The sequence below is a fragment of the Pongo abelii genome, chromosome 21, assembly GCF_028885655.2.
Source record: "Pongo abelii isolate AG06213 chromosome 21, NHGRI_mPonAbe1-v2.0_pri, whole genome shotgun sequence".
Lineage (NCBI taxonomy): Eukaryota > Metazoa > Chordata > Mammalia > Primates > Hominidae > Pongo > Pongo abelii.
The window spans coordinates 17,093,866-17,165,954 of NC_072006.2; the positions used below are offsets into that span (position 1 = coordinate 17,093,866).

The window sequence follows — 72,089 nt, forward strand, 5'->3', positions numbered from 1 at the left end:
CACCTTCCCTTGCTCCTTGTCACTTGTGGGAAAATCTCCAAAAGCTGCCATAGAACGAGAGGCGGAACCATTTAGGATGGCAGCCAAACACCTGCAGATCTTCGTGATTATACTGCATTCTGTGTCTGTGGATGAAAGTTTGGCCACTTTGTTTTCTTTTTATTGTAAGTAATGAATGATGTTTTTAGAGAGTGCTTTGAATTTCTACCGACTTGCAAATGAGTATCTTACCTGAGATGGACATTACATATTTCTGAGAGCTATAGGCTCTATTCTTTAAGGACTTTTGTGTTCTTTGGAAGTTGATACCAAGGAAACAAAGTTAAAGATACCAAAGTGCGGTACATTAATATATAGAAAGTGACCACATTTATCGCATTCCCTGTGAAAACAAGATGCTCAAATACACATTTTTAACCCCTACACAGGGGGCATCTAACACATACAGTGGCTGTCACTCCTCTCCAATCCCAGGCTGAAGGCCGGCACTGCTACCCATTACAACTCTCTTTGTTAATAAGCCAGGACTGACTTCATAATGAAATGGCCCTGGGTGGTGAATGCCAATAAATCAGAGTTACCCAAGAGGTGATGCCTCTTTGACATGCCCTCCCATCCTGAGTTTGCTAAAACTACCGGCAAAAGGAAAGACTTCAAATAGCAGGAGTTGCTAGTCGTTTGTCAAAATACATTTGCTCCTTCTTTAGTCAAAGGTGCAGATACGTCTCCAGGATCCCTTTCAGTTGTTGTGGGCATAGAACTAAATTCTGCCCACTGTGATGTGAGCAGAAAGGATGTGAACAGCCCTCTGGGTTCAAAAGGAGAGGAGCCCTCTTCTTCCTTCTCACTGGCTGAGGGATAAAGAAGCTAAAGCAGCCACTTTGCACCGAAAGACAGAAGCCAGGCTTTGAGAGTGGAAAATTATCTACCTGAGGGAGAAGTGAACTTCCATCTTGTGCCAGCAGCTGGATATGGGGTCTCCTGTTACAGTGCCACAGCCTGTACCTCTTCCAGTACATGTGGCCGGCAGGAGAATCCCCTTTCTTTGCTTTTCTCTGGGGCTCCTTGCTCTGTTCCAACTCTCTCGACAGCCCTCCATGATCGCAAGGCTTGAGAAAATAGAGTAGCTTTCTTATAAAAATATCAAGGATTGCTGCTCTGGAATGAAAAGCTGAAAAGAAGTGAATATATGCAAGTCATAAATCAGGAAAAGGGGAAAATACTGACTCCATTCCTGCCTTTGGCCCTGTGTGTGGTCCAGGAGGTTGAAGAAAGGTACAGTCCTCAATGGACAGAGGAGTGAGGAACGCAGATTCACCGGGTACTGGCAAATTTACACTTTGCACAAGGTTTTCTCGTTAATTTTTTTTTTCTGATTAAATGAGATCTAATCTGAAGTTGCTTTTGAATGCACACCTTTGTTATGTGGCTATGTTTTCATTCCTGCCCCAGTAATTTTCTTTACTTGTGGCAACTTTCTTTGATATTTGGGAATGTCAATGTCTCCAAATCTCCATCCTAATCAACAAGAAAAAATAATAGAGACCGGGCTGAATTGCTCATTGCTCATTTAAAAATAAACATTTTTTAAAAATCCACATTTGTATTCCACTCTAGTTTGCCTAACATCCTTTTTCTAATGGGAAGAAAGCAGCACATGCGAGACTGGGTGCAGACACTCCACCCTCACTGGGAGGAGGGAAACTGGTCTTTTTCAAAACAGGAAAAATCTTCCTTTGTTACAAGCAATTTCTTAGTGACAGAGGCAACCATCTATATACATTTGTCATGTTCCCTAGAATCTACTCTTTGGACAGCAAGAAATTGCCCGCTTGGTTCTGAAGCCCAGGTGGGAGAGAAACATGGGGTGTGAACAAGAGACAATCACATTGCCTCTCATTATGGCATCTACATCCCTCCCCAGCTGGGCAACTCCATATGGCCAGAAGCTCCTGTTGTTTTCTGCCTCAGATGACCCAGTGGTGATGCACTGAGAAAACACCACTGTCCATTGGGTCCAACACAATTCCTGTTGAATGAGGAAAGGAGAAACAGTTGGTTTGGACCCTCTGACTCCCAAATGCCATTTTTGCTAAGTATGTAAGAAGCTAGAAAGTCTTACCCAGGATTTGACATCCGAGTCAAGAGCTCAAAAGTCAGTAATGTGACCTAAACCTGAACCTTCTCGAACAGCTTCCAACGCCTGGCTGAGAAGAAAGGGCTGGTGGGGTATTTGGTTGCATTTCTCTTGGCCACAAAGGATCCTGGTTGTTTCAAGTTCCTCTATTTGAAGTGCACATTTCCTGTTGTTTTAATTTGCTTGTGAGTGCAACTCCTGAGAACCTGGACTCTGTTTCATTCACTTTCCATGCATTCCTCTTTCTACGCTTGATGCTGCAGCTTGTATTGTTTTCCTCCCCTTCTCTCTCTTTCCTACTCCCCTCCTGGTATTCTGAGATCATCTCCCAGGTGAATTACCTGCACTCACGTCTTTTTCACTGGCCTGCTTTCGGGGCAATCCAAGCTAAGAACATGCACAGACACACACAAACACACACACACACACACACACACACACACACACTCACACACACGTTTTGAACAAGCTCAGGGAACAAGAGCAGGTATGCAAAAAATACAATTTTCTTTATTTTTAGAGACAATTTATTACTTTCAGCCCTGATTCTCACTGGTGTCTAAAGGAAATTAAGATCAACTCAAACTTCTTACCCATGATCTTCCCAGGAGTGTGTGTTACTCTAGGAACCTTCAGCACTGTGTTTAACAACTGGTCCCTAAAGGCTCATTCTTGGCTGTCCTCGCCTTGTCCTGGAGGCCATCAGCTCAGCACACCATGTCTGGGCACATCCTACTGTTCCCACGGCATGTTGGGTGGAAGTTTACGGAAATAAGGCATATATATATATATTTACCTTATATATATTTACATTTATATATGTAAAGTATATGTACATTTACATTTAAAATTTACATAGTTTTACCCCAACAAGCAGCAGTTCAAATATCATTCTAGATGCCATGATTTTTTTTCCCTAATCGTGTGTCTTGTTTTTTTGAGACAGGGTCTTTCTGTGTTGCCTAGGCTGGTCTTGAACTGGGCTCAAGTGATTCTCCTGCCTCAGCCTCCAAAGTAACTGGGATTACAGTTGTGCACCATCATGCTTGGCAAGTCCCCTAATTCTTAAATGTTGGTGGCCAGAAAAAGCACTTGGCATTTCTAGACTCCATTGTCTGAGGTCCGAAATGGGGCCCAGGAATCTGTATGTTTCAAGGGTCCAGGAACCTGTATGTTTAACAGTGCCCAGGTTAGGAAGCTCATGGGAAGAACATAATGAAGTCTAATAAATAAATTTCTGATCAGACATGTCTTACATCCCAGCTCTCATCTTTTTTGGTGGAATGATCTTGGGGGAGGAACTTAATCACCCTACCTCTCGATTTCTTCAACAGCAAAGTGGAGATCAGAATGCCTACTTCTCAAGTTTATTCTGAGGATGTAATGAGGTTGTAACAGTGAAACACAGAATTCACATATCATCCAGGAGCTCTGGGACAGGCTCTGAGCAGTGCTGTGCCTTCAAGAAATAAACAAGGGAAGTGAAGTCCCTGTAGGTGTGTGCTTGACATAAAGAAAGTGCTCATGGCTTTTGGAAGAGAACTAAAACAGGCTGGTCTTGGGGACCAGCCTTTCAGCTCAATCCCACTTCCCAGGAAAGGCACCTGGGATTTGGAATTATTGATGAATGACCAAGCGACATGAATTAATTCGAGATCTTTTATGTAAATGGCATCATCCAGGTGCAGTTTCAGTTTAGGCTCTCTCAGCAGCACACCCTGTCCTGCCCAGGGTTCAACTGGGAGGAGGCGCTCCCAGGAGAGACTAACAAGGGATCTGGGAGCAGGACAGGGAAAGGAAGGAAGTGAAATGAGGGTATTATTTCAGGTGAAATCTCAGCCTCTGCCTGATTCCCTAGGGAGCTCTTAACAGTAAGTTATAAGGCAGAGTTTTTGGTCAAGGGGGTGAAGGGTCTCTCTCTGTTTTCAAGGATGTTCCAGTGCCCATGGGCAATCTCTGAAGATTATAAATGAACCCTCATCAGCAGAGCTTGCAGCTGCTGGGAAACAGGGGCACAGAGCTGGTTTAAAAAGAGGTCCAAAGGCCTCTGGCCAGGCACCACGACCAACTGTCCACTACAGATGTGGGCCCAGGTGTTCTGGCTCCACCCCCAGGGCTTCTGCTCCAACTCTTGCTTTGGATTCTGTCTAAGTGGACGACCACCTTAAAGCCTTGGAGCTTTAGTGTCCCCATGATTAAAATGGGGGCTATGATGGAGACCCATACCTTGTAGTCTCATGCAAACAACAAAAAGTCTTGCAGTTTAAAAATCATGATGAATCATTGTACTACCATCCTCATTTTCCACCTATGTAAACAGATGCAGCAAGTATCACCTGCCCAAGATTGCACAGCTGTTAAATCACAGTAGCAGTTGCCTTCATCCAAGGTTTGCCGTGTGCCGGGCAGTCTTCCAAGGGCTTTACATCAGTTATCACATTTAATCCTCAAACAACATATGAATTAACATTATGGTTAGCCCTGCTGAAGGGATATTAAAAATAATAATAATAAATAACTTGCCTAAGATCACAAAACTAGTGGACACAGAGCTGGATTTTGACCCCAAGTCTGTTTCACTAAATTGGTCAACTCCACCACATTCTCTTCAGTATTTGATTATTTAGGTGACTCTGGGATCCTTAAAAATGGTGGCCCTTTCCTATCTACCCTGGTATCTCCAGTGTCTGGCAGACTAATTAGACATTCGTACACATTTGCAAGAAGTAAATAATTTTGAAACCACCTTGAAACACTTTGGTCTATAATTGTAACTTGGACTAGAGTGAGCCTAACAACAACACATTTGTGAAAATCAGGCTTATTAACTCATTCAAGAAAAATATATTGGGCGCCCAGTACAGGCTTGGCATTGTGTTGAGTATTGCAGGAAAAAGGGTGGAATCAGATCTATTTTCCCAGCCCACATTAGGCCCAAGGAGTTGAGCAGGGCTGTCCATTTAGAAGGTTCCCATGCTCCCACCATGGTGTCTGACAATGGGCCTCTGGCACGGGCCTGGCCACTGTGTGTACAGTCCTGACACTGCGCCAGAGGAGACTCGGGTCCATCTTTCCACTTTTGGCATATTGGCAATTGAACTGTATTCCTTTTCTCTTCTCCTTTCCCTCTCCCTTTCTTTCCCTATGAGTATCAGAGGCAAATATCTCAGAGAGTTATAATTAGAAGAAATTGAGGGGAGGGAGGGGGAAGGGGATATTGTTCCAGAAATAATTCTGAGTCACTGTATCAGGTTTCTCAAAGCGGAACATGCCATGAAAATATTCTCTTACACCAAGAATTGGAATCACTTCCTGCAACTCCTATGTGTCTTTACAATTAGTAACTGTTAAGTATTTCTAGAAGAGAGGGTTTTCTTTGAATTGTTTACCTTTTTCTGCATCTGTGTTTTCTATCTGATTGGCAAAAACACGTGTTGCTTTTTAATGAAAGAAAAAGTAATGTAAACATGTTTTCTTCTGTCCTCCTCTCAGGTTTGGTGAGTAATTGTGGTGATGAATTTTCATTCTATAGCGAGGATGAAAGGGACACTTTCTTTGCTTCTTCACCTCTGCCCCACAATGGAAGGAGGCAGCGCCTCTGAAGGCAAGGGGAGTGGGGTTTCTGAATCCCCAGGAGAAAACACAGGTCTCTGCTGCGGTGGTCTGGTCCAGAGAACCTAGATCCGTAGGCTTCCATTTCCTCATCTGTACCATCTCCCAAACAGACATTTCTGAGAGTGAAAAGAGGCACCATTAGAATTAGCCTGGGTTAGCTAGAAAGGAGGTGGTCTTGGGCAAAACTAGATGTGATGCGATCCCAGGGGACTCTAGGGTCTCTCCCAGCTGAGACATCCTAAATTATGAAAATGCAAGCCCCACTCTGTATCCCACAAGGGCCTGAGTAAGCTCCGTGAGCCATCATAAGCTGCCAACCTTTAGCTGCACAAGAGAAATGAACTCTGTAGGGGACATATCCAATTCCGATTTAAATTTAATCTGTGTGGTCAATTATTTGTATAATAATGGAGGAAAATAAAGACTATTTCACAAAAGTCAACTCTGTAATTTTAGAGCCTTTAAGACATTTGAAAATGCCTTGTGCAATTATGTGGCGCTTAATACTCAGATAATGGAACAATGAAAGATGTATGTTTGCATTTTGTAAAATTAAACTGTATGCAGTTATTTATCTTTTACCTTAATTGTTTGAGCTTGTTTCTAATGTAAACTGTTGTAATTTTAAATAAATATAATAGAAAAAACTTTCATAGGTATCAAGAATCCAGAGTAAATTTACTTTGCAAATAGGCTTTGTAGGTATGTTTTATGCTGAGGATCTTAAACTGACACTTTCATTCAAAAATATTTTGAATTACTCACTGTTTGCCTCTCTGAGGTCAGACGGATTGCAAGGAGACTAGATTTCACAATGGAGTTTGGGTGACTTCATCTTATTCCAAAGCCTGAAATGTGATAAATGTATGAAATAAATATGTGAGAAGGTTGAAAGTGCATTATTGACTGACTTTTTAAGTACATTGATCTTTATGCTTTTATTTTTCTGTTTTTATTCCTGGTTCCATTTTACACGCTCAATTTCTTCTCCCCTCTAGTCATATTTTTCATCTACTTAACTTTGTTAGCTTGATATATTATGGAGGTTTCAGATTTGGGGATAGATAAGGCAAATTATGGTATAGGAATACCTTTGATAATATATAAAATCATCAGTATAAGACAAATATACTATTGTTTAAATTCCAATGCTGTGAGTCGTCCTGCTGTGATATTCACAGCATGACTATAAATGTGTGTATGGTAAATAAAAGAAAGAGGGAGGCTGGGCGCGGTGGCTCATGCTTGTAATCCCAACACTTTGGGAGCCAAGGAGGGCAGATCACTTGAAATCAGGAGTTCAAGACGAGCCTGGCCAACATGGTGAAACCCCGTCTCTACTAAAAATACAAAAATTAGACAGGCCTGGTGGTGGGCACCTGTAATCCCAACTGCTCGGGAGGCTGAGGCGTGAGAATCACTTGAACCTGGAGGGCAGAGGTTGCAGGGAGCCAAGATCACACCACTGCACTCCAGCCTGGGTAACAGAGCAAGACCCCATCTCAAAAAAAAAAAAAAAAAAAATGACAGAGGATAAAACAAAAATGATTCCCCATGAATTTCGGGGCCCTGCGGGATCATGTTCAACCACATTCACCCAGTTCCCTGGGTCAGTTGGTTTGATATCACTTCAGGGTCACTGAGAGTAGGGCAGAGTCCTTAGGAGTGTGAACCCGGAATCCAGATTCAAGTCCAGCTCTGCCTTTTACTAGCTGTGGGACCTCACCCATGTCATCTGAATTCTCTGTGCCTCAGTTTCCTTATCTATAAAACAGATCATGAAGAAGAGGGATCATTTGTTTTTTAATGAAAATTTATGTATTAATATATTTAAAAATACTTTAACCATCATCTGGCATATATTAAGCCATATATATATATATATAAAATATATATATATAAAATAAAATATATATATATAAAATATATATATATATAAAATAGATATATATTACACCTTAGATAACATTTTATTGTTAAATCATTTCAGATTTACAGAAAAGTTGCAAAAATGTACAAAGAACTTCTCTAAGTTGCTCACCAAGATTCACTAGTTGTTTATATTTTGACATATTTGCTTTAGACATCATAGTTTTATTTTGCTATATAATAAATTATCACAAATTTAGTATCTTAAAACAATACACTTTTATTACCTTGCAATTTCTATGGGTCAAGAGTACAGGTACAGGTTAGCAGAGATCTCTATTCAGGGTCTCACCAGGCTGACTTCAAGGTGTTAGCTGGAGCTATTCTCTCACCTGAGGCTAAGGGCCCTCTTCCAAGCTGACTTTTTATTGGTCAAATTTAGTTCCTTGTGGTTGTAGGACTCATGAGGTTCCCTATTTTCTCATCAGATATCAGCCAGGGATCAGGCTTAACTCCTAGAGGCTTCCTGGCATTTCCTGCTGAGTGGCTCTTCCCATACTTCCACATGTCGGCTTGCTCTCCAGCAGCATGGAGTCTTTCTGATGCTTCACCTTCACCTAATGGGCTCACCTGCTTAGGCAAGGTGCACCCAGGATCACTTCCCTTTGGATTAACTCAAAGTCAACTGATGAGTAATCAAATCATGGGAGTGGTCTCCCATCATATGCATACATTCTGCTCAAACCCATGGAGAAGCAATTAATTTCTACATCCTGTGTACCAGGGTGTAGAAAGCTTGGGAACTATCTTAGAATTCTACTATATTGATATTTTTTCCCGAGCTGTTTGACAGTAGGATACAAACATAACGCCTCATCATCCCCAAATACTTTAGCATGTATGTTCTGTGATCTAGGACATTCTTTTACAGAACTATAGTATAATTAAAATCAGAAATTAACATTAGTATATTACTACTTAGAGACCTTACTCATGTGTTGTAAATTATCCCAAAATTGTCCTTTATATTAAAAAATATATATATATTCCAGGAAACAATTCAATCTCATATGTTGTATTTGATTATCATCTTTCTTTAGTCTCTTTTAAATCTGGAATAGTTCCTTAATCTGTTTTGTTTTTTATGACCTTGACACTTCTGAAGAAGATAGGCCACTTGTTTTGTAGAATAGCCCTCATTTGGGTTTTGTCTGATATTTCCTCATAATGAGAGGTAATTGATGCATTTTCACTAGGAAAATTGTGGAAGTGAGGTTTTATCCTCCTCAGTGCATCATATCAAGAGGCACATAATGTGGGTTTGTCCAGTTACTTATGATCATATGGTTAAGACGGTGTCTGCCAGATTCGTTGCCATAAAGTTAGTTTCCATATAGTTACTTCTACTATTATCAAAAATAAGCTTTGTCCAGGGAAAAAGAGTTGATAAAAAAAGCAAAAATAATAAATGATTGTTGCGCATTTCTCTACAGGCCACAAAGCACTTGGCACGTAAACCTTAGACAGTTAGAGAACACATCTGAGTTTGGGCATCTGTCTACCAGGCTCCCAAACCCTTGTCTTTCAAGTGTCCTGTCCCTTGATTATGTAGTTCTCCCTCTTATCAACATTGTCTCTCTCTCTCTGCTGAATGATTCTTAACACCACATCATTACACCTTAGTTTGTTTCATCAAAAAGTGTATCAACAACGTCTTCAAAAGAGTTGTCTACACTCACAGTCTTAATCTACTTGGCATAGCTCTGAGCAGGCTCCTGTCCTCAGCATACCAACAAGAACAAAACAGATCTTATTAAGGTCACCAAGACTCCCCATGACATTAAATCCAAAGGACGTTTTTTTCTGTCTTCATCATTTTTGATTATCAACAGCATCCAACACAGCCCAGCCACAATCTCCTTGAAACATCCCCAATCTTGCCTTCTCTAGAAGCACATTTTGTGGGTTTCCTCCTGTCTCACTGGCTATTCCTCTGGAGTCTTAAACATTACCTGGGAGGGCCACTGGATTGACTCAGCTCTGCTACCCAGGGCCTCTCATCCTCCAGCAGGCTAGCCCAGGCAACTGCCCATGGCCCTGGCTGGGTTCCAAATGAGTAACAGCATGCAATGCCTCTTAAGCCTAAGCTTGTTTTGCCCCCCAAACCCCAACATTTCTGCAGCATTCTATAGGACATAGTGAGTCACAGGGGCAGCCCTTATTCATAGGGAAGGAAATAGATTTGGAAAGACTTGCAAAGTCACATTTCAGAGGATGTAAATATAGGGAGCTGTGGAGAATTGGCACCATTCTTGAAATTAATCTATCTACTCTTAATCCACCAAAAATAATTCCAGGATAAGAATCATGAACTGTTCCTTCTGCTTTGTGTCTGGGGTCAGGTACATTTCCATGGTTCTCACAGCTCCTGACACCCACTCAGATTTTCTCAAGTTTTTCTGTAAAAGACATCGGCTTCTCCCACACCTCTGCAATTTCTTCATGATGTTGAACTTCACTGATTTCTCTTTTTGCCAGCCTTTGCATCACACCAAGTTCCACGGCTGGCGACCAATGTGAGGAGGAAGTGGAGGTAAAGGGGGCACCTTGTAGGCACTCAGTCAAGCAATATGATCATGAGTTCAACTTCATTCAAATTTGAATTTTCTTTCTAACTTCACCCAGCTCAGATGAATTACTTTTTTTCTGCCATATTCACTCGTTCTTGTTGAAGAACTGAGATTATTTTTTCCTTTGGTTGAAGAATCCTCTGTCCCTCTATTATTTTGATTTCTTTCTTTTCCATTCCTAAGTGATTTCTTTCCTAAGATAGGTCCAAATTTACAAGCCAAGTAGAATTAGAAATGAAGGTTGTTTTTCTTCTTTTACTAAAAGAGAATATAACCAAACTGTACACATATTGGAGAAGGGCTGCCGGTCACATCCTTCCTGAAGATTACAGTATCCAGGAAGGCCATGAGACCCACCTAAGCATCTTCTTTCTTGGAGTATCATTGGAATCTCCCAGGTTATTTAGAAATATGCATGTCCAGTGACCCCTACAGTAACCATCTACCCTGGAGACATTGGATATTAAGAGGTGAGCTCTTCTGTAGGTTCTGGGATTCAAGATCGTAAGATAGCCTATTCTACAGGAGACAGCCTCTCCTTGCAGGCAGATGGGTGTAACAGTCACAAAGCAATATAAAGGTTCAGTCCCACATGTCACCAGAAGTGTTCTAAGGGCATCCCTGAAGGTGGGGAGGAAAAGTGAGGTATGGTACATAAGACCAACAGCTCTATGAGTGGTTCAAGGTTCAGGTAGCTTTTGACAGTGTTTATGAGCTGTGTGAGGGTGAAGAAGTCCCTTTCAATAGAGAGGAGATACAGTAGTGCAGTCATATTTGACCTTTCAAAAAATGTAGGATAGCATATAAAATATGCTACCTATTTTGTAAGAAAGGGGAAAGTAAAAATCTATGTTTGAATGTGCTTGTGTGTGCTAAAAATCTTGGATGATTACATAAGAAACTAAGAACAAGGATTATCCAATCAGAGTCTTGGTACATGGGACCAGAAGGGAGATAATTTTACAGATATAAACAATAGATAATTTTATTCTATATCTTTTGACATTTTCTATTTTTTGAACCATGTCTAAACTGCTCATTTAAAAATTTTAAGTTTGAGGATCTACACATAATATTAGCTCTACTCTTATCCGTTTATAGAGAAAATATTTAAAGACAGACTGTTACTGTGAACTCAGCAAGATGTTTACATTAATTGTATTTTATCAATCACAGTAGCATTTATCTGTTTGAGATAGAATGGTACAAATCACTTTAAGACAGACTATGTATGCGGGCCATGGATGATGCTCAGAGCATGTACGATTTGTTGGACCCTGTAGTGACTCCTTCTCATGCCACTTCCCAGGGACATCATGGCCTTCTGCAAAGGGGTCTCTCTCTCTCTCTCTCTCTGTCTCTCTCTGCCTCTCTCTGGGTACCTGTGCATGTGTTGCAGGTGACCTGACATTCCTGGATCACTCTCCCAGAAGGCCATGTGTTGGACCCCTTTCTATCTTAAAATGCCTGATGTTAGAAGCTCATAGTAGTTGTAAAGGAGCTAATGTCATGCTTAAAAAGGGCTCAAAACATTGGTTCCCCCACCCCCAACCCTCAGGGCCTGGGAAGTTTCCCTCTCTCTTTGGGAGAAAAGTTGCTTTTCATTTTTCACTTGTGCCTGTGTGTTCTCTGTTATGTTATTACTATTTCCATCAAAAAGCATTCTATAGTTCAATGTTTGGGGGAAATACAGTCCCATAAGCAGGCCCCTATTCAGGCCCCTATCCAGCCTCCTCGTCCTTTTGCCTCCTCACCCCTTCCTAGGGCCCATACCTTGCAGTGCCCTATGTGAAAGTTTCGAAGGCAGTTCTCACTCACAGCCCCACTTGGAATGTCACAAGCATTTAGCAGATTAAAGGTTCTGAAAAGCTCTGCAGTAAAATAATGTTTAACTTCAATTAAACCACCGTCTCTCAAATTCACTTGACTGCTAAACTCTTTTTCAAAGAACACCTGTATGTATTCCAAAAAGTTCTGGCTTAAATATTGTTAACTTCTCAAAGAACACAGGGTGGGGCCTATTTATCCTGTGTGTGCCTTCAAATCCCAGGAGGCTCACGCCTTTTCTGCAATAAAAAATGTATTCATAACTCTTTAATTGCTCTCTTTCCTTCTTCCTCTCTGACTTATTTGTATAATATAAAGTTAGTGTGCTATATTTGAATAACATGGATAGAAATAAACTTTTAATGCCAGAACCTCTTCTCAAAAAAAGTGGTAAAGCTAGAACTCTCACTGTAGTTGCCTGTAATTTAAAGTGAAAGGCTCCAAACAGGTGTTTCCCCTGGAAGAAATGTTCAAGCCTTGTTAAGAGTCTATAACATGTCAATATACACTGTTAAAAGAGATTACAGGTCATGTGCCACATGAGAACAGTTTAGTCAAGATAGACTGCATATCAAATAGTGGTATCATAAGATTATAATATTGTATTTTTAGGGTACCTTTCCTATATTAGCTATGTTTAGATACACAAATACTTACCGTTGTGTTACAACTGCCTACAGTATTTGGTACAGCAACGTGCTGCCCCAGTGTGTAGTCCAGGAGCAATAGGCTAATGCCACATAGCCTGGGGGTGTAACAGGCTCTACCATCTAGGTTTGTGCAAGTACACTCCCTGATGTTCACAAAACAGCAAAATAGCCTAACAATGCATTTCTCAGAATATACTCACTTGGTTAAGCAACCTGTTTGTACTTTTCTTGTGACTTGAATCACTTCCGTTTTAAATCTGTAAGAAGCTGAAACACTATATCCTCTTTCTTTCTTTTACTAAACGAGTAGGAGACAGTGCACCTGGGCTCACTCGTCAGAGAGGCTGACCCGTGTGAAAGGCAAGTAGTCCTGCCCTAGTCACTCATGCCTGTCGCCCATTATTTTAGTGAATTGTGGTGAAAACCCCAGCTCCATATAGGCTGGCTGTGTCTAGATGGTACAACTGAGTCAGCTGGGGAACACACAAGGCAGCATTGCAGACTATCATTGCAAAATAACTGTGCATTCCTTCACCTGAGCTTTTGCGACGAGTGCATTGGGTTGGTAAAATGACTAAAATTATTCAGTTGCCCCTGTTCCGGTTGTAGAAAAATGCTCTTCACACAAGGAATGTTTTTGTGGTTTGCCACATTTGGAAATGTCAGCTACTCTGGAAATGCTGTATTTAGCCTCAAATCCCACACCCATTCACTGCTGTTAACCAGATCTCCAGGGTGTAGCGACAGTGCAAGTCCATGTATTTTGAGATCTATTAATACCTTTTGGTCACCAAGTGGCATTTGCTTCCCGTATATTGCCGTGAAACAGAACAGCAAAGTCCAAGTTTGCCCTGGTTTATGAAAAGGACCTCATCGTACTGAGATAGTTTGTCAAAGTTAAACTTAAAATTCCAGAGGGGCTTTCTCATTCTCCTGCCCTCCCATGAATTTTTGATGCATCAGAAAATCACATTTTAAAGGCATGAAAGTGAGGTGAAGCAACAATTTTAACCAGAACTGTGAGTGTGAAGGAGTGTGTATGTGTGTGTGTGTGTTTTGTTTCTCCAAGTCTGTTTAATGGGAATACTCAATGTTAAGTCTCCCAGTGGTGCCTGAACTTACATGTGGTAATATTCACATAAATGCAATATGTGCTTCCCTTTTTTGACATATATATAACTTGTTATTTCATTTCTTGGGACTAATATGCAAAACTAATATTTCTAGAGAAGTCTGAGAAAGCATGTGTGTGCTGTATAAATGTGTATGTCCCTAGAGTGTTTTATTGCTTAGAAACCAAAAGGGATCACAAGATTAGAATCTGTGCAGAGCAGCCTAACCTGACCCTATTCATTGATTCATTCATTCATTCAGTGGGATTTGAGTGCCAACTGCATACCAGGACTATCTGGATGCTTCACTGAATAGAAACCACCCACTGGACTTATTTTGGGGGAGTTGGTAGGGAAAGGGGAGGATGACAGACCATGAAGATAATACTTGAGTAAATTGCTCTCGGCCCTCATCTCACCCCAAGGGCCCTTTTGGGTGGGGAGGGGCTGGGAGGTCCTTTCCTTAAGGGAGGGGTCTCTCTCAAGCACCTTCCCCCTGTCGCTAAGCAACCCCCCAACTAGACCATATTACTTCAGAGCCTGGCTCAGGTCACCTGCCCCCTTCCCACAACCCCCACCCTCCCCGAAATGCCAACCTCATCACCACGCTGATTCATTCCAAGCCATCCCCTGAAACCTAAAATCTTTTAAAATACCTCTACCTCTTTCTTTATTAATCCACCCATTTTTCAGATCACCGAGGTACTTTCTGGATGCAGAATCAATCGGAGTGTCTGCTCTCTGGCAGCAGCTAGTCTCTAAAATTGTTCAGGTCATCATGTCAGATCTTGAGATTGGGCTGATAATGCGCTTCCTGGCTGGATGACTTGGGTCTCATTTGACTCTGTCCAGAGAGAGACACAGCTCTACTCTTTCTCCCCACCCCAACCCACCCCTCAGGTGCTCTCTCTCCCATTTCCACTTTCTGGATGTGAGGTCTACCTGGACCCTCCTTTCCCAGGTAGGCAGTGTCCTTGGTTTCTGGGGTATGTGGCCCAAATCCCCTCCCTTGTTATGCCCCAGTAGGTTACAGGAACTTTGTTGCCCACCCCCCACCCAGATACAAGGGGCAAATGAGTGAGTGTCCAAGTCTGACTCCCATGTGAAACACTTTCCGTGGAAAAGCTAAACTCCAGTTAGTAATGAGAGGGAGACACCACATTCATCCATTCATTCCAAAAACATTCACGAAAAACTTTCTGGGTACCAGGTCCAGGCAGCCAGGGATCCTCCTGGCACTGAGAGGCACCAACAGACAGCACAGGACTGGCCCATGGGGTCACCAAGGGAGTGCAGGCTGAGTGTAGGGAGTTCCATCTTTGCCTGGGGAAAGGAGACAGATTACTTAAGGATTAGCTGCCCCCACCTGCATGGAAGGTACTTTCTACTCTTCTACAATGCAGGCTATTCAGGTTTGAAAATAACACTGTGTTTCAGGGCCTGGGCCTGGAGCCGCAGCCTGACCAGAAGCTAACCAGCTTGATCTCACATTAGCAGCTTCAGCTTGTTGGCTCACTGGGCAGTGATAACCATGCCAGAGTCTCTTCCAGCCCAGACAGGCTGATGCTATGAAATAAACAAAAGACATCTGAGATGTTTTTCTCATCTGAGACACAGGCCCCTGGGCAAACTCCCCACTCCTGCCCAGAAACTGAGGCCTTCCAACCCTTTCTCCTGTACTCCAGAGCCCCTGGAGGGAGGCTGGCTGTGCCCTTCAGAGGCATTCTCCACTCCCTGTCCCGGTGAAACCTCAAGAATGAAGCACTTCCTTTTCTGAGAATAGCCACCACATTATTCCATTCATGACCCCATGCTTGCAGAAACACCATGGTCCTAGAAGCAGCTAGAATAGCATTGTGGCTTGCCAAGAGTCCCATCTGAGGGTCATTTATTGCACTTCTCTGTTTCACTTTCCTTGTATATATGGACAAATGCAATAGTTTGTGAAAACTGGAGGTGAAATTTCATATTGCATGTGTGAAAGCAAAATATCCTGCACAAAATAAACTTTCCAACCCTCTTTTCTCCCTCCCTTTTTCCTCTCTGTGCCCCCAATCCCTCCCGCCTTTTTCTCTGCACTCTTCTTTCTCCTCTTCTCCCTCTCATCTGGCATGCCTAATCAATGGTACCTAATCACTTCTCTGCAGGCTGACAGATGAGAAGTTTGCTGTATAGAGATGGGTTTCAGAAAAACTGGCAACATCTGTCCCATTCCTAACTCCACCTGATAACCAGTTGTGTTAGTAACATGGTAGAATTCAATTTTGTGTTTTGTGTTAAAAATCCAAGTGCAGAAATCCAGCTGTCCAGGGACTAGAAGAGCATACCTATCCTGTTTCCTTTGTGAGTGCCACTCGGGTGGTTTTGCTCTCCTCTCCTTTAGATGGCACCAGTTTACTGCAGTGTGGCCACCCAGACACTCCCTTCTGCTACCTCAATTAGTATTCATTGTGCAAAAATAAGAAAATTCCTTCATTATGCTGATGCCTGGTGGCAATCTGATAATTAAGGCAGTGCATCTGCATTTCCATTATAAACCCCATTTCTCACTTAGGGTTGTCGCTCAGCAATAAAAACTTGCTAGCAAGGTCTTAACCTTAGGACATTTAAAAATAAGCATTGCATTTAGCTTTTAGAAGGTCTGTATTTTTCCTAATTGTATATGTCAAGTCTAAGAATTTTTTTTTTCTCCATGTGACCAAAAAAGAATTAGGACTTTGTCTAGGTTTTTGGAAATTTCAACAAGGTATCAGTTTGTATTAAAATAAAATGCAAAAAGTGAAAGAATAGAAACCAAAGAGGAATATAATCCTTTTAATTTTGAAATTTATCTTCCCAGAGATGTGAATGATGGATGGTCTATTCTATCACCTTCTACTTTTTGTGTCTCTGGCCAAACCTGCTACAATAAGGCAAAGCTAACATCTGCAATGGTTAACCAGAACTTCATCCACAGTGCATTCCTTTAGGAATCACCTAGATCCTCACTGCATTTCCTTCTCCACTGTTTCAGGAGAAACTCAGTCACAAAGTGAATGCAGAGGTGAGGGCTCTTGTTGAAGGCCTCAGCCACCCACATTCACAGTATCTGGAATTGCCTTCTTCATGGGCCCACATCAAGACTCCTGTGTATTACACAATAGTCTGTATTTCAGGTATTCTGTCCTGTTATCAGGCTTTGTATCAAATCATGTGTCCTGTTTTTTGGTCATAAAAATATCTGGCCAGGAAAATATCTGGTCAGAATGGGTTTCCCAGTCTGGAACATTTTCACACTCGGCTTCTACATGAACCAACGAAAATAAAATCTCAAATCAATGTTGGCTTTCTTCCATCTGCACAGATACTCCTTCTTTTAAAAATAATTTGAGATTGGTAGTTACTTAAATGTTTTCTGTTTAACTCTCCGAATGTCATTAAAATTGGAATTTGTGAATTAACATAAAATGGCAAAGTCATAGATTTTCATCAATAAAAATGTTTCGTGATCTATATTCACTGTGTGTGATCAGCTAAAATGTCTCAGGTACACATTTGAACTGACCCACATAGAAGAGTGACATTTGAATGTTTGTTACTGATCTCTCTCCATCTGCTATTAGTTGCTATTGATGTTAAATGACACCAGTTTGCTCCACTGAAAGGCAGATTTGGGATTAAAACACAAGCAGGTCACAGTTATAAGAGAAAAGAAATGTTTTTAAGATTTGCACGTCCAAAGAGCCCTGCTTGGGTTTCCAGAGAGCTCCTGCATCCTGGAATGGGAAGTAAGACTGGAATAGAAATGCATCTGCAGTGACTTTGGGTACTTTCCAGGTGCCAGAACAGAAAGACCCTGCAAGAGGGAAGCATGAGTTGCTGGAGATGGGGATCCTGACTGAAAGAACATAGGAAGACTTTCTCTGGAGGAGGACATAGCTATACAATGAGCGGCCCATACACCAGTGTTACTTTCTACGTTTTCACTTCTAGTCAAATAGTAAGTTTGGACTTACTTTTTAAAATTTTTTCAGTTTCAACATTTGGCTTGGATTTGAATTGTGGATGACTCAAAGAGAAAGACACAGGCGATATCAGGGTGTAGAGGGTGACTACTTGAGATGGCAAGAAGCCCCTTAAGCCTTGCAGGAGAGACAGAGAGGAGGAGGGAGGGCATCTGCGATCAAGTGGCCTTTATTCAAGAGAGAGGTGGAAATTTTGCACACTGTTGTAACCACAATACAAAACCATTTGCAACAGTAACTTCTGTCTCAGACCAACTCAGAACTTAATAACATGTCCAGCCAAGTCTTAATTTTCCCAGATAATCAGATATAATGATTGATCAATGACTCCAGCTTCCAGAAAGTAGAAAAGATTTGAACTCAAACCTCTGGTAGCACCAATCCTTGCTGCGCACCAGAGTTAATCGATTGCTTCTCCCTCTTGGGCAGCTTCTGAAAAGTATGCAAATGAGTAGAGGCACAGATGAAAGAAAAAAGTGAAAGGCAGAAAGAAAGAGTCACACACACAGGTTTTATGGGTCTGTGCTGCTCCCTGAAAGTACATGTGATGCCTTTGAAAGGGTATTCAGAGATGAATCGTGAGAATGAGAGTAGAATTACTTGTGTGTGTAACTGACACAAATGTGGAAAACAATTCCTTTCTCTTCCTTGTGTTGGCTTCAGACTGCAAGCCCCATTTCCCAACATTAAAAAAATAGCTAGATCTTGAAATGCCAATTTAATTGTAAGTCAAGATGGATCACCAGGAAGCCTCAGCTAGGCAGGACTTGCCCAAAGAGAGGTGGGGATAGCGTTGGAACAGAGTAGCAGAAAGAAGTGGTGCAGAGAAAGCAGGGTTGGTAAGGTGTATCACAAAGGAGAGTTGACTCTAGGTTGCAGCACTGCAGTAAATGATGAAGAAGAGGATGGGAGCTGTCACTCACAGCTAGGTCAGTTAGGAAAGTCATGAAAGAGAAAAAATGCAGCACTATGGTGATGCTTGGGGCAACTCCCATTATTCAGTGAATTGAGCTGGAGCAGAAACTTAGGAGGCCGCTGAGGCTTCAGAGTGTAAGTGACTGCAGAAGGATAATTTTCACCCAAAACATCAGCATGGAAAAGTGGAACCACTATTGAAGAGGTTGAGAAAGTTATTTTATAACAAAACCGTGTCTATAACTAAATGTGTCTGTACCCTTTTAAGTTGCTTGGGGATGGAACCTGCTGACTAGGAATTATACCCCAATTCACTGTGGAGGAGGGGTCCCAAAGAGTAGCAACAAAAGATCAGGTGAGGCTGGGTGCGGTGGCTCACGCCTGTAATCCCAGCACTTTGGGAGGCTAAGGCGGGAGGATTGCTTGAGCCCAGGAGTTTGAAAACAGCCTGAGCAACATGGCAAGACCTTGTCTCTACACAATTTATTTTAATTAGCCAGGAGTGGTGACATGCACCTGTAGTCCCAGCTACTTGGGAGGCTGAGGTGGGAGGATGGCTTGAGCCCAGAAAGTTGAGACTGCAGCGAGCCGTGTTTGTGCCACTGCATTCCAGCCTAGGTGACAGAGGGAGATCCTGTCTCAAAAAATTTAAAAAAAGATCATGTGGGTCTCTAAGCCAGAGATGCACCTGACCTCCTCCTCTGCCAGACACACTCCTATTCACCCTTCAAGATCCAAGTCCAATATTACCTTACACCTGTTTGGATGGCTATTAGCAAACAATGAAAGAGATATTAAGTGTTGGCAACAGTGTGGGGAAAGGGAACCCTTGTACACTGTTTGGTCAGACTGTAAATTGGTGCAGCCATTCTTAAAAACAGTATGGAGTTCCCTGAAGACATTAAAAATAGATCTACCCTATGGCCTAAATATCTATCTTCTGGGTACATGCCCAAAGGAAATGAAATCATCACCTTTAAAGATATATGCACTTCTATGTTTACTGCAGCACTAGTCACAATAATCAAGATATGGAAACAACCTAAGTGTCCCTTGACAGACAAATGAATGAGGAAACTGTTGTGTGGCCACGATGGTCTTGATCTCTGGACCTCATGATCCACCCGCCTTGGCCTCCCAAAGTGCTGGGATTACAGGCGTGAGCCACTGTGCCCGGCCAGGAATATTATTTAATCTTTAAAAAGAAAGAGATCCTGCCATTTGCCACAATGTGGATGAAACTGGAGGACATTATTCTAAGTGAAATAAGTCAGACACAGAAAAAAAAAAAAATTTGCATTATCTCAGTTACATATGGAAGCTAAAAAAAAAGTCAAATATACAGAGATGGAAAATAAAACAGTGGTTATCTGGGCCAGGGGTGCGGTGGGAATAAAGAGATGTAGGTCCAAGGAACAAAGCAGCAGCCACACAGAATGAAAAGTCTAGAGCTAAGGCACAATAAGGGGACTACGCTGATGATATTGTACTGTCCTCAGGATTTTTCCCAAATTGGTAGATTTTAGCTGCTCTTGCCACACACAAAAAGAGGGTAACTACCTAAGACAATGGATATGTTCATTTGCTTCACTACAGTAACTATTTTACTACCTCTATATATCCCATAACATCATATTGTGTACCTTAAATACACACAATCAAAATTATTTTTAAAAACAAGACAGAGAAAGAAACACTCAACCCCACATGCCCCACCCCTGTGAAAGTTTATTTCTTTCCTCATACCCAATTCTTCCTCTACAGCATTTTGTTCATACTTCCTCTGTATGATATTTACTGCTATAGGACACTTAATAGATTAAAAAGCTGATCGTCCCATTTGACTGAGTTCTTGATAAGTTCTTGAGTGCTTCAGGATTTGATCTTAGCCATATTTGTATCCTCAGCGTTTGGTACAAGGTTTTCAGGTAAGACTAGATAACGTAACTGGTTATTGGCTAATGGACAGGTGGATACATGCATGGATGTTGGGAGGGTCTTGCTCTAGAGTTAGTCCTTTATGCTGGAGTAGTTATGAAGAAATAACCAGGGGCAGAAAGTCAGATATTTTTCATTATGGCAATGGCACACACTTTTGTCCTGTAATTTAGTTTGAAGACAATGTCCATACACCAACCTGTGTTCCCAAATAAATGCATAAGACTTCTTGGGGTGGGGTAGGGGACCAATCTAATTGAGGATGTCATTCCATTATTGGCCCTGGGACATATGTCCACCCTGCTACTCTTGGAGAAAGTTGACTGCTAGTTTGTAGGAGGCATTTGCTGGCTGGAGGTGCGGTCAGTCAGCAGTGAATTGTTCAGGTGCCCTGCAGCCGTTTCCTAAGAGACCACATGCTGAGTACCTGCTGAATCATGAGCTTCCGTTGAGTAACAATAGCCACTCTGACAAGCTGGAGGGAGGGTTTTGCTGGAGCAGATACTTGGCACACACCTGAGCTGCCCAATCTGAGATTAAGGGAAGAAAAAGGGAAATGTGCAGCTTGAATCACCGATAATGTATCGTCATGGGAGTTGCTCCTAAGGCAATGGTGTGTTTTCAGGTCAGAAGAAGACAGGCAAACTTTTTACTTCATTCATTTTTAATAGGTATTTTCCTACCCTCCTTTATGTTGCTATGCCATCATATGAAACTAACTCCCTTTTAGTTCTCACTACGTAGGCACTAACGGCCTACTTAGTCATGGAAAGAAAATGCAGCCCCACATCTTCTAAAGGAGGGGATACTTTATAACTTTCTACCTTAAAGTGGATGCTAAAGGCCAATGTGTGACCAAGAACAAATCATGAGCTGGTTCCAATGAGACTCAAGGAAAATGTTCAGAATGCAGACAAAATAAACTTGGAGTTTGGAATGGATAAAACTTCTTGATTGAAGTTTAAATATAAACCCAGATTTCTAATCACCCTTTATTCTCCCCCTAAATACCCATAATAATCTTTTATGATGCTTGATATCACTAAAGGTCCAAAACTCTGCACAGTATTAGAGTAAGAAACAGCAAGGATTCTCTGGGCATTTTATTATAGTTCTACCAATTAAATGATGCTTAAGCCCTCATATGAAACTCCACATTTCTGTATCATAATATATACAAGAGATCATTTTGGTAAGAGGTATTTTAAAGGCTGGAGTGACCTGTTGGCCAACCCAAGGGATAAGAAATGTGGAAGAGTAGAATACATCTTTGACTGTTAGTAGCAATGCACCGGGTCAGAGTGACTAGGCTGGGACTAACTTCAGTTAGGAAAATACGACTTGTTAAAAACTATAAAAAACACTAGCTTTTAAAAATATATACCTTTTTCCACCTGTCCCTGATGAGCTCTTTGCTTTTCATGTTGGGTCTTCCTTCTTCTCATTGACTGAAATTGAATACCCTGCATGAAGCTCATGAGAAATCCAGTTATCAGAAAACCCAGATATTAGGAGCTCATGAGAAATCCAGTTATCAGTGTTATCCAAAGCATAACCCTCTTGTTCTTCATCTCACTCTGTCCATACCCCATTCTCTGCCACTCTGCATGTGAATTCTGTTTAAAATGAAATGTAGTAGTGAATTGACTCCTAGAAGAGACAGGACCCTGATGGCCACCAGTTCTGCTGCAACAATCTATTACAACCACAGCTGAAAGGCCAAACTGTTGATCAAATTGTGTAGTTGTTAATTCAACACCATCCTAAATATATGTTATTCTTTCTACGAAATTGACTGATTTCATGGAATTTACCTTTTTTCCAATAAATTAAATAGACAGTGTTGTATATCATAAAACATATTAAGATATCACATACGTGGTACCCTAAACTATTTATAGTCATAAAGTATTAAAGAACATGTTTTACAAGAATATTTAATGCCATGGGGAAATGCTCATATTATAGTATGAGGGAACAAAGGAGAAAACAAAAACAAAATCTACATACAACATGAACTTAAAACCTGTAAAAATATATGTGTGTGTATTTATTTATCAAAATGCTAACTGAGCTGTATTCTCAGTACTTGTATAAAGAGAAGAGAATAGAAAATAATGTTCTTTAATTTTAAAGAGATATAAAGAGAATTATAATAATCAATTTTCTGAAGTTCTGCTCATAAAGAACCTACTAGTTCACTGCAAGACAATATCTAGTTATGAACATTTGACTTACTAAACTATAGAGAAATTCTGCCTATATTTTACAAAAAAAACTCATTCATTTCAAACATCCAGGTGTAAGATGAAATCACCTGCACAAAAATACAAAAGTAAAATGAAAAGAATATTACCCATTTCAGGAAATTTAAAAATATGGTTTTTCCCCTAGTTTCATTTAGAATGTGAAATTTCAGAAAGGATTTGTGAATAAGAAAGTGCTTGACTTATCAAGGAAGAAAAACACCAACATGAAACATTAAACCTGTTAGACTGTTAGATATAAACCTGTTAGATGCATTTGGCATGTCAATTCTATAAAATCACACATACAGTCTATCTATAAAATAAATTATATCATTATATTTTATAGTTAACATTTTTTTCTTGAGAATGCTCCAGTTTTTCAATGAATGAGAAGTAGGAATTATTTCCTTTTTAATAAATGCTCCAGGAGCCTTAACCTACATGACCCCATTTTTATGGAAGATGGTTTTATCTTCTCCTGCCACTGAGTCCTCGTATGACAATGCAGCCTTCCGCTTGGTGAATAAAACCTCATTCGAATGGCTGCACACTCTTGCTCACATTTTGAAATACGTTTGCATTAAAATGTATTTATGGCTGAAAACGTTCATGAGGAGTCCCCCCGACTTTTTACTCTCCCAGGGATTTGTGATAGGGTTTCTGCATTGATTCTATCAATCTCATTACCTGAGCTTCCTGTGCCTTTACTTCCCCAAAAGCAAAGTGCTCATCCTAATCTTCCCACCTGCCCAAGAGAACTGGGGGTAACATGGCAAGCAGCTTGCAATTTATGGAAACATCCTATACGGTGGCCCTGGTATTTGCAGATTTAACATTTGCAAGTGGCCATGCATTAATTGTTCATTTTGCAGAGGGACAAATTTAAATAGAACAAAGTAAGAGGCTGGTGTACAGAAGCAAACACCCAAACTACCGAATCAAGCCAGCCATGCACCGAGTGTCCTCACCTGCCTGGCTCATTTACAAACTCCCCAGAAATGGAGTGCTGACCTCATGAGGCTTGACACAGGAAACAGTGGTCTCTTAAAGAAGTGATCATTGAAAATGTTTTATTCTCATTGACTTCCGCCTCCCTATCACAGAATTATTAAAGAAGTGATGGAAATCACCTTACATTTTGAGTTACATGGTACTCGATTATAGCCAATATTGGGGAACATTATTTGCTAGGGTGGTATTTTCAAATTTAGTGATGTTTGACCACCTTGGGACACATTTCTATCAGATGTGAAGAGACTATGATAAATAACTTCATTATTGGGATAGAAAATAAATGCACCTTTTCTCCCTGAAAACTGGAATTCATTCAGGTTCTAGCTTGAAGTAAATAACTTCATTTTACAATTACCTCTTTTGTGTTGGCTTCCAAGACTTCTGCCATTTTAGGCTGTTAATTTTTGCAGAACTCATGCAGTGGGATGCCATGGTGAGTCTGACCACTGGTTGTCTCACCTGCATGTTGTGAATACCTGGATGCCCAAGCCTTAAGGACAAGGCTTAAAGGACAAACCTCTAGCACAGCACCCATGAGGCAGTCAGGACAGGTGACTGGTTGTATTGCTAGAAGCCGGCACAGTCATTTCCCACATTTCTTACCAGCTCTGAACTTCCCTGGCTCCAGGGCTCCCAGGTTCACCTCTGGAGGTCTGGGCTGGTCTTGGGAATGTTTGGTCAGTGCACCTGTCCCTAATTTCTCTTCCAGTTCTTGGCAAATGAAGGCAGAATAATACCATCCCATCAAAAGGTAACTCTAGCGAATGGGCTTGTCTCCTGCTCTGCCCCACCCCTGTGACACCCCACCCCCCATTTCTGGCCAGAGCCCAGCTGCAAGGAGGATGGAGCTCATAGCAAAAGAAGAAGAAAACTTCTGCCAGTTGGTAGAAAGCTCAGCCACCTGTCTAAACGGAACATTTTCCACCAAGCCAAGGTGGAGGACAATGCCTCCAGCTCTCACAGTAGGAACTCCATCCTGGTACTGGGGAAATAGCTCCTTGGTGTTGTGGGTGGGAAGAGGCTGCACATCAATGCTGGGATGCTGCCCCTGGAGAGGAGGCACTGTCCTTGAAGTGTTGCCTCCCAGGCTCATACCCTGCTGGAAGAACAAACAAGGAGGGATGGTTGTTTGTGTGGACAAATATGGCCAAGTTGGAGGTCTGCCTGTGGGAGGAGCCCTATCTCTTTTCATCCCTGAGTGAAGTTGGCGGGGAAGGGGCGGGGATGGAAGACATGAAACTGAGGCTGAGAATGGGAAAGCAAGAAACAAGATTCTGATACTTATCAGAAAGGGCAAATATCTTTTTCAGGTTCCTATCCTGATTGTGGGCCACCTGTGTTGTTTTCCCATAGATTCAATTCCATCTCTTCATTCTTTCAACTAACATTCACTGGGTGCATCAGGAACGGTGCTAGGTATTGGGAGGAAAAATAACACAGCATGGTCTCTGCCCTCAGAGAGCTCACACTCTGCTTCCAGAGCTTAATAAACATCATCCACTCCACCTGCTTTTCTTTTCATGTGCTGTAATTCTCAAACCTTGGGTGAGCAGGTGCCGGTGGGCATTGTTCCCATGTGACACCAGTGAATCAAATGCTGATGGTTTTTAAATCATAGGGAGCTTGGATTGGAAGAGAATGTAGAATTCAGCCAGCACTCTTGCTTTCAAACATGGACACTGAAGCCCAGATGTAGCCAAAGTACACAGAAAGTTAAAGGCAGGGTAAGATCACGTCTCCCAGCTCCTGAGTCCCAACCCAGCGCTCCTGGTCCTGCACCTGGTGCATTCTGCCCTTGGAAGCCTTTTTCCTTCCTGCTCAACTTGCTATTCTGTGGTTGAGAGATTTTATCCAAATGTGAACACAGAGGAAGTATTCATTTATTTTTTTTTAATTTTTTTTATTACACTTTAAGTTCTAGGGTACATGTGTTGAGACTACTACCCATAAAACATTTTTGGAACACAGCCTTTTCCCCTTAAATAGCTCACTAGGTAGTGAATCACCTACACCAGTAGTAGCAGAATCTCCTTTAGGATGATGCCAAATGCAATGTATGCCTTCAAGAGGAAGGTTTGTCTTGAAACAGGCTTTTCTTCCTGAGACCAGAAAATCCCAAAATATGCTTCAAATTGCTTTCTGAATCATCTCTTTCTTTAAGCAGGTCCTATGGTTACATGGCAAGTTCTAACGGTGATTCTTCTAAGTGATGAATTAGGGTCAAAAATGAAACCTGTAACTCTTTCTATTTCAATCCAGAGCTATTCATTTTTAAAAGAAACATTACAAGATGAGATTTCATTTAATCTGCCACACAAAGAAAAAAGATTTCATAAGCAACAACATTAGAGTTGAAATTTTAAGTGATTTGATATAATTTCACTCATTTGATTCTGCAACAGTGGAATGACATTGGCCACAGAAGTGTTACAACCCCAATTTTAGGCACGCAGAATCTAAATTTTTAAATAAAGGAATATATTTAAAATCTTGGGTGACTCAGTCAACTCAGTCAATATCACCCTGAAAGCTGGTGGAAATGCCTAAATTAGAACTTGATGCTCACTTCTCAGACCTCGCTGATAAGTTACACTAAATTTACTACTATAGTCTTGTCATTCTTCTTTGAAGATTACTGCTGGGCAAAGCTGATATATCATTAAAACAGTATGATATTAATATAAAAATATGTTAATGGGACAGACTAGAAATCCAGAAAGCTCAGTATGTATTAAAGTTTGGTACTTGATAAAAGTAGCTTTTAAGACAATAGGAAAGGGAAAAAATAAATACTAATGAGCCAATTCCTTAAATCTTTAAGGAAAAATCAAAATTAGAGCCTCATGTAATATCATACATGCACTCACATACTTTCAGATGAATTTTGATTTTTTAAAAGTTAAAAGACAAAGATTTTCATGTGGTAGAATTAGAACAAAATCAGAGAAATAGAGGAATAATTTTATTGTAGAAGAGTCTTATGTAAGCATAAGAGCAAAGAAAGATCCCACCAAATAAATAAGCATTATATATGATTACATAAAATATAACATTTCAAAATACATGCACACACACACATCACAATACACATGACAGAGAAAAGACTAATATCTTTACTATATAAGGATATTTTATAAATAATAAAAAAGGTAAATACATCAATAGATCAACAGAAAACCTGGCAAAAGATATAAACAGGCAACTCACTGAAGAAGAGCTGGAAATAATAGATGGAAAATGGAGGGCAAATATATGAAATAATTTTAAAACCTTATTTGTGATCAAATGAAAATTTCAATAATTCCAACACATTTATCATATGATATATATACACACAATATTCCACATTTATCTTATAAAACTGGCCAACATTTTCATTTTTAATGAATATGCCCAGCACTTAATAAAAATGTAGAAAAATGAACATTCATGCCAGCTCGTGGGAAATATAAATTGGACTAACCATTCTAATCCAAAATTTGACAATACGAAAGCCTTAAAATGTATTCTGTATGAAGTAGGATATATGTTAGGATATCAGCTTCTCCTAGGGGTAATACCAAGGGTTTGAGGAGATGATATTCACTACAGCATCATATGTAACTGAAAAAAAAAGGATAGGGCAATCTAAGTATCCAGTAGCCAAAATGTCCAAACCAATCATGAAATATGTGCACAGGATTGGAATAATATGAAGATAACACAAATCAAGTAGTAGACAAACACACTGAACTATGGAAACAATTGGCAGTGTACTTCTAAGGGAAAATTATCAAAAAGTAGATGCTGTCATTCATTTAGCCAACACATTGAGTACTGAACTTAATTATACAAATAATAATAGTTTATGTGTATATGTAAAGAAAATACAGAACAGACATAAGGATAAAAACAAATATTACCTTTAAGTGTTGAATATTATAATGAAGATGATGGAAATCATCCATCATCTCACTATTGTTCACTGTAATAAACATGTAAGACTTTGGAAATCAGAAAGTAATAAGGAAGTTATAAGGTGTCATGCTTTACCACATCATACTTTTTAAAACATGCCATGCTCTTTTAACATGTCATGCTATATTGTCATGCTTTTCCCCATAAGTTATAATATCTCATGCTTTTTATTTTGCAAAATCCCTTCTCCTAAGAGTTTAATAATAATGATACCAATGGCGTGGCAAAATGGTTCCAGCTGCTTTTTCCTTTTCTTTTTTTAACCAATTGCCCCAAGCCAGTTTAAGAGCTTTGATACATGACCAGAGTTTCAGCCACAGCTTCATGGCTGGTTCAGAAACAGCAGAAGGAAGAATTTAAAGTGCAGGTAGTGGCTTCAGAGTATCTTGGCCTCTGAGTCTCCCAGTCACTCTGCGCCCTCCAAATCAAGACTCTCCCAAGTTTCTCTGTCACATGGTGCATTTGAGAGAAATGTAGAAGTGGGACTCACTGAAACTGAAGCTGGACCCTGGAATCATGCCTTATGAGTTGCTTATAAGCTTTGTTCCCTCCTTGTTAGTGTTCTCACACCTTGTTAAAACATCAAGTGTAGGTTCTTAATACTGCAAGAGAAGAGCCATCTTCCCAAGCCATTCAACAGCAAAATATTTAGATTTCCTCCCTCAAATAAATGTCTTGTTCTATTATGTGCCGGTATAGGAATTATGGGACATGATCATTCAGCACCAAATTTACCTTAGATATTACAGTGATATGTAAGATATGGCTCTTGTTGACAAAGGATTTATTATTTATTGTGTCGACAGGTCCTCCCAATGCTCCCATGAAAAAAACTTCCCGTGAGCTCCTTTCCCCTCAAATTACAGCTCCCTGGGTTTCTCCTCCAACACCACCCTTCTGCACTCACTATTTCTACTTTCTGAGCAGCCATTGTTCCATAATTTGTCAGTTGGACTTCCGTACCATTCTCCATCAACGATCTACTGAAAGTGGTCTGGTAAAGGTTGACAGAAATCCAAGTTGTGAGGTCCGTCAACTTCTCCATCATCCCACTGTCTGAAACACTCTCTCTGCCAATCACCTTCTACCTGCAGAAAACATTCTGTTTCCTGACCGGTGACTTAGATTTGCGCAGTGATCAACTTTCAATGCTTGTCTTTTCTTGTTCCTTGGTCTTTCTCATGTAGACTTACTAGTTTCCTTAACCTTCAACTATCTTCTCATATTCATGACTCCTAAATTTGTGTTTCCAGCTCATCTCTCTCCTGGACTAATACAAATATGAAATAGCTTCCTGATCCTCATCAATTCTCTATTCTCATCCTCACCCTCATTCCTTATGTATTGCTGAAGTCATCACCATAACCCCCTAACTCATATTCCTATCTCTGGCCTTATGCCTATCCATCCCTCTCCTTTAAAATTATATTTCTATGTCAGATATGGTTAGCACCTTTAAGGGCCCAAATGGAAACTTGGAGCATATAAGAAACAGAGAGCAGCTCTCCCTTTGCACTCTTGACTAAAATCTTCAGGAAAACTGTAATGATCTATATGGAAATCCACAATGCCTCTGAATATGAAGCATCCCTCCCCTGGAGTCATGCAATATCCAACCTTCATGGCCATATGCGGGGGTTCTGGTTCTGTTAGGATCCCACATCAGAATAACCAGGTTGACAGAACACATAAATACCATTTAATCATAATAATTTAGATCATCCGCATTTCTGACAAATGGTCTTTTGGCTCCTGCACCAACATCTTCAACAACTGGGAACTCTTTCTGAAAGTTTATCTCTTCTTTACAGAGTTCAGAAAATGAACTTGCTGCCTTCTTGAAGCTTTTCTTTATTGGCAAGTTTTTAAATATTTTGAGAATATTTGGAACAAGAAAGCAGAATAACACAGTGATTAAAGGTACAACCTTTGATGATTAACAGATCTGTGTTGGAATAATTTCACTATTTACTAAATGATCTTAGACAAATTCCTCAATTGCTCTATTGCTTTGTTTTTTAATCTGTAAAATGGGGATAATATCATTACCCATCTTCTCCCTTTTAGGGTTCTGAGGATTAAATGAAGTAATGCTGGTAGTGATACACAGCACCCAGTCCATAGCAGGGGCTTGGTAAGGCTGGACACCTGCCCTGGCTAGGTGGGTTTTTCACATTTTCTTCCACCTTTCTGTATATTCTGTAATTGGTGGCTCTTCCCAAGTCCTGCTCATATTCCTCTGTATGTGGTCCTTTTGAAATGAGGTATCTGGGCTTGAATGCGGCCTTCAGATGTGATCTTCAGGTCTCAGAATGGTAAACTTACTCCAACTTGCATCTGAGGCTTAATAGTATTCATGCAATCCAGAATCTTGTTAGGTGTTTAGAGAACCACACAATCCCTTCAACCTACAACAATGCTGCAAAGGGAGAAGCTTCCAGGTGCTTTCCCTGGACCTGAAGCTTTGCTGAATCATGGATCCTCAGGCCTGCGTTCATGCGTTTGTGCTGGGATCCAGCACAGAACCTAACACTGGGTTCTGTTAAATATCTTATCACTTTTCTTCTAAAGAAACTTTGGAGACTCTTCATGACCTACAGAATAAAATCCAAACTTAGAAAACTTGTCTTCTGATTTCTCTGCTCTGCAGCAGGGATTCCCAGAGGTATGTGGATGCCCCTTGCACTTCCAAGCCCACTGTTAATGACATGCATGGTTGTGCCACTTGTGGTCTGACTAATTGCATATATTCGCCTCTCTCCTAGACTGTGAGCTCCACAAGGAGTTTTGTTCTCCCTTGTGGGCCACGATGCCTGGCACAGCATAGATAACCAACAAATATTTACCAATTTTAAGTCAGGAATTGATTCTGACACCTGCTCCCTTCACCTGGGTGGAATTGGTCGGAGATGGCCCATGGCCTGCTTGGAGTTCACGTTCATGTTGCTTTCCATGGTTCCTCAGGGGCCTACGCAATTCTTTTTGAAAGCTCGTCTTTGGCTCCATAACACTCTAGATGTCAGGTTTTGCTTCCTTTTTTATCTTTTTCTTTAACAGCTTCATTGAGATTTGATTCATATACCATAACATTTACCTGTTTAAAGTGTACCGTTCAGTGGTTTTAGTGTATTCACAGACTCATGCAACCATCACCATATCAATTTTAGAACATTTTAATTACCTCACAAAGAAACCCCATGGTGGCGGCAGGCATTCCCCATTCCTGCCCTCCACCCCCATCCCAAGCCCCTGGCAACCACTAGGTGCCTCCTCCACGCAGTTCATATAAATAGAACCATACAGTACATGGGCTTTTGTGACTGGTTTCTTTCACTGAACATACCGTTGAGAATCAGCCATGGTGTGGTATGCATCAGTTCTTTGCTCCTTTTGACTGCTGGGTAATATCCCCTTGTATGGATGGACATGCCACATGTTTTGATCCGTTCATCAGTGGATGAACACATGGGTTGTTTCTACTTTTTCTGGCTATCACTTTCAGTGCTGTCTGGGTATAGTCCAATGAGGGTCACAGGAGAACAAGTAGAGGGTGATTTTTAAACGTGAGTAAATGATGCACACAGAGGTGCGTTTTAGGCCAGTGATGGTGCATAGTTTGCAACATGCACACTGCCAGGCCCATACTCTCTTCTGGGTTCTCAAATCCCTTTTCTATGGAGATTATTTCTTCCCTTCTTAGTTAATTTCCTTAGCTTCGATAGGCATCAATAGTGTGCTGTGGACGAATTCTGCCTTCTGAAAGCTCTGTAACTGGGACTCTAAACATCTCGGGTGCAGAGAAGGATGAGCTTGTTGAGTGTGCAGGATCCTTTACTCAGTCTTGAGCCTCTCTATTCACTGGCGTTTTACAGTCAGTCACTTCAGGCTGGAAGCCATGCTGTGTGCGGTACTCCCAGTTCACCTGTATGTGAACACAGGACATTGAGGAAAAGCATTTCAACAGCCTGACTTCTTCAGATACATACAACCTCCCCTCCCACCCCACACAAACTTGATTTTACTCTCCTTCCAGTGAGGGCAACATGTCGATCTCTTTTCAAACCCCACGTGGACAGCCTGGCTACAGTTTTGGTAATAATGAGATACTTTCTCCTCATTTATGTTAGCACTCTCACCTACTTAGCCACAAAAACCCCCAGTATAACCTTGCCTGAAGAAGTCGCTAAGGATGCTGGCATTATTTGTAAATCGATTGCAAATGGTACTCAGATATGAAGTTCTTATGGGGTCTTCGTTAAAGCTTTGTATTATTCTATGTGAATATAAATAGATAATTATTTATTTAAAAAATATTTTATGGGCTATAAAGGTAAATGCATAAATAGGTCCTACAAGAATATTCTTTATTTTTGTAATTAAAACTATTCATTTCTGCCAAATTTTCTTTACCTTTCCTTCATTTCATTCAGAATATTATTATTATTATTATTTGCTCGACTGTGGGCAAAATTTCTAGAATAGCTCAAATTAAAAATATGTATATACTCCCCCACCACCTTACTCTATTTATGCCATCAACTTTTCTCCATAAAAGGATCTCATTTTATGCTTTCATTTTCCACATTGAACTTTTGGGTACAAGAAAGTGGGGGTGAAATATCAGTTCAGATGCCTGCAATTGTCTTGGAATATTTTTCTGCACACTCAAAAGCCTCCATTATGAACAAAGTCTGATGTTCCTTCACCCAGTGATGAATGTTGACTTAGCCTGAGAAAAAACTAATTAAAAATGTTGTGGAAAATGCAAACGTGTTTGATTTAAACAGCCAAAAGGAATTATCCTCCTGCAGTGTAAACTACCTATGGAGTGTTAAAGTTCCTGGAATCAATTATAGTTTCTAGAAACCAAACAAATGATGATCTTACTCTTGTCTCCAAATGATAAAACAAAGGTTTGGTAAAAGAATACTATACATTACCATGTTAACATTGGCTTTTAAAATTTTCTGTTTGTTTTTATTTTCTAATTTTTGATAACTAAAGCCTAAAACTACAGCTAAATAGGATGTTTTAATCCATGCTGATTACCATAAAATTCATAAGGTAGGATTTTTTTTCTTAACCTTTCTTATTCACCTACTCCTTGCTCCAGAATTTCATTTTGGAGTTTATCAGAACAAAATTCTTTCGCTGCACTCTCCAGTCCTGTTTGCTGAGTTCTACAGGGTTTGCTGACAAGTTCTACTTGAGTAAATTGTATTTAGACAACAGTATATTTCATTTAGGCCTTTTGCAATGACTGGGCCAAGGTCAGTTTTATATTCTGCTGAAATCATAAAGTGACACTCGAGATAAACAGAATGTTTACTCTCTCCATGTGAGCTGAGGCTGATATGTAAATTTATCCTTATTCTTTCATCAAATTTGCATTTACCCTCTTAGCCAAACACTGCAGACTTCCAAATCAAACAGTTTTAATGATGGTCAACTCTTTATGACCGATGGCCATATCAGAGAAAAAGAAACAGCCATTTAGATTAAAATGAAAAGCACAGTGCAACATAACTCTCCTCTCTAGGTTAGTGGTAATTGGATGAACTTTCATACAAGAGGTGTTTTGATGCTTCGCTGCTTACCAGTAATTACCACGGTCTTCCGGCTTTGTGTGTGCCTGTGATGTGCCCTTTATCTGTGACAAACACACCATACTCACCTATCGTCATTTTTTTTCCAGTCAAATAAACCAAGTACCTCTAAATAGATTCTTTATATTAAAGAAGGAGAAAAGAAAGGAAGGCATAACAGAAAGACTTGATCCTCTCCTCAAATGAATAACTTCTTGGCTAACTCTAGCAAGAATAAGACACAATAAATAATGACAATACACAAGGTAGAAGATGAAAATCAACTCTAGGTTTTGTAGACAGTTGTCTTCCTATGAGGTTATTCTGTTTTCCAGTGTGTGCACTCTACAGAGGTGACTTGTCGCCCAGGGCAAGGAGGTGTGTCACTCGCTTACTCCAAGGTGAGCTGGAATCTCTTAGGTAAAAAGCTCCCAGTGCCCAAACAGCCTCGGGCCTGGTGAAAAAAAGCCACTCCCAGCAGCTTAAATCTCTCTGATGCAGTTAAACAAGAGGGAGCCTCTGCAAACGTGAGGGATAAAATTAGTACCTGTGTTTGCTTTCCATTCTTTTTAAACAAAAGGAGCTATTTCTGTGTTATGAGTTTGCAGAACACAGAGGGGATTAAGCAATGGGACCACACAACTCATTCCTTTCAGGTTGGGGGCTGGGTTAAACACTCAGCATAGCTCCCGGGAGCGGTAGCGCCCACTAGGTTTTATTCCCTCCTGAAAGTTGGGCTATAGGGGCCTTGCTCAGGGGAAATAGAGCTCCACAGCCCTGCTTGTGTTTTGTTTCGGCACCAAATGCAATGCTAGCAAGTTCAAAGCAAACGGTCTGCGAGACAGGCTGCACAAAGAAGAAAAAAGTGGCATTCTTTCAGGAGCTCCTGGATTCTGCTTCCTGTAAGGAATAAAAAATGAAGACTGTTGGCGCTGAGCCTTGCTAGGTTACTGAAGATCTCCCACTTGGAATGTCAGACACATCAGTAAACGACTTGATCCAGCAACAAAACTAACATAATTCACGCCATTGATACAACAGGACGAGTGTCTCTACCCAACTTCAGTGCTTGTCTTACGAAGAAGAAGACCAAAAAAAAGAAAGAAAGGAAAAGAGAAAGCAAAGAGGCAAGGGAGTGTGGGGGAAGGCAGAGGACACAGTTTCCTTTTCAGTGTGGCTGTCAAATGGCGATCTAATTGTGGCCAGGCTGCAGGAGAGCAGATAGCTTTTCTGAAGCCCGCAAGTATTTATGCCATTCACCAGGCCGAAGGATGCCACACACAGTCTGTTTGTTCAACATAAGCAAACAGATTGTAAACTGGCTGATAATTTTTGTACTGACAATGTCATTTACAGCTGTCAGCCTTTCGTCTGCCTTGTTTGCTTTATTCAAATATGAACCAAGTGGACCTCCCTTCCAGCGCTTTCTTCTGCATTAAAATCACATCCATTCCCTTCCAAGCTGTCTTATCTAAAATTCATTGGAGGCCAATCAGTTGGCTGAATGCTTTGTTGTTTCCATGGAGGCAAGAAGTCTAGTGTGGACTTTCGGGGATTAGGAAGTTTCAGATTTACAGCCTTGAAGTGCGTGTTTCTTTCAGTTAGCTTCTTTTGATTGCACAGAGGCAGGACATTTAAATATAATTTTATGTCTGAGCCAGGAAGCAGTGCTTTAAAAACGTAATCATTCTGGTTTGTGGCTCCATCTTGCCAGCACTTGGCCTTACTTCTTGTGGTTTAGTCCTTGGAATGTGCCACCCTCGCAGCATGGATTGGCATTCTTCCTCTGCCCCTAGGTCATGACGGCTCCTTGGCCAGTGGGCACTGCTCAACTGCACCTCTTCTCTAAAATCCTGGCTTTGATCCTGCAGCCTGTCAGGGTGTCATCCACAAATCTTGAAGCCTCCTCTATTGTGAGTGGAGGTTGCAATACTTTCTGTTAAATAATTCACATCGGACTGGCTGTCTGGTGGAGGGCAGGCAGCTGCAGATATTGCCACTTTGCTCAGAGAGTACAGGCACAGTCTCCTTAAAAAAATAAGCCAGTGACAAAGTTGCCTAGTTCCCTGCACCTGGTGCTGGTGAGAGTTCCCAATTCCAGGATGTGCTTAACTCTGAACTTCAGCCTCATATTTTAAGGGCAACATCAAGAAAAAAGTGATGTTTGTTCCTGGGGATGGGGAGCCTTGCTGCATTCTTGGGAAAAGAGTATTCTTTTGGCAAACATGATTTCTGGTCTCTCACTCCAACAAGGGACATCTTAAAATCATCCATGATGTATTGTGCAATTCATTACTTACACTGAAGCCTTTAAAACACAACATCACTGGCACTCTGATTTGACTTTTGACTGTGGCAATTTGTTTAAATTTGTTTCCCAATGCTTAAAATGGCAGAAAGTTAATCAACCTCAGTAAGTGAATATTGAGAATATATTATATGTAACAGTAAATTAATCACAAAACCTTTTATATATTTAGGATAATTTTAAGTTGTATCCCAACTGAAATTTGCAATTTTTTTCTTTAGATTTATTGCAACCAATCTCAAATATTTGTTTAGTATCAACTCTTAGCTTAGAATACATAAATTCTACTACAGGTACCAAATGAATATTACCCATGAAGTCATTTGAGAAAAGTTTGAGGTAGTGTCCAATCTCATGCTAGGTGGAATTTGGTAGAAAGTATGTATTTCTTAAAAGTTTCAGAGGAAAGAAGACTCAATAGAGGTTGCTACATGGGGGAATATTCATTCTATCTATTTAGCCAACATAAGAAGCATACAATACAATGAGGAAGCTGGTAATTGTATGTGATAACAAGCTGTGCTATTATAAAATAGATTGTAATATTTGCACCTATGTGAACTAATGTGTTGTAAGGATTGTGATCTGGTACGTAGACCTGTCTATTCTTTGTTTTGTTTTGTTTTGTTTTGTTTTGTTTTGAGACAGTCTCCCTCTGTTACCAGGCTGGAGGGCTGTGACACGATCTTGGCTCACTGCAACCTCCTCCGCCTCCTGGGTTCAAGTGATTCTCCTGCCTCAGGCTCCTGAGTGCCTGGGATTACAGGTGCCCATCACCACACCTGGCTAATTTTTGTATTTTAGTAGAGACGGGGTTTCATCATGTTGGCCAGGCTGGTCTCGAACTCCTGAGCTCAGGTGATCTGCCAACCTTGGCTTTCCAAAGTGCTGGGACTACAGACTATCTGTTCTTTAATATAGAATGTTATTAACAGTCTGGAGTCCCCATGGTTACAATGTGTCCTGCTCTCTTGGAAGGCCATGCCATTTGCTACAGCTGAGACCTTGTTTCCCTATGACTTCAAAGAAGACCTTCTTGTTGTAAAACAAAGCATTAGTCTTTGCTTTTTATCTTTAAGACTTTAATCCCACTCTGGTGTATGTAGGGATATTTAGCTGTCACTATCCTGTTTTTTATGTTCTATTGAAATTATAATAATTTTAATATGTTAATTAAAATAAAATTGATCTACTTACTAAATTTTTATGCAATTTAGATGCTATATAGCTGATCAGTCACTAAAGTATTTATCTGAACCTAACCCCTACCATATAAAAAATTACAGCACCCTTTGTGTGCAATTCCAAAAAGCAAGAAGCTCTGAATACTGAAATTTTAACATGAAATGAACTGTACTGATAATATGTAAAATCTTTTATTCTGCATGCATTTGCTGCAGAAATATTTGTGTTTGAGTATGAGATTGCTCCCCTAGACCCCACTGGGTATATTATTAAACACATGGAATATTGTTCATCTTATCTTTAAAAATCTTTAAGTTGCTGGATTCTGAAACACTTTCGGACCCAAGGGTTTTGGACAGCATAGCGCATACCTGTCTAAGGTGTGTTTCATGGTGACTCTATGAGAAGCAGATTAACACTCATGCAAACTATTAAGACTTGTGGCTGAAAGGACTCTGCTGTGAACAGACAGGAAGAAAATTGTAATTAGAAAAGGCAACTACAACTTTGATCATATATGAGAATATAGAGGAGAGGAACTGGAGAAACAAGTTGTTGGTACAGCGGTCTGTAAAGCCAGGACAGCTGACAGCATCAATCTGATGTTTGACGAACAATAGGTGGAGAGAAGACAAAGAGTTCTAAAGAAAGATAAAGCACATGAGAGAAAATGGAAATAAATGTGTCATCTGAATGAGGTGTATATGCTCCTTCTTTGCACAGATATTGCAACTCTTCTACAAGTTTGAAGTTACATCAAAACAATTTTTTAAAAAGTCAATAAAACCCCAAAGGAAGCACCAAAGAAAGTGAAGCACTCACAGAAAAATAATCTTCTTTGATGTTTTCTCCATTTTCCTTTCAAGTGGCTAAAGCTGAAATGAGCAATCAGAAATGCAGCAAGAAGGCAGAATAAGAGAGTATGTAAGAATCAAGAAAAATGGGTGGAGAAAGAAAAAGAGATGAGAGAAGGGGAGTATATCTGAAAACCATGTTCTGATGTTATCTAACTCTTCGATAGTAACTTACCGAACATCCCCAATTGTGGGGCTCTGGACACATATCTTAATTTGTGTGTGCCTCAGTTTCTTCATCTGTAAAATGGGAGTGATATGGAATCCATCTCACTGGATTGCCATGAAAAGTAAATAAATAGAGATTCCAAAGGAAGTCTCACAAGCACTCAGCAGATATTTGTCACATTTGCTATTGTGATGTTTATTGGTATTATTCCTACTGTGTGCCAGGGTGGTGGGCCAAGAGTCTCTCATTCATTACCCTGTTTTTACTTACAACAATGCTCTGAGGTAGATACTAATATTGTTCCCACTTTACAGATGGAGAAACTAAGGCTTAGAGAGCTTAACCAACGCAGGACAAATATGTGAGGACTTGCCTGGAATAAGAACACATCTAGGATTACAGGGATGGAGGAACAAGTTCTGAGGGAAGGCTCAGCCACAATAACCACAGGAGGAGACTGAAGCAGGGAGGAGCTGCTGGGGCATCACATGTACATGGTAGTGCAGGGGGCCTCCGAGAAGCCACATGAAGGGCAGCTGAGCAGGTAAGCTTGGCAGTCCTCCCTCTTCCTCCTGTGCTCAGCAACCCCAGAGGTTACTTGCCTCAGCTTGATAGCGGTACGGTAGTGCCCTTTTATGCTTGAGGAATACATTCCAAGACCCCGCTGGTTGCCTGCTACTGTAGATAGTACCACACCCTATGTACACTAAATAACTAAGCCAACTACTAAGTGACTGATGGATGGTGGTGTCTACAGTGTGGAGATGCTGGACAAAGGGATGATTTATGTCCTGTGCAAGACAAAGTGGGGCAGTGAGGAATTTCATCATGCTACTCAGAATGGTGCACAAGTTAGCATTTATGAAGTGTTTATTTCTAGAATTTTCCATTTAATATTTTCAGACTGTGGTTGACCACAGGTAAGGGAAATGGCATAAAGTAAAATCATGAATAAGGAGGGACTACTGTATTCTGGTAAATGTCTAACAAATGGCTCTCTGGCAAAAGTGTGTGTGTGTGTGTGTTTATTACAGATATCTAGAAGAAAATATGGGAGAAAAGCTCCTTGACATTGGTCTTGGCAATGGTTTTTTTTTTTTTTAATATGACAGCAAAAGCATAAGTTACGAAAGCAAAAATAAGCAAGCAGGACGACATCAAACTAAAAAGCTTCTACACAGCAAAAGAAACAATCAACAAAACAAAAAGGCAGCCTATGAAATGGGAGGAAATATTTGCAAACCATAAATCTGATAAGGGATTAATATCCAAAATATATAAGGAACTTACACAACTCAATAGCAAAACAACCAAATAACTCAATTAAAAATGAGTAGGTATTTTTCCAAAGAAGAAATATAAATGGCCAAGCGCATGAAAAGGTGCGCAACATCATTAATCATCAGGGAAGTGACAATCAAAACCATAATGAGTTATCACTTCACACCTCTTAGGATGGCTATTATCAAAAAGACAAGAAATAACAAGCTTTGGCGAGAGTGTGAAGAAAAGAGAGCCTTCGCGGTTGGTTGGAATGTAGACTGGTGCTGCAGTATGAAAAACTGTATGGAGATTCCTCAAAAATTTAAAACTAGAATTATCATATGATCCAGCAGTTCCTTTTCTGGTAATATATCCAAGGGAAACAAAATCAGAATCTTGAAGAATTATCTGCACCCTCATGTTCATTCCAGCATCATTCACAATAAGCAAGACATGGAAATAATCTAAGTGTCCACTGACAAGAGATCAATGAATAAAGAAAATGTAGAATATAATGGAATACTATTTAGCCCTTAAAAAGACAGAAATCTTGCCATTTGTGACAAAATGGATGAACCTGGAGGACATTATGCCAAGTGAATTAAGCCAGACACAGAAAGGCAAATACTGCATAATCTGACTAATACATGGCATCTAAAAAAGTCTGACTCATAGAAGCAGAGAGTAGAGTAGTGGTGATCATAGGCTGGGAAGTGAGAGAAATAGGGAGACTTTGGTCAAAGGGCACAAGGTTTCAGTCATAAGATGAAGAAGTTCTATAGATCTAATGCATAATTGGAGAATGTATTGATAACTTGGAATTTTAAGAGAGCAGATTTTAAGGATTAACACACACATGCACACACACACACAAATAGTAATGAGTAGTAGTGGACGTGCTAGTTAATTTGACTGTGGTAATCATTATGCAATGTATATGTATATCATATCATCTCATAGTATACCTTGAATATACATTTTTGTCAATTAAATATTTTTTAAAAATATTAATTATAAATTCCATATAGCTAATTGATTTTAACAGAATTTTTTTGTTGATTTTGCTGAACTTTTGCACTCATAGCCAACTATAACTCAATTCCCTTTTTTTTTTTTGGAGATGGAGTCTCGCTCTGTTGCCCAGGCTGGAGTGCAGTGGTGCAATCTCAGCTCACTGCAACCTCCGCCTCCACCTCACTGCAACCTCAAGTGATCCTCTCACCTCAGCCTCCCCAGTAGCTGAGACTACAGGTGGGCCCCACAACACCCGGCTGATTTTTGTATTTTTAGTAGAGACGGGATTTTACTATGTTGGCCAGGCTGGTCTCGAATTCCTGACCTCAAGTGATGCGCCTGCCTTGGCCTCCCAAAGTGCTGGGATTACAGGCGTGAGCCATCATGCCCAGCCTGCAAATCAATTCTTGATCACTCTCAGATTCTGCAAAGAAGCTGCTCACCTCAATGATGAGCAAATGCAACTCCAACATAAATGTTAGTTGATGTTTTTGTTGATGTTAAGTAGTAAAATGAAAGTGAAACAATGAGGACATATATTGGGACCTTAGTTGTTCATCAGTGGAATGAATGCCTTCTTTGTTGAATTGGAGAACAGTTTTCAAACACTCAAAAAATATTTCCTGAAGTATGCTTTATGTGTTTTCATGATATAATGGCTATAAACACAGCACATTTTTAAGTTTAACCTGCTATATTAACATTTTCTCCACCACTTTCTTAAGTCTAAACAATCAACGAAACAATAAATCAAGCTCTGATTTTCAGCGTTTGCCAGTTTCCATGGTGTGAATACTCTCATCACAGATGAATTCAAACTATCAACATGAACATGGATTTGGCAAGAGGTACCAACAGGATACCAGTATCTACAGGTCTCATGAAGGAGGAAGCATTTGAATTTGGCTTGTAAAACATGGGGAAATTTGTATAGACAGAAATGGAGGGAGAGGACATTCCTGGCAAAAGACACACTTAAATAAAGGCAAAATAGGGAAAACGTTTTGACATAGAGAGGCATCAAAGGGCCTACAGAGGACACCAAGAAAGACATGCAGGACCTTGGGAAAAAGATCTGGAATGAGATTTCAAAGGACTCTGAATTCCTTTCTTATCCTATGAACTTTCCTTTTATCCCATTAAAAGTTTTGCTTCCTTTTGCTTTTGTTTGGTGGGGAATAATTTGCATGTTTGTATTGTTTTGTTATATGGAATGGAGGACAGAAAGGAAGCAAGAAGGATGGTGTGAAATGGTCAGATTTGATCTGTAAGGATAGTACTCTAATAACCAGAGTTGTGGAAGGGATGGAAGCTGACAGACTAGAGGTGGGGAAAGTTGGGAGGAATTTACAAAAGTCAGCACCAGCGGGAATGAGACTGCACCAGGCCACAGCAACAAGAATGTCAGGTCCAGTGGGCTTGGATGAGGCCTAACTTACTGCCCTCTATGTCCCCAATAATCTAAACAGGGCCTGGCACACAGAAGGTGCTTAGCGACATTTGCTGAAGGAATGAACGATGGAAATGTAAAGCAGGCAGGAAGGGGGAGAGATCTCAAGTTTGTTCATATCAGGAAGATAGCTCTGAATAATACTGAGTTCTATATAATAAATGTAATGCTTTCTATATCAGAGTTTCCAAAAAATATTTTTAAAAACTATGTTGCTGCTTAAACCAGCTCTGATGGGAAGTTGAAAGTATTGCTTATAAGCCACAATTTTATAGGAATCTTATATGTACTATTGAAGTAATGTGGATAATGTAAGGAGATATTTCTGAATGTAGATCACATTATTTTTCTGGGTACTTGCCTTATTCTAACACTACCTTCATTCTTTCTTCCTTCTTCCTTTTCAAGGGGTTAATAATCTGCAAAGAATCTATTAAATGCATTTATGGAAACTTCTCATTATGAAATGCTTCTTAGGAATCCACCCAGGGAATAATTTGAGGCTTTTTTTTTTTTTTTAATTCAATTACTTCTTTTTCCTCTAGGTAGGAAGCAGTTGGGAAGGGTTATACTGAACTACAGGAATTAACTCTGAATCCAAATTTTGAAGTGTGTTAGTGGCGGCAAACTTCCTTCTCCGAACATTGGTATGACTCAGTATTAAAGTGCTGGGCTCCTGGATGATAAGAAGTCTGTGTGTGTGGGTGACCACTGTATGTACATGCCCGGTTAATCATTACAGGCTTCTCTGCTTATCACCACAGTGGCGCTGACCACAGGCCAGGCAGGAGGAATGATGGATTTCTCCCGAGTTCTTGGCAGGAACTGAGCTCCACTGGTTTTATTCTGAAGCTGCTAAGAGATAGCCTCCCACCCTTGCCCTTATCACTTTTTATTCTTCTACATCCTTGAAATTAATGAGACAATGAGTTGGTTGTGGTGACCGTTTCCAGGCCTGTGGCTGCTAAGCTAGCATCCAAGTCTGGCTGAGAGGTGGGAGGACTACGGCCAGGAGATGTTGGGTTTCACTACATGATGCAATGCTCCAATTTGCTGAATCATAGTTCCTAATTTCCTGGAATCCAAGAAACATGGCCTTGTTTACCCCCGTTAGTATTTGGATTCAAGGGCTGGACATTTAAAGATCACCTGTCAGTCAGTCCGCCTCCTTAAACTAAGATCTCCAAAGCAAGATGTGCCATTTTGTAAAAACTTCTATCCAAGTTTAACAGGCAGAAAAGAAAAGTGAACATATCATAAATATACCACCCAGTGATTTTTCACAAGCCAAGCACATCCTGTAACCAGCACCCAAATCAAGAGGTGAACACCACCAGCCCCTTGGAAACCACTGGCTATTTCCCTTCCAGCCGACGACTTTACCCTCCCCAAGATCCCAACCATCTAGCCAGCAGCATGATTCGTTTTTGGACTCTAAATAATTGGAATCACATCATATTGACTCTTCTGTGACTGGCTTCTTTTTCTCAACTTTTATCTTTGCAAGATTCAACCATATTTTTGTGCTTATAGCTCACTCTTTTTTCATTGCGGTATACTATTACTTTGTGTGACTATACTATTAATTATTCATTCTAAAGGTATTGTTTTTACGCTCAAAATTTCTGGGAGAGGAGTTTTTGCCACACCCCAATGCATTCAGACTTTGAATCATAATTTTAAATCCTCTTTTATTATTATTATTATCTTTGCTGTCTCCTACATCCAGTTATTCTAATGAACTTCTAATGATTTCATGGCTTCATCTCCCTTCTCATCAGATTCATTTACAAGCATCACGCAAGAGCACGGATCTGACCACATCCCTTTCCACTGAAACTTCTCCTGCTGCAGTCTCCTCACCCAGGCACTCCTCATCCTCCCTGGCTTGGCCCTTTCCTGCATCTTGCCTAATCTGCTTTGAAAGCACAGTATCTACTTTTTCTTTCTGGGACTGCATCATTATTTCCCCAGCCCTGGGCATATGTTCAAGGGTTTCTTCAGTCTAGAAGTTTCTTTTCCCCCAATATACAAGTATCAGAAACTGCTAACCCATCCTTGAAGACCCAGTTCATATTATCCAGTCCCAGCTCTGGTCTCCAGTTTGCCTGTTTCAAAGTCGGCTCTGTAGGGCTGTGCCCCTTCCGCTTGCCCGTGAGCTAGCAGGTGTCTGAGGGCCTCGGGTTTGCTCCCAGCCTCTCTCACCTTTGCCCCCAGATATCTGCTCCGTGAGAATAGCCTGGATGTTGTCTAACCCATCGTTTCTTCTTTTATTTTCACGTTTCCTGATTACATTCTGTCTCTTTTTCCAAGAACAATGTCTGTGGGATGGCATGCCTTTCCAGGGCTGTGTGTCACAGACAAATGAGTGAGGAGGAGAAACCTATTCTGATGCCCAGTTCAAGGAGATTCTCATCCAGACTTCTTCTCCTCTGAAAGCTCTCACTGACTGTACCTTCTTAGTGTTGTTCTCCAGGTAGAATGAGGAGAAGAGCGCTGTGCACATGAGTAGCTGAAATGCCTTTAAATCCCATCACAATCCTGCAAGCTTAATGTGCTCGGAGGTGGCCAAAGGGAAGAGGAGGAAGCACAGCCGCTGGAGAGGAGAGACAGCGCGAGTCAAGGCAGGCTGGCTTCGCATCCTCCTTCTATTCATGCACAGTTGTCATGGTCTGAAAATTGCATCATCACATACACTGAAATGTCACAATGTCCTTATTTTCTAAAATTCTTAGTGCATAGTGTGACACAAAAAAATTCTTCTGATTGTGAATTTATATGAAAAGCCTTCTAATGGTAGAACATTTAATTTGCATCTAGTTATACATTCAGTGATTCACCTTTTCTGAAATTAATATAATCAAGAAAAATCAGGACTGCCATAAAAAATCTGCTCTTTGCCTCTGTTACTGATTGTAGAGCCGACCTCTCGGATCTGTTGATGAGATTTCTGCATGCTTTCTTTCTACATGACCCTGAAAAAATTTTTTAATGGGAACTCCTAAGGAGAAATCAGAGTTTCAGAACACATCAGAGTTCAGAAGAAATTAGAGTGAATGTGCTTGAAATCTAGAAATTTGCTGAGAACAATTTCATGCAGAGGAGAGAAAGAAAAGACTGAATCCAGGCTAGAAAGTTAAAAACTGGCCAGTTATATCAATAATATGTCAGTTCTCAGCCCATCCCTTCTCTTGGCATGTGACCTCAAGATTGTCACCTTAAAAAAATAAGTTCTACGAAAGTAAAAGTACTCAAGAGTTGCCTGGGATTTCCATTGCATTTTAAACAGCTCATTTGTATTCTCCTTGTACCCTAAAAGACCAGCTCGAAAGCAGTGAAGAGAATAAAGCAAGAGGCAGCTGGAAAAAAACAGGTCTTGAAATGATAAATGTAATGTTTCATGTCAGCAACTGGAATTTTTTTGTAGTGTCACTGTCTTGGCCTGCTGACAGCATGATTTAATGGCCTGGTTGCTCCATGAGTTGACATGGCAACCACGGAAAATGCCATAAATATCTGAGTATGGACGTGAATGGTATGTTTACATTGTGTGTGGTGCATTGTGTGACATGTGGTGGCTGTTGTCTCTTCCAGTTGGAAACGTCTGGAATTGACAGCCATGTTTTAGAGCCATTTGGGCTAAAACAACTCTCGTGACAGACACTTTACTGCAAGTCCAGAGCTGTGCATTTTTGTGTATATTTGAGAAATTAAACTGAGTGTTCAATGGGCCAGAGGGCCTTAACACAGTTTGCCATGTACCATAAGCAACTTTCTACCTCAGAGTTAAGACAATGTTGAATTTCTTCTGTATTCAACACAGTAGAGAACAATTATGTTCATTCAAAATTGAATTTAGTGAGCACTTCCCTAGATTTACTGAAACCCAAATTTTAGAATTGGAAAGATTTTTGAAATAACTTCCAGTCCAATAATTTTATTCCTTAGGCAAAGTAACAAAAAAGAAAATGGCTTATTTGTTTCATGCTCCAAGACCTTGTAGGAAAGCAATGACACCCATACCTCCCTGTGCTTAGAAGATTTTTGCATGTTCAAAGAAATGTGAAATCATGTTTTAAAAAGAAGAAAAAGGGAACTGAAAACTGATTGTGTTGTATTGACCATCAATTCCACTGAAGCCCACCAGAAAAATCTACCTATCAAGCAAAACTATAACACCCACCACAGTAAGATAGAACACCACCTTGAAATGAAAATTAGGCTGGAAATGAAAATTAGGGTAGGGTATCAATAACACCCTAGGACCTAGGCTGAGTGATTTTTAAGATGTTGTTTTCATGTAGGCAACTGGTTTGAACTGCATGGAGTTTATGGTATTATAGCTTTCAATTAGCTGGGCACAGCAAGGCCAGGCTAAGAAGTCAGTCTTTCTGAGGAAGTAGTTTGCCTTAATAAATGAATTGTTTAGCTCATTTATGGTCTTATTTTTCGGAAACTGGTATCCCTGGAACATGCAGCTCAGCTACTTTTGCTTGGTCTTGGTATTATTTAACATATGGACAGGAAAGAATGAGTAGTTTCAGTACTGTTTAACACAGGGTCAAGACATTATGTTGACCTTTTTTATCAGTAGCCCCAGGTAAGTCATTTACTCTCTCCGGCTCTTGTTATCTCACTCGTTTATTCATTTTCCCTTTCACTAATCATATTCACTATTAAGTACAGATGATTCTTGACTTATCATGGCTTGACTTAAAATTTTTTACCTAACAGTGAGACAGCAATGCACATTCAGTAGAAACCCTAGTTCAGTGAATTCTGAACTGATCAGAAGATCAGTGAATTCTGATCTTTTCCCAGGCTAGTAATATACCGTACAATACGCTCTCATGAAGCTTGGCAGTGGCAGTGAGCCACAGCTCCCAGTCAGCCATGATCACAAGGGTAAAAAATTGGGACTCTACAGTATACTGTGCTGCCAGATGATTTTGCCCAACTATGGGCTGATGTAAGCCTTATGAACAAATTTAAGGTAGGCTAGGCTAAGCTATTATGCTCACTAGATTAGGAATATTAAATGCATTTTCAACTTATAATGGGTTTATCAGAAAGTAATCCCATTATAAGTCTGGGAGTGTCTGTACTTGCTAAATGTGCCCACTTAGGATACAAAGATAAGACTTGATAGCTGTCCTCAAGAAACCTACAATATATACTCTTGGTCATTTAATGTGTTACCATTATGTTAGATTCTTAAGTTTCAAGGAGCCAAGATGTGCTTGGCTAACCACAGGAGATAACTTTCATTATAAGTGCTTTCCAGGATGTTAGAAAGCACAAAAAGCTATCTCAGCAGCCAAAATCCAGGAATTATGGAGACCAGAAACATTTTTGACCACAATTCAGGATATTATAGGAGCTCTAGTGATCCTAAAACCACTCTGGGGGGCCCATCTCCTCTCCAGAGAGAGGAATTGATTAGCTGATTAATCACAATCCAGTGTGGTGTACCACAACCTACCCAGGTTTTCACACCAGGCCAACTCATCAAGCAGCTCACAGACAATGCTGTCCCTGGATCAGTGGCAGGATCCAGTTGTGTGTCATTGGATGTATCGCTTAGTCCTGCCACACTCAGCTATGGTTCTGAAACAGGTCCCATGGCAATATATATGAGAAAGACCTGGGGAATCTTGCTCTGAAAGCCTCTTGGGAAAGATGGACCCCCAAAGACCCATGAACTGCCCAGGGTGAATATGTGCTAGGTGATAGAATTATAAAATATTTTAACATTTCAATTACATGAAGTTTTTCTTTTTAGAAATTGTCTCATTTAGCCTTACTTCCTTTACTGAAGCCCAGATCTTCACTAGAATCAAACGCAACTCTCTGTACCAAAATTATTGTATTTCTTTTTTAAAAAAGTTTTTATGGTATGAGATTTTACTGTATTCAAAACAATTAGGGAGAATATCTAAGTGAACAAACAGAAGCAACCAGAGAACTGAAATGGAAAATTTTTAAAATCTTAGTCTTTCTTTTACTTTTCTGTTTTTTTTTTCTTTAATCTTGGTTTTGCAGAAGAAGTAAAATATTGTCAGTGAAGAAGAGACAAATTTGTCACATCTTAATTTGATGGTAAAGAATTGCCTTTAATCATTGACCTTTCTTTCTTTGTCTTGGGATCAAATTGTAACTATGGAGCCTGTTTTAACATGAAGTCTGAGAGAAAAGGGTTTAACCTCACTGAAGGTAACAAACGTTGTCCTTCCCACGCCCAGTAGGTATTGATGTGTTTGGTTTAGCGACCCATTCATCACAGCACTGTGAGCAGTCATCAGTCACACTAAGATGGGGACTTCGCCTCCCAGACTTCTAATTTGCCTTGTTCCAAACTACGAATTTGCATTGAAAAAATGAAAATTTCTCTGTTGTTTTTGGTATATAACAAATGGAGACTGTAGCAGTCCGTTCTTGCACTGCTATAAAGAAATATCTGAGACTGGGTACTTTGTAAAGAAAAGAGGTTTAATTGGCTCACAGTTCCACAGGCTATACAGGAAGAATGATGCTGGCATTTGGGGAGGCCTCAGGAAACTTACAATCATGGCGGAAGGAAAAGGGGAAGCCAGCACTTCACCTGGGTGGAGCAGGAGGAAGAGAGAGATGGGGGAGGTGCTACACATTTTTAAACAACCAGATCAGCTAGGCGCGGTGGCTCAGGCCTGTAATCCCAGAACTTTGGAAGGCCGAGGCGAGTGGATTACCTGAGGTCAGAGGTTCAAGACCAGCCTGGTCAACATGGTGAAACCCCGTCTCTAATGAAAATAGAAAAAATTAGCCAGGCATGGTGGCAGACACCTGTAATTCCAGCTACTCAGGAGGCTGAGGCAGGAGAATTGCTTGAACCTGGGAGGCGGAGGTTGCAGTGGGCCAAGATCACATCCCTGCACTCCAGCCTGGGCAACAAGAGCAAAACTCCCTGTCAAACAAACCAACAAACCAACAAACCAAAAAAAAAACCCAGATCTCCTGAGAACTCATTATCGTGACTACAGCTCCAAGCGGGATGGTGTTAAACCATGAGAAACTGCACCCATGATCAAATCACCTCCTACCAGGCCCCCGCTCCAACACTGGGGATTACGATTAGACAAGAGATTTGGGTGAGGAAAAAGCTCTAAACCATCTGAGAGATCATGTTTAACTTTTTGGAGCTGCAGTGCATGGAAGACTCTTCTGCAGTTTAAATTGTTTTGGTACTGTGGGATATCTTTATTGTGAGAGACCAAATTTTCAGGTCACTCTGTGGCTGACTTCTATGGCTTCTCAAATGACATTGTTATTGAAAGAATAAAAGTAGATTCAAAAATGAAGGGGTCATAAATACAGTACACAAGTGGAAAAAAGAAATGCCACTAGAAACAATGACACCCCAGTAGCAATGAGTAAACCTAGCACCCAGATCTTCATTTCTATACCATTCTCCCGCAGGGCTCTTTGGAGTCATGGCTGATTCTCAGGCTGCATCACAAAATATACACAATGAACATGGTACAGCTTGCAGTTCCAGGAAGCAAGGAAGTGATTGGAAAAAAAAAAAAAAAGACACAATGATGGAGAAATGTCAAAGGGACAAAGGAAGCAATGGAAAGAGCTCCCAATGGCCAAAGCTGGAATAATTAGACCAACAAAATAAATAAAACAATATGGGACTATAACCCAGAGTATAAAATAAATATTCATGATTCCATATTGATATAAAAATAATAAAATAAATGAATGAATGGGGTAGGAGACAAAGGTCTCTGCAGAAATTCTGCCCTCCAGGAGGTAAAGTATAACTCCCCGCTCCTGAAGACTAGACTGCATGTAGTGACTTTGTTCCAAAAAGCACAGTATGAAAAGAGGGGAAAAGGAAACTTACAGTGGAGAAGCCAGGCAAACACCACCTCAGCCAGGTGATCAAGATCAATGCCAACAGTCATGAGTCATGCTGATACAAGCTGAACGTTCTCTAATCCAAATGCTCCAACATCTGAAACATTTTGAGTGCCAACATGGTGCCACAAGCGGAAAATTCTACACCTGACCTCATGTGACAGATTGAAGTCAAAACAGAGTCAAAACTTTGTTTCATGCCCAAAATTATTTAAAAATTTTATAAAATTACCTTTAAACTATGGGTATATAGTGTATATGAAACATAAATAAATTTCCTGTTGAGACTTGGGTCTCACTCCCAAGATTATGTATATGCAAATATTTCAAAATCTGAACAAATTCAAAATTTGAAACACTTCTGGTCTTCAGCATTTCGGATAAGGGAGAGTCAACCTGCAGAATGTGCCTTTGATATGATGTGATAAGAATGGCTCTTTACCTCTGTGGTCTTCCTTTCAAAAACCCATCAGCCCAGTATAATTATGAGTAAAACATTAGACAAATTCCAAGTGAGGGACATTCTACAAAATGCTCCATCAGCACTCCTCAGACTGTCAACGTCATCAGAAACGAGGAAAGTCAGAAACTGTCACAGCCACGAGGAACCTGGGGAGACTTGAGAACTAAACATGTGTGGTAGCCTGGATGGGATCCTGGGACAGGAAAATGACATTAGGTGAAAACTAAGAAAATCGGAATGAAATATGAACTTTAGTTAGTAATAATGTATTAATCCTGGCTTATTAATTGTAATAAGTGTACCACATTACGATGTTAATGATAGGGGAAACTGGATGTGGGGGATATATGGGAACTCTCTGTACTACCTTTGAAATTTTTCTGAAATTTAAAACTATGTTAAAAGGAAACATTTTAAAAATATGTGTTAAGACAGACCCCCAAAATGCCACTTTTTAAAACAAATTTATATGATTCCTCTAACAATTCTCCTCCCCTTGAGAACTGAAGTCAGCATAGTTCCCAATGTCTTAAAACAACACTGGGACCAGTCATTTTTTTGTTCCTGTATTAAACAATGTTGGAAGCAAGCAAAAATCACTTACCTGCTTACTTCAGGAAGACTTGCTTACCAAAAATGAGGCAGTAAATCCACTAAAATAGCTAGCTTATCAAATCCAGTATCTTTCTTATCAAGATTTGCTTCAGGATCCTTGGCCTTGCGGGGATTACCAATTGAGAATTGTTAGGGTAGAAACCCTGCCCAGTCCCAAGCTACTCCCCACCTTGCAGAAGCTACCTTAGAAGTCCTCCAGTGCAGACCTTGACTTTGTCAACCTGAGACACTATCAAGACTCTACCAAGGTGGTATTCTCTTATACTACAGTAAATCTAATAAACTTAGTTTTGTTCCATTAACATGTTTTTCTGGGATCTTTTGGGAAGTTGACAGTCAATAGTAATAGGGGTTGAAACAAGAGAACTTCATCTTCTCTTTTAAGAGTATCTTGGTATCTTCCAACTAGCACAATCTCATGTCAGCTTAAGAGCCAGTTGAAGCAAATTTCAACTCTTATCAGGGCGGTGTGGTTTCTAATCCTTCTAGTGCTGCCCATCATGGTGCTGTGAGTAACTTGGTGTAGGAGAGGAAGGGGCTTCCATACTCAGGGTTCCTACTCCTCTCTGCTGTGAGGTGGCTCCAGGCTTGCATCTGCTGATGAAGTCCCACACCTGTGTCTTTCAGTAAGCCAGCTGAGTAGTTCTCCCTCTCTAGCCCAATGGAATGTCCTGAGTACTGGCTTTAACTGCCAATTTGGTCTGCGGCTCAGATATTAACCTTGGCTACAGGGTGTTTACCCCGACCACAGTTGGTGTGGCCCACCAGGCCCAGCAGCAGGCACCCACAGCTGCCCGTCGTGTTTTCCGTGAGCAGGCAGGCCCTCCTGCAGGCCTTCCACTCCATCCAACAGCCAAAGTAGCTCTGGAGGCTGATGGAAGCCTTATTTCAGCCTAATCAGGCCATCATGCCATTGTAAACCCAGGGCCACCCTCTGAGTGCTCTCCAACCAGCCTTTCCAGTTTCTGGTTTTCTCAACACCTCCCCTTGCTCAACATTTCCATCCTGATGAAGGAGGTCAAGTCACAGGTCCCTGAACCCTTGCTTCCACTTGCCTTACTCTTTTCCCTCCACAGGGGCCTTTCTCCAGAAACATGAGACAGTTTCCCTTTCATGCCTGCTCAGGATTTCCTCTGTCTCATGGTGTGCTCCTTCTGGGGTGAAAGTCATGGTATCTGTGGCAGACATGGAGATGCAACCTCAGATCTCCAAGAAAAGATCGGTTACCCAGCTGCGAGGAGGAACCTCCCCTAGGTCTGGCACTGCTTTTGAGCCATGGTACTCTTCTTGGGTGGCCCTCAAGCAATGAGCAAAATACTGGTACAAGGCAAGGCCATCTCCTCCCAACATGGGACCACTGTATGGGCGGTCTTTGTGGCAGAGCTCCTGGTTGGTCTCGGGGGGCTTTCTCGGAGCAATGCTGTGCTCTAAGTCCTCCTTTTTAATCCTCCCTTCTCCCCATCTTGTCCTGCTAGTCTCAGCCCCGCAGCATGGTCTGAAGGCTCTCTCTGTCAACTCCTGCTTTTTTCCACTTTGCCATTTGCAGTTGCTCACAATAAATCTCTTGCTCTTTTACCTTCTTCTTGGCATCTGCTTCCTGGAGGACTCAAACAACTCAGTTCCTGGGCAGCAGAGCTGTGATGGTATATGGCCAAATGTGAACGTAACTTATCAAAGAGCAGGTAAAAAATCCACCAGGCTCATATTTTCACATTATATTTACACTCAAGTACATGTAGTTAGCCCTCTTGAAAAAAAAAAGAATCTATGCTGGCTACCTTCCTTGTACAGGAAAATCTGTTTGTATGTTATTTATATTTTTCTTCTTAGTAATTTGAGATATGTTAGAATCTTTAAATCTAATGATTTAGAATTTTATTGACAAAATTAATGACCTTGTGCTAAGTGAATCTGGATCACTTACCTCTGAATGCAGCACCCACCTTTCTCCACTTACTCAGGCCTTTTAAACTGCATCATCGTCTTCCTTTCTGGCTTCCAGTTAGGCTCAGCCAATGGAAATCACCAGCAGAAGATGTGAGGTGAGAGAGACTGAAGTTGGGGAGGTGCTCTTTCCTGCTGTCTCCCCGCTGAGCGATCACGGTGTCTACTGAAGGCCGCAGCGCCTATCAGTGGGTGCTACTTGCTCTGGGTTCTGGTGGCTCCTTCCTTCCCAGGCCCATCAGGTTCAGGTTCCCGAACAGCTCCCCACTGCAACTGGCCCTAGGGGACTGCACCATCACTCCCAGCACTTCCCAGACCATGTGCAGAGTTGAGTGTGCCTGCCAGGGCCCTGAGAGACTGAAACAGAGGCCAAACACAATTTTTTTCAGTTATCCAAATTCACGTAGTACAAGGTCATTAATTTTGTCACTCAAATTCTAGATCATTAGGTTTAAAGATTCTAACATGTTTCAAATACTAAAAAATAAAAATATAAATACTGTACAAGAAGATTCTATCTCTAGAAATGTGTTGAGATAACTACTGAAATAAAAATCTGCTTGAGCTTTATTATGGAATTATTTCCACCAATTTGCCATGAGAAGCAATGTAGAATCTGTCAAAAGCAATAATCAGTCATAGCTGAGTTTGTTACAACTCAACATACTCCATGAAAGAAAAGGTCCCATCTGGATCAAAAGTCTTTTGGGATTAACGAATGAGATTCTTCTGGTTAATATAATTGTTTTTTGTCCTTGAATAAGTATCTCCACCCCCCAGTGGGATTCCAATTTATCCCATACATTGAATGGTGAAATGAACAAAATGATTCCAGACAGTGTTTCTGAAACTCTTTTTTTCTGTTTTTTTTTCTTTTAATGGTTCCTTTAAGAAAGCTGTGATCTTCCTCCTCAGACACAATATGAATCTGTTCCTATTCATAAAATAGGGATGTAATTTCAGAGTTTTGGAAAAGCTTGTGTCTCATAGTCCTTGAGCCTTAAATTATAAACCCTACATACAAACACACACACACAGAGACACACATACACAGACACGCACACACATAGGTGCACATACAAATACACACAATTCAACATAGGAAGGGAGAACTGCTAAATCTGAAGGTTAGCCAGGGAAAGCAAGGGACAGAATATATACAAATATATCTGTGTACTGCACACACATACACAAATGTCATTTTTAAGTGAATTTGGGTTTCAGAAAGTCTGTTCTTACTCCACAGGTTTATGGTTGGTTAAATTGAGTCCCAGGTTTTCAAACGATTCTTAAATTGTTCAAATGCTTACCCAATTCATAGAGATAATATCAGGAAATTTGGGAGTTTCTACCAGAATGTATAAAGTGTTTCTAAGTCAAATATTTTGAACTAAATTCATGAGCTTCGCTTCATTGTCCAATGTCTATACTGTCTCATCCATGTGCTATTGTTTTCACTTGTTGCACTACCATTGACAAATTGCCCAAGTCAGAAACGTGAGTGGCTTTGATGATTTCTCTTTCTTGTCAATAATTCCTAACAATTATGTCTCGAATGCATCTCAGGTGGGTTCTTCCTCCCTCTCTTTTCCTGGTCATTGTCCAGTCCTTCACCGCACTGTGGAGTGATTCCACTCCTCACTTCCTACTCCACTTCATCCTCACACCACCACTACTTATCCTTCCAAAATGCGCAGCTGATCTCATCATAGTCTGCTCAGTCTTGGTACATTAGCTGGCTCTTTCTTGATCTCTTCCAGGAAGAAAGCAACAACCCTTTACCACAGGCCTGAGGAAGCCCTTCATGGCTGGGCTTCTGATCACCTCTTCCATACTCACCAGTGGCACTAAATCACTGCCATTTCTCAACACTGCATGACTTCCTCAAGCCCCCATGTCTTTGCATTTCTTCTACTTTCTGTCTTGACTTTCCTTCACTTGGACAGAGCCTTCTTATCCCTGATGTCTCAGCCTAAATACCACGTCTTCAGAAGCCCTCACTGACCATAGCAGGACAAACTAATCACCCTCTCTTTTCTGCTACTGCTGCACATTTTGCTGCTATAAAAGGTCATATTACAGGATGGGGTAGATGTTTATCTACACCTCTCTCTTTCCCCAGGAAAGGTGTGCTCCCTAAGGTGGGACCAGATATTTAACTTATTCTACTGATTCAACTTTTTTCCTGGTGCCTGGCATATCGTGGGAATCCCAAATATCCTGATTGAATAAATAAATAAATGAATTTCCACATCTCTTTCTTTAAAAAGTACCAGCTCCTCAATTACTCTTAAATGCACTGTAAAAAAAAACGACCAAGTAATCTCATTGCATTATCCTTTGAGCATTTTTAACATCTCTATGAATTAAGTTATGAATCTCCTGATGACAGGGCCAACCAGGGAAAAATTAAGAAGCGATGAAAGTTCTGTTCTGTTCAATCTCTAAGGCTCTCCTTAAGCTCACATTCCTTTCAGCTGCAGTGATCCCTACGTATAACCAGACATGCACACATTCACACACGTACACACACATGAAGACACATATACTCAGGTACACACATACATGCATCTATCTGTGTACTTACAATACATGCAATTATACGTGCATGCATACTTACACCCAGGCTACCCACAGGCAGGTATGCAGACATACCTATGTGAAAGAGGCTCAGGAGGTGCTACATATGTACACACCAATGGAATGCTTAGTTTCCTCTACATGCTAAGCTAACTATATCACATAAAACATTAAATTAAATATCACAGTGGCCTTGGAGATAGGCATTATTTCAGATACAGATGAGTCATATAGGTAAACTGAGTCTTAAAGCCATTGGAAATCTTGCCCAGAGTCAAATAGCCATCGCAGGCTGGCACTAGGTTTCTTTGTTATATTTCAACCTTGCACCCATAGTCCCTCCAGTCTACCATTTCCTATTTCTGCACGCCTTCTCCTTCACAGCGTCTCTCTCCTGCACTCTGGGTAGCTGACACAAGCCAAAGACCATAGGTTCACTTTTCAGTGAGAAATAACTAGAAAAAAAATGATGATGAGCCAGTCAAACAGAACACTGGCCTTCAGAGCAGGGGTGAAAAGACACTTTAAAGCCAGAATGTAAGTCTGGACCACTATCAGGGTTATGGCAAGCTGCTATCAGTGTATTACTATAAAAAATGCTAGGCTGATGGTTGAGCATTAGGAATGGAGAGTGCTAACATTTAATAGATCTGAAATTCACTTGCAAATAAGTTCCAGAATAATTAGAAAAAATCAATGTATGTATATATTTATATTTCACACACATATATATATTTTACACTTCTTCAAAAAGTAGAAATACTTTGATCTACATATGTGTGTACACATGCACATGAGCACACACGCAGACACAGATATTTCCACTTATAAGTACTCCCATATTCATCCCCAAATTACGTTTTACAGAAAAAATTGGCCTAGTTTTCAATAAACTAAAGAAAAACCTTTTCTGCTTTTAAAGATCAAATGCCAGTTACTTTTCTGAAGACCACAAACTGTTTTCAACTAAGGCAAATTAGAAGCACAAAGCAACTAGATTGTTTTACTAACCCACTCTAATGATGTTAAAGGATGTCCACATTTTGTTGACATTACAAATTTGTCCATAAATCTAATGAGGGACAGAGTAACCTTCCTGAAGCAACAAGAGAGACAAATTCTAGAATGTATTTTTATACTTCTAAAGTAAATAAATAATGCTAAGCAAAAAGCAAAGCAAAACCAAAAACAAAACTAGGACCCTGGAAGTAAATGCAAAATCAACTTTGTGATTTAGGAAGGTCAAGCTGTTTGAAGAATTTAGGAAGTGTATTTAAGCTGACTGTAAGTCTGGAATGCTCAGTCAGTAGTTAATACCTGACAGAGCTTGAGATACTCACAAAGGCTCTGTAAGTTTCCTCTAGAGCCTCCCTCCACAACAGAGCAGCCCAACTTCTCTTGCACACCTTCCAATGTCCATCACCAGGGATGAAAGAGTGGGCTGGGGAACCTGTGAGTTACTGAGGTGGAAAACGGGGAGATAGCATAAGGCAGATAATAATCAGAAAAGATCTAACGCATTCTCTTTATTCCCAGAATTTCAGAGTTTTGTCCTTAGCCTGACCTGTCATAAATATGCAGAGAATACATTCATTTCTATGACTGCAGCTTTAGTGAGACTCACAAAATAGAAAAAGCCCTGGACTGGGAGTCAGGAGGCCACTGTTCCAGCTCTGCCTTGGGAGGGATTAGGCCTGTAGCAGCTCTGGTCACACAATCCACACGTGTTGCAGTTTCCCTCTAAGTTGTGAATGAAATGACTAAAACACCTCTAATTGGCTTTAAAAGATTTACTCTCTGATCTTCCTCTCACTCCTTCCCTTGGTGGTACCATGAGGAAAGAACTAAAACTCATGTTTCCCTTAATTTTGAATTTCTTCCCATTTTGTGCCTAGGAGCAGCATCACCAAAAAAAAATCAAGTGTCTGTTGGGGTGACAATAAACTCAGCAGCAAGGATGATGGTAAGCCTTTTACAATTACAGTGTCTGGAGATAGCAGCGTGGAGAGCTAATGTCAAGACAATTGAAAAGTCATCCCCTTTCAAGCAGTAAGACTTTCAAAATCTTTAGTGATTATAGGTGGCTATCATTCCAAAGGCTTAAGCACAATTCTGTTATTTTAAACACAATACCTCAAATCTGAATTATTTAAAAATAATACTTCAGGACCATTTTAATAAAAGTTTAATAATTATGCTTTTGATGTGTGTTATGGACTGCACATTTGTGCTCCCCCAAATTCATATATTGAAGCCCTAACCTGCAAAGTAATGGTATTAGGAGGCAGGGCCTTTGGGAGGTCATTAGGTTTAGATTAAGTCACGAGGAGGGATCCCATGATGACATTAATGGTCTTATTAGAAGAGGAAGAGATGCTGGAGCTCCATCTCTCTTCACCTGGTGGGGACACAGCAAAAAGGTGGCTGCCTGCAAGGTGAGGTAAGGACCCTCAGCAGGAACTAAAGGGGCCAGCACTTCGTTCTTGGACTTTCCAGCCACTAGAACTGTAAGAAATAAATGTCTATTGTTTAGGCCTCCCAGTCTGTGGTATTTTTTATATAGCAGCTTAACAAAAGCAGTGTGTTAGTAAACATTTTTCAGTGCTTACGGGAAGCAGCCTCTGCCCGTGCTGAAAATTACCATTTCAAATGCAACCTAAATTAGAACAACTATGTCTTTTTTTTTGATGGAATTTCACTCTTGTTGCCCAGGCTGGAGTGCAATGGTGTGATATTGGCTTACTGCAACATCTGCCTCCCGGGTTCAAGCAATTCTCCTGCCTCAGCTTCCTGAGTAGCTGGGATTACAGGTACCTGCCACCATCCCAGATAATTTGTTGTATTCTTCGTAGAGACAGGGTTTCATTGTGTTGGCAAGACTGGTCTCAAACTCCAGACCTCAGGTGATCCACCGGCCTCGGCCTCCCAAAGTGCTGGGATTACAGGTGTGAGCCACTGTGCCTGGCCTAGAACGACTATGTCAAATGGAGAAAACAGGCTCCAGTGAGCATCACTGGCATCCCTGTGGAGATGAGTGCATATGCTGAGCATGTAGATGTGACATCTGCTTGGTTATTACAGCTCTTAAATATCTTTAGACAGACAAGGTAGGCCAGTCATTGGCGTGTGGACAAAGGCCCGGTCTCTGCCTCATCAGTGCTTGGCCTGTCCTCACTGAGGCCTGCGAGAAAAATCTCATGACTACAACTTGAGTTTGTTTTGTTTGAGTAGTTTTAGAACCAGGTTTACCTTCTTCTAAATTTTATATATATATATTTATATATATATATTATTTTTATATATATTTATATATACATCATTTATATATATTATTTATATATATTTTATATATATTATTTATATATATTTATATATATTATTTATATATATTTATATATATAACTTATATATATGCATACACACACATACATATGTAGATATGTGTATTTGTCAAGTTATTCTCAATGTTATGAATAAATATGGATCTCTGCTTTAAGATCTCTTATTCACCCCAGCTCAACTATTGCTATGTAATAACCACCCCAAGTTTACTGTAAAACCACACAAACCGTTTATTATTATTATTGATCATGATTCTGCAAGCTGACTAAGTTTAGCCGGGCAGTTCTCACTCAGGGTCTCTCATGTAGGAACAGCTGGACACTGACTGGGGCTGGTGTTAGCTCACAAGAAGACTCAAACAGCTGGCCTCCTTGGGCCTCGCTGTCTCTATGTGGTCTCCCCATATGGTCTCTTACCTGGGGGCTCAAATCTTTTGAAGTGTGTGTCCTGAGAGAGCACCAGGTGGAAACTGTATTGCCTTTTACAATCTAGCCTTGGAAGTCATGCAGCGCCACTTCTGCCCCATCCTACTCATTAGAAGTGAGTCACTAAACCCAGCCCTGTTCCATGGGAGGGAAGTTGGTGCCACCTCTTGATGAGAGGAGCAGGTCTTCAGCACATTGCTTCCGTCCAGTCCTCCCTCCCTTTCTTCTTTCCGTGGGTCACCGATGGTAGAACAGGAAAAAGTCTAGGAGGTAACTGTTTTTTCATTCTGTCTCCAAAATCCCTCACCATTTCTGTATTTCTACAGGGGAAAAACTGAGGCCGAGTAATTTGAATCACTCAACCCATCTCTAATAGTGGAGCCAGCAGTAGAACTCCAGGGCTCTTCAATTTTCTATGGAAAGCAAGAGAATTAAGGGGCCCAACTTATTCCTCCCAGTGTTGTCCAGAGAGACTGGATCAGAAGCTGATGGATTCTTTCCTCTGGCTTGCCAGGCTGGGGCTAGGTGCCCAGCTGTTTGTGATATCACGGAGAGAATTTATGGATGGGTTGAGTGTTGGCCAAGAACAGTGTTTTCTAGATCATCATTCTCCAAACCTGGCAATAAGGTTGTCCCTCTGAGATGGAGTTTAACTTGCAGGATATTTATTCAGGAGAGGCTCTGGGACCAATATCTGTGGAAGGGAGCCACAGTAGATACTATTGGGCATTCTGAAATGGATTGTTCCTTCAGAGTAGTCCTGAGTGGGGCCAAGCTACAGAGCCTATGTGCACATCCATTCATCAGCCACTGGATGACTTGCCCAAAGGGGCCTGAGCATGGGCTCCAGGTGGCTCTCCACAGCTGACCCATTTCTGAAGGGGCTGATAGTGAAAACTGTCTGCCAGTGAAACTGCTAGCAGCTGAGATTTATTCCTTAAAGTCTTTCTTTAAAGGGGGGTCTGGACAGCCTCCCATAGTGATTTGTTGTGAATCACAAATGACAAGGCCCCAGCCCCTGGAGATTCTGGTTCAGTGGCCTGGGGTCAGGCCTGGGAATTCATGTTTCTTAAATGCTCTAGGTGACTCTGCACAAGGGGTTTCCATCATATTAGCTGGATGCTCTGAGGCTCTCCGGAGCAGAATGAGGTGCTAAGGTGCTGAGTCTAAACGCATGGCCTGGTCTAGCATCCCAGTGCAGTGATCCTCAGAGGGTCAGATGCAGCGAAAGTGAAAATGAGCATGTGGGTTATCCAAACACCCCAAGTTTATCACCCTGTCTGGGCCAGGGTGCATGACGCTCACTCCTGCAAAACAGAGTGAGCAGGCAGGGCCGTTTCTTCCCCTTGCAGCTGGGAAGCCCCAGCCAGTCTGCTCCATTGAACTTTCAGCTCCCGGAATTGGCTCATTCCCTCCCAGAGAAAACAGCCCTATTATAAACATACAAACTTGAGTTGGGGCGGGGGTCACAGGCTCTTGCCTAAGTCCATCCTGCAAAATTGACTTTTCTGTCAAGGAGAACACAGCTCTGCTTTTACCTCTCCTGTGTGCTTTGGCAGTTTCTGCTTGGCTGTAAAATTTATCCAAGGAAAACTGGCATTTATCTTGGGTTCACTTGTACTCAGCAAAACTGATAAACAGATGGGGGCTGGCCAGGCCACGGGCAATTTGGTTAGCACTTTACAAAGTACAAATGTCATCCTTTATTTTTACAGGGATTATTTATTGTGAATTAGGAAGTTATTGGTCTGTTATATTCTAACAGGATCATTCACTCCAATTAAGGGATCCATGTCCCTATTATAAAGTAGTGGGGGGGTGTCCTGGGTGGGAAGAGACTTTCTGGCATTGTTGGCAATAAAGGAATAAAACGGCCCTGCTGGGTTTGCGTATGCACACACAGGGCACTTATCTGTGAAGACTGTGAAAAAAGAGAGAAAGAAGCAAAGAAAGAAATCAACAGGATTTGATGGGGAAGCTTGCAAAGGAGATCAGAATTCAGATCAAATGTCCCACCCCAGTGTCTCTGGAGTTTTTTTTCTTTTGTGTCCCAGCTAAAGGCACTGGGAGGATCAGAGACCTCATCCCAGCTCTGTTTACTTTGGGAACAATCGGCAGTGTATGAATAATAATGCCTCCCTCTGACCATGACTAATTGAATTGCAGCCTGCGGGCAGTGGGGAGGGGCTTTGCCAGGCCAGTCCATCACGGCGTTTCTCAAGTAGCCACCGACAGTGATGGATGCAGTGGCGCTTCCCAGAGTGCATCCTCGAACACCTAAGAGCAGGGGTATGAACCTGCATTCCGAGTTTCTATTAGCCGGGGCCTTGCAGAGAGGAGGGGTATGGCGGCAGTTAAAGATGAGTTGGTTCATTAAAAGGAAGAGGAAAGGCAGCCGTTTTCCTAACCTCCTCCTCCCGCACCTGATTTTAAGCAAGTTTTGTTCATGGGGACGAATGAGAAAATATTCATCGTGTGACGATGCAGGCCTCAGTGGGGCCACCTCTGCTGAGGCCATGCCTGTTAAAAGTACTGGGCTTGTTTGGGGTACAGTGGGAACCCTGGCTTGGAAAACAAAAAAGGCAAAACAGCCAAAGATTTGTCCTGTTAGAGGATGTTTAGAAGCCAACAAATGAGGTAGAAGATCTGAGACAGAAAGACAAGAGAGAAGGGAAGAGAGAGAAGTAGGGGCAGTTGGAAATGGAGTCTATGGCCATGTCTATAATCCAACAATGGATCACATGGGGACCCTAACATTTGGTCGTCCTGTTGTCTGCGCTGTGTTTACACAGTAGAACCATGCAGCTGGGGCCCTGGGCTCAGTCGGACTTTGTTCTCACAGCATGAAGGTGACCCCTGGTGAACTGCGATCCGGGAAGCTTGTGCTGCCCAGCAGTCTCTATGGTGGTCTGGACACAGGGGAAGTCGTCCAATTACAGGGTCACTGCTTTCTATCTCAGTCGGATTTAGTCTGGGCCAAGCCCCAGATTGGCACCTTTTTATGAGAGCTGTGCATGCCACCCTGGCTCCTTTTGGTGGCGGAGGCTGGCTGAAACTCCAGGAGGATTTTGGAGGCAGATGCTGGCTTGAAGGGAGCTTTGGTTGGCCTGCTCCTCTTGGAAAGCCCTGATGAAGAGACATCCATAGAGCATTCGGGGCAGGGGCTATACTTCTCTTGTATCTAAAATCCCGAAATTTTAAATCCCTCCAAACAGTTTCTTATAACTTTTTTGTTAGCTTACTATGCTTTAAAAATTATCCATAGGTCTTAGTACCAACAGTCATTTTACTGCACAGAAGTTTCTCAGCTCCCTTCTCTTATTTAAGAATGAGATAGTGTCTGCCCATTCTGAACTTTACAGGAATAACTCAGGGTGTCTTGTTCTTATAAATAAAAATTTTTTTAAAAATCTTCTAATATGTTTCTATTTTATCTATCAATCCATTGATCTATATGTTTATTTATCCATCTGATTATCTATCTATCTATCTATCTATCTATCTATCTATCTATCTATCTATCTGCTTGCCTACTTATCTTGGTGAATAAAATAAAACCAGGAAAGAAAGGCAGGTGTGTTAAGGGAGCTGTCTATTCCTCTGGCATGAGTAGGATGCAGGATGTGGTATCATGCAGCTGGTATTATGAACTGTTGGAGGCAATTTCAAATCTGTGCATAAAAATGATCTCCCCAGTATGTCCGGATTCCTAATCCCACTTGACCAAATGAACAATAAGACATTCAAGCAAAATAAGTAGTTTCCTGGTGCCTCTACCAAATGTGAAATATTTTCAACCCCTCAAATCCAGGCTGTTATAGCGTTTTAGTCCCTGGTTTTCAACCCCCAGCCCAACCTACTAAACAAACATTGTGACCACCCTGGTGTGGGCCACACTCCTGGGGTTAAGATATTCCGCCTAAAATCCCTTCAGTCTCTTTTAGCTGATATTCATGGACACTATTCTTGTGCTTTGAATACCAAACAAAGGGAGATGGAGCTGGCTTAGCTGCTGCACAAGTGAGGAGAAGGAATGGTAAGAAGATGCATTTATGCCTGCAATTTGTCTTTAGAAAACAAATATTTCAAACATTTACTCAGAAACCAGGTTTTACTGTTTGTTATGAAGCAGCAGGATTTATTAAGAGAAAGCAGAAATCAGTGTAATTTATGGAAAGACTGCTGAAGACAGCCTATCTGGGCCCTGAAGCTGACCAAATCCTAATAGTCACCGTCCTTGGGTTCAGATGCATGGAGGAAAGTTGTGTCTTAAAATCGAGGGGGCTTTGAGTAGGACCACCACATAGTATCTTCACCACCCCAATAACCCTGTTATAACTTCATGCTTTGAATCTAGATGGCATCTGTACATCCCCACTCCTGCATTGCATTGAAATAAGGCTCAAAGGAGTATTTAAGAAGAAATCGATCAGGATACAGGGTGGAGAGTGCTAGGGAGGAAGGTAGGGTGTTCCAAGAAGAGGGCAGTGAGTAACTCAGAGAGAACAAGAATCAAAGGTATATTCCTATTCCTGCACAGTTGTCACTGGGGCCAGCCTGCAAAGCTGCGAGCAAGACTGAGATCCTCCTACCAACTCTTAGTGGTCTAGCAGATGAAACCAAGTTAGAAATAGAAGAATATTTTTCTGTAAAAGTGAATTCTTGTTAGTTACCGAGATAACAGTGAAAGAATGACACTTTAATCTCTATGCTTCCTGTGGGCTATGCACAAAGCACTTCCAATCTTCCACGTTCATGTTAATCCTCCCAACAATCTTGGAAGTGGATGTTATCATTTCCACTTTAGGCAATCGAAGCACAGAGAGGTCAAGTATATGCCAGGTGGTCTGTCCTCTAACAACCCAGGGGTCTGTCCTCAGGACTCTGGATGCAACCCTAACAGGGACACATTGCCCTCTGACCACTGGGATGGGTGCGTGAAGTTTCGGAAAATATTCCTCAAACTTGAAATACACTCAAACTAGAGAGTATTTAGTGGCTAGCAGAATTTGAATACAGCAAAATGGATAAAACCTTTTTTTAAAAAAACCAGTAATATTCAAATGGTCATATCCTTTTCACTTAGTAATTCTACTTCTGTGTGTTCCTTCTATTGAAAAACACTCAATTTTGCAAAGATCTGTTCAACCACAGTCATTGCAGTTTTATATGAGAGAGCAATGTTCCAAACTTTCTTGAAACACCACAAATGCCCTTCCAAAGAGGATCGTTGAGATAAACTATTTCATATGCTAGATATCTGCTAAAAGTACCAAGATTCATGCACTTAGCCTAAAATAGAAAATTCTCCATGATCTTTTAAGTGAATAAAGAACCATAGAGAAACATCTCCATTTTATAAAATAATAATCACATAGGGCTATCCATGGAAAAGATTCTGAAAGCAAATTCTCCAATCAGTCAGTTATGGTCACCTCTGGGGTTGGGATCAGGGAAATATCCACTGTCTATGCTATACTTTATTCTGTAAATCTTTATTTCTTAATGAATATGTACTGTTAACAGAAAAAAAAGGAATTCAAAAGTTGTTGCTTAGCTCAGAAAATACCCAGTGATCACTGCTGTCACCTAGCAATCATATTTTTAAAAAACCATGTGCTGTGAGGTTATATAAGTTAGGTTCTTAATAGAATTTTTCTTATTATTCAAGAGGGTAATCATACCTGTTGCCATGTATTCTGACAGCTGTTTCTGAGCCCTCTTCCCCGCTGATCTAATGTCTGTAATTATTTTAGTAAAGTCTATTTTCATTATGAATTCCATATTTTTGGCCTATTCTCTAAAATTTGTTTGTAACCCCCACATCATCATTCCTGGCTTTTTGCACCCATTCACAGACATGCACAGTGTGGCAAAAATTTGAGTCATCCAAAGTACCTATTCTCAGATGAGGTGGAACAAGCTCCCATTCTGCCTTCTTGTTTTAGCTCTCTGGCTATATATGAGTATTCTTTTGTAGTCCATTCAGTGACATGATTTTTTTTTTTACATTTTTGTGCTTTTTAATGGTAATTTTGCTATTGAAAATGGCCTTCGAACATGGTGCTGAAGTACTGGCTATTGTCCCTAAGCCTGGGAAAGCTGGGATGCACCTTACAGAGAAAACAAGATGTGTTAGACAAGCTTTCTCCAAACTGCTGTTTGCTATGACTTCATGGTATATGAATCAACCCTATATAGGAAATAAGGTGTCTTCTTATTTAAGTAAGTGGAAACACTCATAATACAAGGCTATGTACGGATCCATTGAGGAAGTGTTGTGACCAGAGGCTTGCAGGAACTTAACTCTATATTTCCTTTAGGAGCATTGGGTTGCTAAGACAGAGTTCGCAGCAACTTCATAGAACATAAGTACAGTGAATGAGGGAAACGGACTGTACTTTAGTCTGGGTGGCATGATCACAAGCAGGGAGTTTGGAGCTTAAGTCCTACCCCAGTGCTTTTGTGGCCCTGACCATCACACTCCAGGGGTGCTAAGCCAGAATCTAAACAGCCACAGGCAGGTCAGCAGGAGCTGCTGAGAGTGCTCCTGCTATCTACACCTCCGCCAATGCCAGAAGCTTTGCCAAACAGCACACTGGGAGTCAGAGGTGGGATTCTGTTGATGATGTCAGTGGTACTTAAGATACTAGAAAATGTAGAGACGGTCGACCTCCCTGGAGGGTCTATTAGCCTGGCAAAGCCCATTTCCATGCTCTAAGAAGTGGTTCCCAAATTAAGCTGGTGTCAGGCATTCACAGGGGGATTTCTGGGTGTCTGGGCAGGCTCTCAAGATGACAGAAGCCCCCTGGAACACTGTCATGCCTGCCTTGAGGGCTGCACCCTGTGGCACAGAGGAACTAGCACCTATAAAGGCAGTGAGCTGTGACCTCAAGGACAGCCCACAGCAGAGGGAGCAGGAATTGTCTTGTGGCTGCTCACTAATTACAGGGGAAAAAAATGGTAATGAGAGTCTGCATGACAGAGTCTGCTCTGAGACTTGTTTTTACTAGAACTTTGCAGCTAACCTTCACCACAACAAACTTTTCAGGAGGCCATGAGGGTTAAGTGGAAATAAATCAGTTTTCCTCACTTGGCAGCCTCCACTTGGAGAACTGAGGCATCTCTGGCCACACCACAGCCTTGGCAATCTGTCTTCCCATCCCCCATGCAACAGATCTGAAGTTAGTGAAATAAAATTAAAAAGGCAAAAAGTGTCTTTCCAAAAGTCCTAAGACCTATGTAACTGGTTAACCAGAAAAAGTCTGGGATTACTGTTAAGAAGTAAAGATGAGTTTGCTGAGATATATACAGTACTGTTCACCCACTACCCACATCCTAATGTAACATCAATTTACTTTTCTCTCCCACAATGGAAGCATATGTATTCATTTAGATACTAATTATATAAATGTATGTAAAATTGCTATCATTCATATATTTAAAATCAAACAACCCAATCTTAACTAATTGCCTAAAAAGAAAAAGAAAACTTGTTGCTAAATGAAAATTCAAATTATAATTCTCATTACTGATGAAGACTTGAGTTGGCATCTAAATTCAGAAACTTGCATGGATTTCCAACGACTCTCAATGGCTTCATTTGTCTTTCCTCTCTAGTCTCTGCTACCACTAATGAAAATCGAGCCTCTTTGCATAAAAATCCCATCTGTCCACTCCCACTCCGGCTCCTGTTTTAGGCTCAATCAGATAAACTTGGGGTGTGGTGGCAGCCTATGGGGGAAGCTGTGATGTGCTCTCTCATCCCCTTTCAAGGTAGGACATATTGCTCTGGCTGCTGGAGGGCCCTTCAGGGAAGCCTCAGCTGCCTGGAGCCCCTGGCCTCAGGTCATAGCTTCCCACATCCAATGACTGGTGGCTGTGAATGACCTCAAGCCTGGACATCTTGGCCAACTCAGAATGACCTTCAAGGACCCTACCAGCTCTGAGACTAGAGCTAGCTCGTGCCCATCTTTGCCCCATTCATATTTTTACTTATTTTTCTTCTCCCATTATTTGCAAAATAAGCAAAAGAAATATTGAATTTTGAGGATGATAAAGAACCTAAGTGGCAGTGATTTTCCCCTACCTCTTAGAACAAGTCACATGTCCTGAATTCCTGGCAGTGTCTTTTCTGCTCTGTCTTTGGAAAGCCAGCAAGTCTCCCTGAGGAAGACTATTTCCAATAAGGGCTGAGTCTCCCTTTGTTGAACATTTGGATCACTGGGCCACTACCTGATATGACAGAAAGTATATTCGAATGAATGAATTCTTTGGGTCTCTTTCTTCTAATTTTTTTAGAAATCCATCCACTTTACTGACATGGGAATAGACGGCAAATGCATACCCTGCTCTGTAAGTAAAGGGCCTCGGCTGGAATTTGCCCAGACAGTGACTCTGGTGCCTGTTCCTTTTCTCTGACATTTTGTCTGTTTTCTCCAATACTTGATTGAACAATTAGCTTTCTTTTCTTTCCCCTCTGATAGTTTTCATTTTCTATTTTGGACTAAAATATTTTTATATTATCTTTTATATATTGGGCTAAACTTTATGACAGCTTAACATTTTATCTTAGAATTTTTTCACACTTTGAAATAATTTCTGCATTTATATTTCACTTAAATTCTACATTTAAATTTTGGTATCAATTATTTTCTACTGGATTAATTTTCCATAACAACGTATAAAATGTTTATAACACATTTAAATAAAACTTTATGGATTATTTATGATAAACAGTTAATGGCTATTACATAATGATTTGCGTTTTAATAAAAGCAATTGTCAATTTAAACTGGAGACCCAGCAATTTCATTCTGGTACCTTAAAAACAATAGACAATATGAACATCAAGCAGAACATTAAATATTGCCACTATAGCATTACTGATAAGGTTTCTTTTTTAAATTTTACTCTTGAAAGTCCTCATCTCTGAGTTCATTACTCACAGAATCTATTTAGAAGTACGGGTTATTTTAGATGTTATTAGATTAACAAGATTGATTGTTGTGCTAATTCTTTAAGTTAAAAAGTAAAGTTATTTTACATCCATTGTCAGAACTGTTGTAATATACTGATTTCATGAGACCATGATATCTTATGGCTACCTGCTAGAAAAATGTCATAACAAATATATAATTCACCTGTCCTGGGAGTCAAGAATGTTAGAATAAAAACACGTAAAAAATCAACATGCAAAGTTGTTAGTGACGTAAAGTGTTGAGTCTTGGATGGGAAATCTTTGTTGGGGTCACAGTTTCAGCAACTACACAATGCCCGGCACCTGACAACCCCTCAGTATCACTCACAGTATCACTGATCAAATTATGAAAGCTTATTCTTTTCTTATTTTTCCCTCTTTTATTTTTAGTTGGCATGTGATAATCATACATACTTATGGGATAGAGAGGTATATTTCAATAGATGTATGCAATGTGTAATGACCAAATCAAAGTAATTAGTACATACATCACCTCAGACATTTCTTATTTTTTTATGTTAGGAATATCCAAAATCTTCTTTTCAAAAATATATAATAAATTACTGCTAATCACATTCAGCCTACAGTGCTACATAACACTGGAACCCACTGCTCCTAGTTAGTTGTAATTTTGTATCCTTTAACCAACCTTTCCCTATTCTCCTCTCCCCCTGAACCTTCTCAGGCTATAATAACCTCACTTCTATGGAGTGTTCTTTACTCACTTGCAAAATATGACATGTTTGCAAGACTGTGTGGCACAGAGTAAATACTCAATAAAGGTTAGTTTCTTTTTTGACTTTTCATTGGAGAAGAAATTCTCCCTCCCAAATTTTCAAAATTAACAAAATTTTAAAAAGAGGGTTTTATATACATAGAACAATACTTGTTTGACATATCCTAATAGGTGGGTTAAAAGCCAACCATTAATGGGCAAGATTTGATTCTCAATCATTTTTTTCATTCATTGAAAACACAAGCTTTTGCAACCTAAATGTCCATCAATAGATGAATGAGTAAACAAAATGTGGTATATATTTACAGTGAAATATTATTTCATCTTAAAAAGAAAAAAAATTCTGATAAATATGTTAAGGTGATAATTCCTATGTTATGTGTTTTTACTACAATTAAAAATTAAAATAAAAAATTGATGAGAAAGTGATAGAATCTACCCAAAATATTATTAAGAAAACAGGAGGGTCAATAAGACAGAGCACAGTCGAAGCAGAGATTAAAGGTTAAATATAACACTTTCTGTGTCTCCAAAACTAAAAAAAAAAAAAAAAAAAAACTCAAGTATTTTCTGCATACCCATGATGTACTAGACCCCAAGGGTACAGCCCACTGGCAAGCAAACAATATTCCCAAGTGAACAGAGCATTGAATACAGAAGGACAATGATAACCTCCCCAACAAGTGCATGGAGAGGGAGCTTTAAAAATAAGGAAGGTTACTCAGAGGCTATCCTTGGCTACTATGATTGATACAATCAATAAGCCCTGCTCCACTCTGCCTTAATCTAACCTAAGTAACCCCCGCTTTTCCAATGCTATTTAGTATAGAATTTACAGGAGGTCGAAGCTGGAAGAAAACTAAGAAAGTGTCAAAATATCTAGCACAGGCCCTTCAATCTATGGGTGAGGGGGCTGGGCCCCGGGGCAGGGAGGCATTTACCAACAGCAACCCAGGCAGAAGCAAGGCAGAAACAAAAGGCAAAGCCTGTGACTTCCTGTCCTGTCTAATTCCTGCTACTTTCCTTCCTTTCCTTTCTCAGTTCCTCGAGCTTCTCCAAGATCACACATCCTGGTCTTTCTCTCTGCCTGGAGAAGTTTATTTTAAAATGAGAACTTTCTCAACAGTCATAAAGTTTATTGAATGAGTGGATGGATGATTTAAATCAAACAGCTGTAAAAGGTGACTGTTTCTTAGAGGTTAGGCATAAAAATTTCCAGATAACAAATTAATAAACATGAATTATCTATAAATTTTTTATAATTTTCTCAAAATTATAAAAATTAGTCTGAATGGAAAAAAAATGTGTTGTTACTGCAATTTCTCCCAGTTTTTTATGCTGGTCTGAATTCACAGACAGGCCCTATGAAGCCTCAGGTCTTTCCTTGGGTCCTGGGGCCCACTCTGTCTGTTCGGCAACACAGACCAGAGTTTCTGGGATTTAACACCCACTTGCAGCAGCCCTTTGCCAATGTCAGACAGGAGTTGGTGGATAAATGCCCCCACTCCCTCACTCCTCAAGTGGGATAGCTTCAAAGTATATGTTCCGTGCTGCCCCCACAGGCCCTGGGTGGAATGAGGCTCCCGGGACCCACAGTGATAATTTTCATGGTAACACTCCCTGTACTAGCCATTTCCCTTCCTCATGCACCTCCCAGTGCTTCCTGGAGCCACCTCTCAAATGAACAATTGGACTTGAATTCTGATCTCAGGAAAGCCTGGATGTGATATGTAACATTCTCTCCTCAACCAGATCCAGATACCATTAGCAATCATTTTCACAGTGGCTTGTAAATTTCTCTTGCTAAAAGCAAAAGCAACCAGAAATAGTGGATGCATATGGACAGATAAAGGGAGAACATCTCAACTCTAAGTTTCCAGCTGCTTTTATTCAAACATCTAGTCCTAGGGTTTCCTTATTTGAACTGGTTTACTCAACCCACATATAGATACTGAAATCCCTGCCAACCCAGTTTGCATGACAATTTCAGGTCTGTGTACACTCCATAACTTAACTCCCCTGTAAAATTTCCACAGGGAAATCAACGTCTGCCTGTATATTTATTTGTTTGTTTTTTGAAGTCTGGTGGGCTGTCTGTGTTTATCAACTTGGTCTGGCTTGCATATATATTGCAGATAAGGACAAATCAGGATAGTACTCAGAAGGCTTTCTTTTTGGATGCTTTCTCTCTTAATATTTCCACAATTTGAAGAGAAGCAGAGAAGAGAGACAAAGAAAGAGAGTCAGTGTTATGGTGGTCGTGGTGGTGGAATATGTTATTGAAATTTTCAGCAGATATTTTTACCCTTAAAAGGAAGCTCATTATTATGTAAGGGGAAGAATATGGTTTCTTTTCTTAAAAGAGAATGAAACATCCATACCCTTCATTTCAAATAATATGAAAGGAAGGAAATAGTAGAGAGAAGCTATAGGTTGGATTGCACACTCAAAATAGAGTGACCAATTCCCATGGCATCAGACTATGAGGCGGTCTCCAGGATAGGGCCCCTTATGCCAAGGCAGATGCCTGCTGCTCCCCTGTGCCACATTGGGGGAAAGGAACCAAAAGTGTCAGATACTTCGGAGTTTTTAAATGTATGATTGACACATAATAAGTGTACGTATTTATGGGGCGTAGTGAAAATACTCCAGCTCATCCCCCAATCTGAGCTAAAGTGTCCACATAAAGAAAATGAAATGATTATGTCATTACATGCTTATTCAATAAATACACTTTCTAGTAAAGAAAAAAAATCTGTGCAAAAGAATGTGTTAAAATAGGATAGGATGAACTAAAACAATAAATAAATTAAAAATAGCAATTAAAAATATGTGTGTTATATTCAGGTAACACAGAGACGAGAAGTTGAATCCACCTAGAGAAACTGAGAAAGGTTTTTGGCAAGAGTCTGTCCTGTGATGGGTTTTGAAGGATGAACAGGAGTTGGCAATGTGGAGAAGGTGGAGAATGGCATCTAATTCCTGCCCTTCAACCTAAAAATGACAGAATAGACAGTGTTTTGTTTTTTTTTTAAACGTATAATGGTATTAGAAAATAAGAGTGGAAACCTCAGCGCATCTGAAGTTTTGAGGAATCCTAGTAAAGATAAAGTCAAATGAAAGTGGGGAGTGCTACCCAAAGCAAAGGCAGGGGGCTTTGTTGCAAGACAGAGACCAAGCTCCTTTTTAGGGTCCCAAGCTCTGAGGGACCGACAGAGGGGTGACAAAGATTTGCCTGTGGTCTTATCTTGAGCACCTGCTCCTGAACAAGCTGGAGATTGGTGATCTGAGTGTCTGTGTTGTGGAACATGACTTGCCACAGTTTATTCATTTTGGGAGTGATGGTGGTTTTGGTCT

General features: G+C 40.7%; 1 long non-coding RNA gene across 1 annotated transcript; it reads right to left on the minus strand.

Annotated features, from left to right (window-relative positions):
• Positions 1 to 31,074: 31,074 nt before the first annotated feature.
• Positions 31,075 to 52,402, minus strand: LOC103888761 (uncharacterized). The gene is made up of 2 exons (XR_008516844.1): positions 50,715 to 52,402; positions 31,075 to 31,839 (listed from the first exon to the last, which is right to left on the minus strand). It is a non-coding gene; the product is annotated as an uncharacterized LOC103888761 (long non-coding RNA).
• Between the last annotated feature and the right edge of the window lie 19,687 nt (positions 52,403 to 72,089).